General features: G+C 39.2%; 1 protein-coding gene across 2 annotated transcripts; it reads right to left on the bottom strand.

The window, feature by feature from the left end:
- Window positions 1-9,135: 9,135 nt before the first annotated feature.
- On the bottom strand, window positions 9,136-43,670 carry RRM2B (ribonucleotide reductase regulatory TP53 inducible subunit M2B). Of its 2 annotated transcripts, XM_021688280.1 has the most exons (9): window positions 43,410-43,670; window positions 32,961-33,116; window positions 27,700-27,816; window positions 26,803-26,936; window positions 26,277-26,371; window positions 22,113-22,246; window positions 17,430-17,534; window positions 15,582-15,695; window positions 9,136-9,455 (listed from the first exon to the last, which is right to left on the bottom strand). In XM_021688280.1, exons 1-9 carry the CDS (start codon window positions 43,455-43,457, stop codon window positions 9,303-9,305), a joined length of 1,056 nt encoding a protein of 351 aa, XP_021543955.1. In that variant the 5' UTR covers window positions 43,458-43,670; the 3' UTR covers window positions 9,136-9,302. The 2 variants fall into 2 exon arrangements, with proteins under 2 accessions (XP_021543955.1, XP_021543956.1); XM_021688281.1 differs by lacking the exon at window positions 32,961-33,116.
- Between the last annotated feature and the right edge of the window lie 28,419 nt (window positions 43,671-72,089).

Consider the following 72,089-nt stretch of genomic DNA (forward strand, 5'->3'; position numbering starts at 1 on the left):
CTTTCTGCCATTTCTGACCCTCCCCTCTCTGCCACCCCTCCCCCAAACTGATGGATAAGCGAATAACAAAATCACAGGTGACTCTGTGACTAGTCCAGGGCTCCTGACGCTTCATAAAAAGGCGTAGCTTTGTCATTTGTTTCGTAAGTGCTCAGCATCTGTCTATGGAAAGAAGCTTTCCCTCTTTCAGTTGGTACCAAAATGCAGGGCTTCCCTATGGGAGTGTCACCTCGACTTTCATTTCTGGACAGCCAGCCTGGGGTGAAATTCCCCAAGGGAGTTTGTGCTGAGCAGGAATTTCTTCTGTGTGTCCAGAGGCCTCCCTCCAGCCCAGCAGCCCAAGCTCATCCGGAAACAGAATCATCCTTCTTTAAAATCTACCTCCTTAACTCCCACAGTGAAGGAGCAGCCTCTGAGCGGAGAAACCAGTGGCTCAAGGGCTCCATCATGAGGAAGTCAGGAAATGAGACCTCTGGCAAAACATTTCCATGATCTTTCAGAGCAGGTACCACCACCTGCAGGAAGTCAAGGGTGAAGATGGGGAATAGGAGGCCAGTGGAGCGGCCAGGTCACAGTTGTCTGGCAAGAAAGGGGACTTGGCACCATGTGCGCCCCCCCCCACCTCCCACCCAGTCACTTCTGCTTCGCCGACCTCAGGGAAGGCTGCGGCCCACAGCAGCCTCCTTTGGCTTTCTCCTGATCCAAGCAGGGCTAGATCCATGGGGGCAGGGCCGGATCCATGGGGGCAGGGCCGGATCCATGGGGGCTGGATCCATGGGGGCAGGGCTGGATCCATGGGGGCAAGGCCAGATCCATGGGGGCAAGGCCAGATCCATGGGGGCAGGGCTGGATCCCTGGGGGCTGGCAACTCTGAGCTTTACATGGGTAGCCGCTAGCAAGATCCTGAAGCTTTGCTGAATTCCCATCAGCCCTGCCCACCGAATCCCCCACTATTGCAATAGGGCTGTCTGCCAGCTGCCAGTGGGATGCGGCCGTGTCTGACCTTGGCCTCCACTGGCTTCTCTCCCCTGGAGCCTGAGCAGCACCTGCAGCGGCTGACTCTCACCTCAGGCCACACAGCCCTTTGAGGTGGTTTGGGACCCACCACACCTGGGACCTGGGACTCTGTGCGCATCAGAGCTGCAGTGATGTTTTGATCTGGAGATTCTAGGGAAAGCATGACCTCTGGTATCGGGCAGACCTGGCACAGAATTCTGGCTTTATCTGTACCACTTTAAGCAAGGAGTCGATAAGGAGTGAGCCCTGTCTGAAAGTCACCTTGACAATAGAGGCGATAATGTTTTCTTTGCTTATTATGTGTCTACCCCACTATGCTCCATGAGGCAGACTCATGTCTGTTTTTCCATGGTTTGATCACCAGCACCTAGCACAGTGTCTGGCACTTAGGATACACTCAATAAATATCTGTGGAGGGAAGGAGGAAAAAATACCTTCCCAATAGGATTCAGAGCATTAAATGACATAATCTGTGGGAAGCATAGGGGGCACGTGTGCTCTGTAAATGATGGTTTCTAGCTACCAGCTTATGCTGATTACATGAAACCAGGTTTCACAATTCAACTAGTTGTGACTGTTATTCATTCATTCATTCATGGAGGAAATACTGAGAAACTGCTGCGTACCACACGGGCGATAGAAATGTAAAGAGTGCTGTTCTCACCTGAAGGGGGCTCAACTAAATGTTAATACATCGTGTGCCAGATATAGAGAGCCATGAGCACACAGAGAAAGGACTTTCCCAGAGGATGAGCAGGGACTAGCCAGTAAAAAAAGGCAGGCAGAGAAAAAATCTGGGAAGGGAAAAATCCTCTGCATCAACCTCTGTGGCCCATCGATGAAGTTGAGTCCCTGAAGATAAGGACAACTATAGCACACACAGGAGATGTGTCTGGAATACATTTTCTCAGAAATGTAAAGGTTGATTTTAGCTGGATGTTGCCGTCAGTGGGTTCGACTGGCTTTGAGAGAGCCGCATGAAGGACGGTGCGAGTCCTCTGAGATTTTGGGGCTCTAAACCTAGAGACCCAAACCAACAGATGGTTGGGAATTAGAGGCAGGTGCTGCCCTAGCGTCTGAAATGTAAACAAATTGAAGCAAGTATATCTTTATGTGCTACCACGTTACAATCTGAGTTCTGAGAAGGACTGCTTGGAAAGCTCTCACCTGGACAGCTCTTAACATTGTAGGCAGTAGAGACGCGGTGTAAGGTTTCCAACACTGTCCAACACAACCACTGCCAGGTTATGTCCTTCTGAGTTCTAGCCGTACTATTGCTTTATCTATTAAAGTTACATTACTTTTTACTTCAAGCAATATTTTTGAAGATATATTTCCCAAATATGATTAGAAAATAAATATCAATGGCCCTTGCAGCTCTGATGTCTTCAAACAATATGGCCACAGCAGGTCAGCCCTCTCTGCCCCCCTCCACGACATGATGCTTAAACACAATTCCCAGTAAGCTCTGGGGGAGGACACATGAAGCTCTAAGTTGACACCTGCCGATGGAGTGGGTTAGGGAGAGAATCGAGGTCAAGGGGATCACATCCTGTGAAAAATCTTCTTGAATACCACCAGCAGTAGGAGTAGAAATTTGGGTGCACTCAGTGAAAAGATGATGGGATTTTTTTTTTTTAAGATTTTATTTATTTATTTGACAGAGAGAGACAGTGAGAGAGAGAACACAAGCAGGGGGAGTGGGAGAGGGAGAAGCAGGCCTCCCGCGGAGCAGGGAGCCTGACGTGGGGCTCGACCCCAGGACCCGGAATCATGACCCGAGCCGAAGGCAGATGCCCAACGACTGAGCCACCCAGGCGCCCCAAGATGATGAGATTTAAAGCCATAACACCTGCCTCTTTTATTAGTTGCCTGGCCTTGGGCAAGTAACTTAGCTTGTCTGAGCCTCTGGTCCTTTATCAGTAATATTATTGGGACATAGCAATTCCTCATAAAATGAGTGGATCAATGAAGTGGTTAGAATAACAAGTTTGCAAGATCACCTTATAAGCACTGAAGTATGTACAAATACTTATTATTTTACTGGGCATTAAATTTTCCTTGCAGAATTTGGACACTATCATTAACAATGAGAGACTATCAAGAACTTGACCTTGACCCTTGACCCTTCCTCAGGCAAACTGGAAGGTGCTCTTGTTTCCTATGGTGTGGCCCCACGCTAACCTGGAGAAATGAAATGAACAGAGCAGACGTGGTTGTGAGAGCCTACACAGAGTGCAGAAAGCCCAGATGCACGAGGCACTGAGAAAGGTCACATAAAACAAGGACAGCTCTTTTCCTTATTGCTGGATGACCATGCAGACCAGGGACACCCCATTCACGTGTAACAACGCTGCTCTTCTAAGACTCACATCTCAGCCATACGCCCCTCTCCTACTCTTCATCCCGCCCTCTAAACAGCACTTGAGTTTCACTGAAGACTTCGCCTGGCTCTCAGGGTCCACCCCAGGAGCAAACTCGGGGCTCCCCGCTCTTTGATACACACCTGAACACCCTGGTTCTTTCCAATCACTTTTTGTATCCAGGAACCGATTTTTGTTTTAGCGAGGGTCCTTTTGGATGCAAATCAGGAAATTTTAACTATTTTAGGCCAAAAATAGGCATTTATGACCTTGATAATGAAAAGTTGCCCAGAATAGGAATATGGTCAGACCTTGGGGGGAGTGGAACTCGGATATTTTCTCGAGCTTTGTCATTAGAATAAAAGTGATTCTCTTCCTTTAGTTTCCTTTAGAAACAACGTAGGCAAGGGCCTGGCCCCCTGCCTGGGTCCCATGCCTTCCCACAGGCCCAGACAGATGGCGTGTGTACTGGTGTTGGCAGCCCTGCAAGAGCCACGGGGCGGGAGGCAGAGCAGCAACTTCCACAGATAGGTGGCTCCAATTCCCAGAAGGGCCGGCAAAGCAGATCCTGTCCTTAGTCACTCTGAGTGCAATGACTTCACAGAAGTCATGCATAGATGTTTGTGTATTGCATTCCACCGCCAGCTTCTTAGGTTCTAGATTTAGGACTCCTCTAGTGGTCACATTTTTCTGCTGAGAATCTCTTGTGGGGCCACAGTTCAAAAGGAAGAACAGATGATAAAAGCACCTTCTTGGGGAGTGAGGGTAGTAGCGGAAGATGGAGACAGTGTGGAAAAGAAATGGTGGAGAATGGAGAACAAGTTTACCGGGAAATTGTACTAGGGTTATCAGTGCAGAGGTGGGTGCTATAAACTGAATGCTTGGGTCCCGCCCAAATTCATGTTAAAACCTATCCCCAGTGTGATCATGTTTGGAGGTAGGGCCTGCGGGATGGGATTGGATCATGAGGGATTAGTGCCCTTATCAGATTTTATTTATTTATTTATTTATTTATTTGAGAGCGAGTGAGGAAGAGTAGGGGAGAGGGGCAGAGGGAGAAGCAGACTCCCTGCTGAGCAGGGAGCCTGATGACACGGGGCTCGATCCCAGGACCCTGGGATCATGACCTGAGCCCAAGTCACCCTTAACTGAGTCACCCAGGAGCCCCGGGATTAGTGCCCTTACAAAAGAGACCTCAGGGAGTTCCCCAACCTCCCTATATGTGAGGACATAGTGGGTAGACAGCAGTCTATGAACCAGGAAGCAAGGCTCACGGGACATTGAATCTGTCAGCACCTGGATCGTGGACTTCCCAGCCTCCAGAACTATGAAAAATAAATGCCTTGTTTCAGCCACCCAGGCTATGGTAGTTTTTAATAGCAGCCCCAGTGGACTAAGACAGTAGGTAACCATGGATTTATAGTAAACAGATCCAATTTGTCTTATATGCCTTTTTCTCTAGCAGCATTTGGTTGCTAAAGGGCAAATATGGAAAAACTGTGATGTTTGTAACAGGGTGGGGAAATTTCCTTGATTTTTCTATGAATGGTAGAAATGCAGATGAGGAACAGAGTTCAGAGTACTGGTAAAGAATGTTAGTACTAGTCAGATGACGGATTGCGGCATCTCAGCTGGATATAAAAAGACATGAAGAAAGTTTCATGGATCAGGTGAAGGTAGATGAGGGAGAGGACTGGGGGATCCCGCTTATGTCAAAGAACAGTGTGTGTGTGGGGGGGGGTAGAGCTGAACAAAGTAATACCAATATGTATTTATCTGTATACACAAATAGAATATACATTCCTCGAGTAGGGTAGCCCCTGCACTTATAAAAAAACACTCTTACTCAAAAAGGAGAAACACAAAATGATGTAGCTATGATATAGTTTATTTCAACACACTAAACCAAAAAAATAACAACTTATTTCTTTGGAAAACAAACAAAAAAAACAACCCAAATTCTAAATCGGCAGAATTGGCTTGATTGACCCTAATGTATTTTAGCAAAAAGACTTAGGTACACCACACCTGATAAAGCTCTCTATATACACAGTAGATACCAAATAACTGCTAAATTACCATACATTTGGAAATATCAAGACATCTTTATAAAAGAGTCAAATGCATAAGTTAACAATCTTGTGAACTTAGAAAGCCTGAATTGTTACATTTTTCTCTGTACAAAAAAAATCAAACAAACAAAACAGCCATTCTCTATCCTTCCATTTTCACCTATATTTTCCTTAACAGAATTAAGCCCCAAATTTGAAGGCTTAAATCCTTTCTTCCTAAGGCCCTAGGAATATCAAGTTTTCCTGCAAATTTGTAATTGTCTAAAAAGGAGATTACTTAAAGGGTGGGAAAAACAAAGATATACAGATTTCCCTTCTGTGCCACTCATACAGATTACACCGAGGAAGAGTTCCTGAGTTGGCTGCCAAATCACTCAATTTAGTTGAAAAACATAATACCTGATGATAGGACTAAGCTGGCTTTCATGCAGCCCATGAGCAGATTTCTCTATCACTGAAAATCAGTTAGTGACATTTAGCCCTTAGCTTAATCTGTACAAATGCAATCTGGGGATTCCATGACACTGTTAGCATATTTAAATGTCAAATGCAAAATTCTGAATATCAAATAATGTATTTTTTTTAATATGCAAACTGCTGTTTTCTCCATACAGTTGGCCCTTGAACAACACGGGTTTGACCTGCATGAGTCCACTTAAATGCAGATTTTTTTCAATAAATAGAGGACAGGACTGTAAATGTATTTTCTCTTCCTTATGACTTTCTTAATAACATTTTCTTTTCTCTAGCTTACTTTATTGTAAAATACAGTATATAATACATATAACACACAAAATACGTGTTTGTCAACTGTGTTATTGGTAAGGCTTCTGGTCAACAGTAGGCTATTAGTAGCTAAGTTTTGGGGGAGTCAAAGGCTACATGTAGATTTTCATCTGCACAGGGGGTTGATGTCCCTAACTCCGTGTTGTTCAAGGGTCAACTGTAATCACTTTTTTATGAATAAAAAATAAAATGGCAAAAGCAGCAGAAAAATTTGATGTTCCAAAATGAGAGTTAACTAAGACAGGACTCGAGTAAGCTTGTATGTAAAAGTAATTGTTTATTATTGTATGTAATTGAACAACAAAACAGCCTTGTCTGAAAGCACTGGGTCTGTCTTCCCAAGTCTTTCCAAATCATGATTTTACATACTACAATGAAATATGTTTAATAAGTGCAATCTGTCATGAACGAGTTTTTACATTCCTAAATAATGAACTTAACTACTGTAACAATGATCTAAATACATGTGCTGTTTAAAAAAAAGTTGTGAACATACTCTGAATTTTTTCTTTACCTGCAAGTTAAAAAGAGATTCCATAATTGCTTCATTCCTTAAGAGCTAAGAACCAAAATACTAAACATAATAAATAAATATGCAACCTGGAGTTCTGGAAAAGGATCTAGAACACCGAGTGTAATAAACCAGTGTATTAAAAATCCAGTATTTCAGTAATAAAACTTCTTCATCTCAATGCAGTTAGGTTTATTGCTACTATAAATAAGCTTCATATTAAGGCACCTGCCATTACCTATGAGAAAGATGTGGATTCAAAACAATGGGAATATGCACTGAAAACTTTTTTCTTTCATTCTGATATCATTGCAGATATTGTCAATTTTAAATGTTCAGTTTTTGTATAGTAGTAGACACATCTTTGAACATAATACCTGAATATAGTTAAATAATTTATATAACACCTTGATTAAAGTACATGATACTTGAATGAGGAAAGACAAAATCACATCAAGATGGATGTAAAGGACTAAATACAAGAAAGATGATAATCTCTAAGAAAAAAGAATTCTCCTGTAGGGACAGTGCTATGAGCAGATCTTGGCCAAGTCATTTAACTTCTCTGAGCCTCACTCTCCCCCATCAGTAAAATGTCAATACCAGCGGCTCTTCAAGCTCCAAAGGCTGTTGTGGGATCACCCGAGGGGATATAAAATATAAAAACAGCTGGCCAACTCTGCAGCACAGAACAAACTGAACAAATAAATGTCATTGTCATAGGTTGGAAATATATCAAGTTTTGGACCTTCTCCCTAACAAAGCTATGACCTGCTCCTCTTGCACCCACTCGAGAACTCCCAGTTTTATAAAGTCAATTAGATAATTGCCAAATGAATGGAGCAAACATTTATGCACAGTGAAAATCTCTAAATTCTAGGTTGCAGAATTTTATAAAAATGTGCTGGAAGTGGAGAACCACACTGTTTTGGGGGCTCAGGCTACCTCTTGACTCTTCCTAACGATTACGAGGGGTTCCTGGCCTCTCCTCACTCAGTCTCCTCTGCAGAGACCTGTGTCTATCTGCTACTGTTCTGGAGGCAATAAAGTTCCATTATTTGGACTATACCTTGTAACAGCATAAAAGAGTTTCAAGAGTATTAAAGAAGCACAGCTGAGGTCAGTCTCAGGTACATTACTCAGCCTGGCACAAACATGAATGGTTCAGTAATTCCCACCAGGTCTCCTTAACTCAGTCCCCAACTCCTTCCTCTGAAGGCCATAGTTCTAGGCCAACTTTTTCCAAACTGTGTTCTGAGGAATACCAGGTAGGTAAGATGTTAACAGGTGAAAAACAGATTCATATTAAGTAAGCCTGGGATATGCAGGGGGGAATAAGCTTATGTACTGCAGAATTTTTCTGTCGTTGATGTACTGACCGTATGTTCTAAAGAGGAAGGGAGGATAAACATTTCCCAGATTCATCTGACCACAGAATCCCTTTTTCCCCCCTACAAAATATCTAGAGGGGCTAACAGCTCTTAGAATACTCTTGGGAAATGGTATTCTAGCTAATTCACCTGGGCTTTAAACATTTCAGGGCTATGTCTGGCAATAGTGACCATTTTGACTTCCAAAGGAGGAGAATAATTTTACTTACAAGGTCAACTACCAGGATAACTTCCTGAATTCCACTTCATAAGTATCCTGCCCAAAGCAACTAAGAATTAAATTTCCTTTACCACATGCTGAGGAATTCAAAGAAGTTATTCTCAAGTTACTGAGAATTATAATCTTTTAAATGAAATCTTTATATTCTCCCTCAAACATTAAAAATACAAAGATTTAGGGCGCCTGGGTGGCTCAGTTGGTCGGGCGGCTGCCTTCGGCTCAGGTCATGATCCCGGAGTCCCGGGATCAAGTCCCGCATCGGGCTCCCTGCTTGGCAGGGAGTCTGCTTCTCCCTCTGACCCTCCTCCCTCTCATGCTCTCTGTCTCTCATTCTCCCTCTCTCTCAAATAAATAAATAAAATCTTTAAAAAAAAAAAATACAAAGATTTAATCTAGATCTTAAGACCTAGAATCACAATTACTTGGAGGACAGGGGAGCATTTTATCACATCACCACCATAATTAACACTATTAGTAAGCAGTAATAGTAGTGGTGGTGCTAATATTGGCTAAGCATTTATTTTGTGGCTTAATCCTCATATCCACGCAATAAATTTAGGACCTACTATTACATTCATTTTAAAGATACGCACACTGAGATTTAGAGAGATTAACCGACTTGCCAAGAATCACACAAGTAGTAAGGGTAGAATGTCGAATCATATCTGACCCCTCACCTCATGCTCTTAACCGCTGCATAATACCATCTTATATTTTAGTGACAAAAGCATTTAAGTCACACGCTGGTTGTTAAACAGGAAAATTAGAGTGTATTTATATAAATCCAACTTGAATGAAATTTGGTTTTAGATTTCCTCTTGAGCAAACTTCTATTCCCTAAAAGAGGTACTTTAAGTTTTGGTTTTTTGTTTTTGTTTTTTTTTAAAGCAAAGAAAAATGGACTGCTATTTACCAGTGGTAGGTTTATATATGGGAAGGGTTTTAAAAATCTGCATCCAAGGTGAAGACATTATCTGTAGTTTCTGCCATGACTGCAAAACGTTGATACTCTGCAACTCGTTTCTCAAAGAAATTTGTTTTCCCTTCTAAAGAAATGTTCTCCATAAAATCAAAGGGATTTTCTGCCTGAAAAACCTAAAAAGAAAAGACATGTCATTAGACATTCTGAAGAAGCCTAATCACACCCACAAGATAACAGATAACTAACAAGCTCAGGACTCCTAACACCTGTCTAGTCACCTATAGGATCCATTATTCCAGAAGGTCCTAGAGGCACTCAAGGCTGATAAATTCTAAGACAACTGAGATTACCCACTAACCTCCTTAAGAAACTATACTAGCATTTCTGGTATTTTAAGAAGAGAAAGAAGACATGTATTACTGCAGAAATGAAAAATTTAATACTAATCAAACTAAAATGTTTTTGCAGCTTGAGAGATCCAAGACACCTATATATTACAGACCTTTACACAGGTATAACCATTAGGTAGTCACATATACATGATTCTACAAAATACTGAATTACCAATAATGTACTGTGAACCTAAACATGTCTCCTTAGTTCCTAACAGATAATTAACACATTGATGTTAAGGAACCATGATGAGAAAAGATAGAATAAATTCTATCCATAGATGTCTCCAAACAAAAAGTGGAATATATGTTAACAAGAAGGTTTTTTACTACTTCTGAATTCAAGAAGCAGACTCGGCGATTCAGCTTGATGAAAAACCATGAAACATTTCAGTGATCCATGAGGAACAATAAAATAGGATTTTTGAATTTAGGAGTATTCCAGCAGAGATTATGAACACCACAGATAAGAATATATTCAAATAACCCAATTAAAAATGGGCAAAGGGTCTGAACAGACAAATACACATTTCTCTAAAGAAGGTATACAAAGGCCAAGAAACACACGACAAGATGCTCAAAATCATTACTCATTAGCGAGATGCAAAACAAGACTGCAATGAGATACTACTTCACCCCACTAGGATGGCTATAATAAAAAAGACTGACCGGGCGCCTGGGTGGCTCAGTCGGTTAAGCGACTGCCTTCGGCGCAGGTCATGATCCCAGGGTCCTGGGATTGAGCCCCACATTGGGCTCCCTGCTCAGCGGGAGGCCTGCTTCTCCCTCTCCCACTCCCCCCTGCATGTGCTCCCTCTCTCACTGTGTCTCTTTCTGTCAAATAAATAAATAAAATCTTAAAAAAGAAAGAAAACATCTGTCCACACAAAAACTTACAAGTGAATGTTCATATTTGCATTATTCATAATAGCCATAATAGCCAAAACTACTGAAATGTCCACCAACCAATAAATTTGGTATAGTCATACAATGCTATTTGGCTATAAAAAGGAATAAAGTACTGACACATGCTATAGCATGAACGAACCCTGAAAACATACTAAGGAAAGAAGCCAGCCACAAAAGACCATATATTGTATGATTCCATTTATATGAAATGGGATATATATACAATAGGCAAATCTAAAGAGACAGAAATTAGATTAGTGGTGCCTAGGGCTGAGGTGGAGGTGGGGGAAAGAAAGGAAAGTGACTGGGCGCCTGGGTGGCTCAGTTGGTTAAGCGACTGCCTTTGGCTCAGGTCATGATCCTGGAGTCCCGGGATCGAGTCCCGCATCGGGCTCCCTGCTCGGCAGGGAGTCTGCTTCTCCCTCTGACCCTCCTCCCTCTCATGCTCTCTGTCTCTCATTCTGTCTCAAAAAAAAAAAAAAAATTTTTAAAAAAAAAAAAAAAAAAAAGAAAGGAAAGTGACTGATTGCTAGTGGGTATAGAGTTTCTTTTTGTGGGGTGCTAAAAATATTCTAAAACAGACTGTTGTGATAGTTGTACAACTCTGAATTTACTAAAAACCACTGAGCTGTACATTTGTTAATAGGTAAATTGCATGCTCTGTGACTTATATCTTAATAAAAAGCTTAATATCTTAATAAAATACATTATAAAAACTATATATACACATATACATATATATAGATTCAACAAAAGATCATATGCTGTGTGTGGTTGAGTCATAGAATTCAGTGACATTGCCTGTCAGAAATGATATGCTAAGACGGAGTGAAAATTTGAACTAGCACGATATAGTGAAAAAAAGCACTGAACCAACAGTTACAGATTCACTGGACTTTAAAAGTGGGGGTCTTCCAAAAAACCTGATTTAAATCATCCATGACATGGACAAGGTAACTAAGACAGAGTTAAATTAAATGCACATATTTTTCACATAACTTGAATAATCCCAAAATCTGTACGGAACCACAAAAGGCCCTGAGTAGCTAAAGCAAACTTGAGAAAGAAAAACAAAGCTGGAGGCACCACAACCTCAGATTTCAACATATACTAGAAAGCTACAGTAATCAAAACAATAATATACTGGCACAGAAAATAGACACTTTGATCAGAAGTACAGGAAAGAGAGCCAGGAAATAAACCCAGGTTTATATGCTCAATTAATCTGCGACAAAGGAGGCAAGAATACACAATGAGGAAAAGATAGTCTTTTCAATAAAGAGTGCTGGCAAAACTGGACAGCTGCATGCAAAAGAATGAAATTGAATTACTTTCCTTCACCAAACACAAGAATAAACTGAGACCTGAAACCATAAAACTCCTTAAAAAAAAAAAAGGTAGGGGCGCCCGGGTGGCTCAGTCGTTAAGCGTCTGCCTTTGGCTCAGGTCATGGTCCCAGGGTCCTGGGATCGAGTCCCGCACCTGGCTCCCTGCTCCACTGGGAGTCTGCTTCTCCTTCTCCCTTTGTCTCTCCCCCGCCTTGTGCCCCCCCGACCCCGGCTCATGCTCTCTTGCTCTCATGCTCGTGCTCTCTCAAATGAATACAATCTTTTTTTAAAAAAAAATGACAAGGAATAACAAGCATTGGTGAGGATATGGAGAAAGGGAACCCTCACGCACTGTAGCTGGAGAATGTAAACTGTTGTAGCCCACTGTGGAAAACCATATGGAGGTTCCTTGAAAACTTAAAAACAGAAATACCATATGATCCAGTAATTCCACTACTGAGTATTTACCCAAAGAAAACAAAAACACAAATTTGAAAAGATATATGCACCCCTATGTTTATTGCAGCATTATTTACAACAGCAGATGTGTGACTCTATCCCAAGTGTCCACCAACAGAAGAACGGATAAAGAAGATATAATATGTATGTACACACACACACACACACACACACACACACACTGAACTATTACTCAGCATAAAAAAGAATGAGATCCGGGCTCCTGGGTGGCTCAGTTGGTTAAGTGTCTACCTTCAACTCAGGTTATGATCCCAGGTCCTGGGATCGAGTCCACGTCAGGCTCCCTGCTCAGCGGGAAGCCTGCTTCTCCTGCTCCCTCTGCCCTTCCCCCCGCCCACTTGTGCTCTCTCTCAAATAAATAAAATCGTTTAAAAAATGAATGAGATCCTGCCATCTGTGACAAAATGGATGGACCTAGAGGGAATTATCGTAAGTGGAATAAGTCAGAGAAAGAGAAATACCATATGATTTCATTTCTATGTGGAATCTGAAAAAAAAAAAAAAAAAAAAAACCCAAAAAATATGAACAAACAAAAAACCAGAAACAGACTCATAAATACAGAGAATGAACTGGTGACAGCCAGGGAGGGTGAGGGGGAAGGATGGGTGAAATATGTGAAGGGAATTAAAAGTACAAACTTTCAGCTATAAAATAAGTCAGTCCAGAGATGAAAAGTACAGCATGGGGAATATAGTCAATAATATTGTAATAACATTGTATGGTGACAAGTGGTAACCACCCTTATCATGGGAAGCCCTGGGTTATGTATACAATTGTCAGTCAGTTGCACACCTGAAACTAATATCACACTGTATGTCAACTACATTTCACTAATACCAAAAAATAAATTAAGTGGCTTGTTTTTGACACACAGAAGTACTCAAATATTTGTTGACTAATCCCAAACTAAAAAAGAAGTTGAAAACATCATTAATATGGTTCCTACTTAGAATTCTGTATAAATGACAACCATTTGTTAATTTAATCCCTTATTTTGCCAAAAACTGTCATTATAAGAACAGCTCTTTTTCTAGTTCCTTGAGTTCAAAGTGTAGTTCATGTATTTTAAACTGTCTTGTTTTCTTAACATACACATTCAGGCTATAACTTTTCCTTTGAGGATCTATTTGGCTGCATTCTACAAGTTTTGATATACAGTAACTTTATCATCATTTAGTTCATATTTTCTATTACTTTATATTTTCATTTTAATCGCATTTTAAAGGATATCTTCTCAATTTCCAAGAAGAAGTTTTTGGCAATCTTTCATTGTTAATTTCTAATTTTACTGCATTAAAATCTAAAAGGTCTATATAATTTCTGCTTTTTGGAATTTATTGAGATATGTTGAAGGCCTGTGGAAAAATGACATTTCATACTATGTTTAGATTTTCTTCTGTAGGCGGGATATTTTATAGATCTACAGTGATCAAGTTCCCAAAGGGAAAATTAGGCCCAGGAGTCCACAGTTTCCTAAAAAGCAGGAGAACGTGGATGTAAGAGTGTGAGGATATGGTGGTCAAAGGACAGTGAGTTCACTTTAAGGCTCAAGTGAGCAAAGTAATTTTCCTGTAACAAACATATTGGTATAATTTAAGAACAAACACAATTTTTAAAAATACACAGTTTATAAACTTAAGAGATCATACTAATGCAATTATAATCTTGATTTCTCCAACTATCAGTAAACATAGAATTTTATAACTAAAGTAATAAAATATAGTTCATCTTACAAAAAGCTTTGTCCTATCTGACTCTTCCATGACGGTATTTCTGTGGTTACCAAAATATAAATGCATTACTGAGAAAGGTAATGATTTACTCCAGCATCATGGATTTCATAAGGCTTCTCATTAAATACAATTTAAACTTACATTTCCATTGTAAGAAGTTAAAACCTATAATTTCTAATGACCATTGTATTATAGTACATAGCAAAGTTCTATGAATGTTCCAATTATGGTGAATACAACATGACCACTTAGTGTGAATTTACTGTATGTCTGATACTATTTGAAGTGCTTTAAGTATACCAACTCATCAACAATCCTTTGTGGTAAGTATTATTATTATCATCTCCCTCTTACGGATGAGGAAATGGGGATAAGAGGTTAAGCAACTTGCTTAAGATCATATAGCAAGAAGGTGGCAGAACCAGGATTGGAACCCAGGTAGACTGGCAGCAACCTCCATCTGTTATGTGAGCATACCTCTTTATGAAATTCAGGTATATTATCTCTGACAAACAAAATGAAAAATAAAAGACAACTGAGTTCAAAGGGTCAAATTATGACAGTTAATGTCTTCCTAATAATTATTCATATTTAAAAGTTCAGGGGCGCCCAGGTTGCTCAGTCAGTTAAGCATCTGACTCTTAGTTTTAGCTCAGGTTATGATCTCAGGGTCATGAGATGGAGCCTGTGTGGGGCTCCCCGCTCAGGCTGGAGTCTGCTTAAGATTCTTTCCCTCTCCCTCTGCCTCTCCCCACCAAGCTCTCTCTCTCTCTCAAATAAATAAATAAATCTTTTTAAAATATAAAAAAATAAAAATATTAATTTCTCATAGACTAATCTCACTAAACAAAAGATAAATAGGCCTTAAAAGAAATACTAATATGGGGTGCCTGGATGGCTCAGTCAATTAAGAGGCAGACTCCTGATTTCAGCTCAGGTCATGATCTCAGGGTCCTGGGATTGAGCCCCATGGCGGCCTCCACACTCAGCAGGGAGTCTGCTTGAGGATGCTCTCTCTCTCCCTCTTTCTCTGCCCTTCCCCCACTTGAACTCTCTCTCTCTCTCCCCCCCTCTCTAAAATAAATAAATAAATCCTTTAAAAAATATTAACAAAAAAATTACAACATAGACCCATGGGGATTTATGAGGGTAAACATATATATATATGCATAATAAATCCAATTTATTTAAAGATAATCTTATTAAATACCTATAATTATTACAAGTAATTTATTGAGCTTATTAATTCTAAGATTTATCAGCCTCCTACTTCTGTTATGAATTCCAAGTTTCAAAGGGTTTCACAAGACCAATCTGATCATGCAAAACAAGGCTGTCACAGACATTTTAAAAGTAAACTGGTATGTAACAAATGCTTTCAATGAAATATAGTATTTTAGTGGCCTTACTTGCTATAACATTTTAGCTAGTAGTAATACATTTTTAAATACCTTACCTTTGAGAATCCAAGTTCCACAAGTAATCTGTCAGCTACAAACTCAATATACTGTTTCATCAAAACACAATTCATTCCAATGAGGCCAACTGGCAAGGCTTCTGTTAAAAACTCCTGAGATATGAACAAAAACAGAATAAAATACAGAGATAGAAAAATAAATACATATTTTCCAAATAAAAACAGGATTTTAGTTTTTTAATCTTCTAAGTCCCTGAGGAAAGTATACTAGGGTAAATTCTTTCAACATGGCAATGTCCACTTGTTTAAAAATGTTTGGGGTATTACTATTCACAGTATTTCACATTCCCAAATAGCTTAAGCAAATTGAAACTATCAAACTACTGGTATTTTACACAGTAGCATTATGGGACCCTAAGGCTTTCTCCATCAAAAAAAAAAAAAAGAGAGATACTTTGTTCTGAAATATCTGGAAAAAGATTCACCAAAGATGATCACTGTGGGGAACATGATTATGGAAGGGAATTGGGAAAGACAGAAACACACTTAACAAAGAAAATGAGAAAAAAATAAAAATGGATGTGGGGGTTGGGAGATAAATTGAACTCCATCTATATTGAAAGACAGTGGAAAAGTGTTAATAGGAGAAAAATAAAAACATTAGGGCGCCTGGGTGGCTCAGTCGGTTAAGCGTCTGCCTTCAGCTCAGGTCAGGATCTCAGGATCCTGGGATCAAGTCCCAAATCGAGCCCCACATCGGGCTCCCTGCTCAGTGGGGAGTCTGCTTCTCCCTCTGCCCCTCTTCCCCACTTTTAAAAATTAAAAAAATTAAAATAAAAACATTAACCATTTCAATTTAATTCTCAAAATGATTAAAAATACCAAAATGCATTTTATGCATTTTCTCCTTCCCAATATGAAAACCACAGCTGTTGAACTATACAGTATTTTTTTAAAAAAGAGTTTAGAGAATTTATTTTTTACTAAATAAGTCAAGCAGAGAAAGATAATTATCATATGGTTTCACTCATATGTGGAACATAAGGAATAGCATGGAGGACCACAGGGGAAGGGAGGGAAAATTGTGAAGAAATCAGAGAGGGAGACAAACCATGAGAGACTCTGGACTCCAGGAAACAAACTGAGGGTTATAGAAGGGGTGGGGATGGGGGTGGGGTGATGGGGTAACTGGGTGATGGGCATTAAGGAGGGCACGTGTTGTGATGAGCACTGGGTGTTATAAGCAACTAATGAATCGTTGAACACTACATCAAAAACTAATGATGTACTATATGTTGGCTAACTGAACATAATAAAAAATTTTTTTTAATTTTACTTTTGAACTAGTTCCTTCAAATGATAAAAAAACATCCTAAGTGGAACATCTAGGTCTTTGTAGTTAGAGATTTTTACATTCTATATATTAAGTTTTACTATTCGCTAATTCATTGATTTACTAATTCTATAAACATTTAGTTCACGCTTCAAGCTAGATACCTTGCTCGGTTTTGAAAATACAAAACAAACAAGAAACCGTCACTGCCCTTCAATAGCTGAAAATCTAAAAAAAAAAAATTAAACCTTAAGTAATTCAAATAGTTTGCTATGGCATAGAATGTGACAGATCAACGAGACAGAAAAAAACAGTCCTGAAATAGATTTTCGTATACATAAAACTTTAACATATAACATTTACTTACAAACCAAATTATAAACTGACATAATAATTGAAATGCATCATCTTTTGGTACTGTCAGGTTGACTATATAATTGCGGATATTTGCTTTGACCTACAAGTGGCAATTTCCTGAGTCAACCCAATACAATAATGGTACAAACATCAGAGAAAAAAGAGAATATGCTAATCATACAAGCTTCCCTGCTTACCTGCTCAATTTCAACAGCATTAACAATGATCTCCCTGACCCTTTCTTCTGAAGGCTTATTTACTAAGTATTGAAACATCAGGCAAGCAAAGTCACAGTGAAGCCCCTAAAATAGAAGAAAAATACCATTATCAAAGAATGTTTAATCACCTATTTTCACACTGTCATGTGTCAGGCATCATAGAAAGTAGGTTCTAGGAATGCAACACAGAATTTCTGGAAGCTAGAAGAGGGAGTCATGGTACCAGGAACTACTTCCCCTCAAATATTATTAAAATGCCAATTATAATAACCTATCATGAAAATTTTTCAGTGCCAGCAAGTCTTAATTTGTCAACATGAAAGATGAATTATTAACAACAACAAATCTGCAACCAAAATCATTTTGGAAAGGAAAACAAGGCAAGGGCTGAAATGAAAATTCTTTCATTTCTAATGTCTAAAAAAATTAAGAAATGATTGAAAACAATAAGTGTGTAAAGAAAGGGTGAAACTCAGATTTCAAAAAGACAGCATTTATATTAAATAAGAATGGCTCAAGATAAAAATAAATTCAGTGCAATGAAGACGGAAAGAATTAAGAATGCTATTTGAAGCTGTACACAGCAGAAATGACACTGCAGATAACCAAAGAAGAAAATAAACTCGTGAAGTACCTTGAGAACAGAATGGTTATGCAAATGCAAGAAATGGGATAGAGCTTTAAATAGAGAACAGAGCAAGGAGATCCAACCTACAATAATCAGGATTCCAAAACACAGAACAGATGGTATAAAGCTGAAAACAACAGAAATAATTGCAAAAAGTCAAAACAAAAAAAGAAAGAGGCCAGAGATGATGCAGTGCCAAACAAAATTAAGCTAGAGACTGTAAAATTAAGCAAGGCAGAATCAATGAACATTTCTAAACTACAAAGAAAAAGAAATAATTTTGTAAGCCACCAAGGGATAAGGAGGATGAAGGAATGTGCACCTTAAAGGATTACAAATCAGTGTAAGCTTGGGTTTTTCTAAATAAATCAACAAAAGCCAAAGACAAATGAAAGATAAGACTCAAAACAATGGTTGTATTCCAAGGATTATCTTCCTAGTTATCGTTCCCAGAAGAAACCATCAGAAAAAAACCTCTCTGAACAGATAATCTTCAGAAGATTTGTTAAGCAAACATTTTTCCCAGACTGGACTCAAGAGGATACTTCAAATTACCAAAGGCTGAATATCAAATAAACCGTGAAAGCTGTTAAAGAAAGTGTTGATTAGGACTGACAGCTAGCTACCTATTACAGAGATGAGTAAATCAAAGGTAGGCACTCATATTGTTAAATCAATAAGTGAATAAAATTAATTTTGAGGTTTAAAGCAATTCCAATCAAAATCTCAATAGGATTGTTTTTAGTTAAAAGAATCAGAGACTAGAACTTAATTATTTGAACAACTAAAAAGAAATGATAATAGGATAATTAAGTAACGTCATAGAGGTGCCAATTATCACTATAATATAAAACAAAATCAACAATCATATCACAATATATAAATGTAGAAAATTAACATGTTATATATCTTAAATTTGCATATTATATGTCAAATGTATTTCAATTAAAAAATCAATCTGAAAGTATAAATGGACAGAATCTTGTAAAAACAGTTTAATAGGAAAGTTATGAGATATATACTACTAGTTATCAAAACATAAAAAACTACAATAATTAAAAGGGCACCTGGGTGGCTCACTTGGTTAAGCGTCCCACTCTTGATTTTGGCTCAAGTCATGATCTCAGGGTTGTGAGATCAAGCCATGCGTCAGGCTCTGTGCCGGGCATGGAGCCTGATTGAGATTCTCTCTGCCTCTCCTTCTGCCCCTCCCCCTCCTTAAAAAAAAATGTTTGGCACAAATTTGACATATAGGTTAATGAAAAGAAAAAAAATAGCCCCCAAACAGATTTCAGTGCATTTAAAAACCTTAATATATAATAAAGAAGACATCACAAGTCAATGGAGAAGGATGGATTACTTAACAAAGAGAACTAGAACTAGAAAAATTTCCTGAGTGTATGAAATAAAATAAAATTCTCACTTATACTATACTACATTTATATTAAATTCTATACTTACACTAAACAAAGTCCAATTATATTACAGAGCTGGATGTTATAAAGTCAAGAGGAAAATAGGTGTGATTACTTAACTAATCTCTGAAAGCTGATCACATTAATTTCAGGTTTTTGTATGTTACAAGAAAAAATAAAATTAAAAAGCAAAAGACTGGGGTGCCTGGGTGGCTCAGTCGTTAAGTGTCTGCCTTTGGCTCAGGTCATGATCCCAGGGTCCTGGGATTGAGCCCTGCTTCGGGCTCCCTGCTCCATGGGAAGCCTGTTTCTCCCTCTCCCACTCCCCCTGCTTGGGTTCCCTCTCTCGTTGTGTCTCTCTCTGTCAAATAAATAAAATTAAAAAAAAAAGCAAAGGACAAACTGGGAAAATATTTGCAAAAATATGACAAAAATATTTTATATTATATTCATACAATAAATATAACAAATTCAATAAATAAACACTTATTGAAAGAGCCCTATCAGTCACTATGCACTAGGAATATATATCAACAGAAACAGAGGCAAGAGACAAGCATAGGTAAATACAGAAAAAGATACAAATGGCTAATGCCATTATGAAAAAAAGTTCACTCTAAGTAGTAATCAAATAAATGCAAATAAAACCAACAATGAGAAACCATTTACCCCTATCAACTTTGTCAAATATTTAAAACATAAATCCAAATTCTGGTGAGGTTATGGTAAGAAAAGACATGTTCATATGTTGCTGGGTGGGGCTTTCTATCAAATTTCTGGGAAGAAATCTGCAAAGTAGTATGAATAACCTTCAAAATGTTCATACCTAATAACATAGTAATTCTACTTCTAGGCAATCTAGCTAAGGAAAATAATATGAAATTGGGATAAAGCTTATACACAAAAGATATTCATTTTACATTATAGCAAAAGGAATAAACAAAAAACCTGGAAAAAACCCTAAATTTCCAAGTATAGAATAGTCAAATAAGTGATACATTGTTTCATTAGAATATTATATATCTAACAAAACTACTTTTTTTAAAAACTACTCTTTCCAAAAAATGCTTGATTTCATAGAAAAATGCTCACAATGTTCTGTTAAAAAAACTCAGCTCACAAAAATATGAAAAAAGAATATTTCAAATTATAAAATTATGATGTTCATATATATCTACATAGGTTTAAATGTAAAAAACTGTCTAAAAAGAAATACAATGAAATACTAAAAGTGCTTATCTCTGTTAAGATTGAGTGATTTTATTCTCTTAATTCTCTATAATCACCACATACGACATTTATGATAAAAATTATTAGAAACTGAAAGGCAGGGGGCGCCTGGGTGGCTCAGTCATTAAGCGTCTGCCTTCGGCTCAGGTCATGATCCCAGTGTCCTGGGATCGAGCCCCACGTCGGGCTCCCTGCTCGGCGGGAAGCCTGCTTCTCCCTCTCCCACTCCCCTGCTTGTGTTCCCTCTCTCACTCTCTCTCTCTGTCAAATAAATAAATAAAATCTTAAAAAAAAAAAAAAAAAAGAAACTGAAAGGCAGGAAACAACAAAAATTATACAAAGCATTTTATGGCACTTATAAACTATTTTCACACATACCGGTTCATTTTATTTTAACAAAACCCTGTCAAGATTTATAGTTGAAGAAACTGAGGCTCAAAGAAGTTAATAACTTGACAAGGTCACTTAGAAATAAGCTGAGGGGCCAGGATTAGTGTAGTCAATACATGTGAACTGAAGGCTGTGATGGGCTAAACCCTGAGAACAGGAAGAAAAATAAGACATGGTGCCTGCACACAGGGAGCCTAGAGTCCAGCAGAGGAGAGAGGTAAGAAGTGCAGTACATGTTATGGACTCTAAGACAGGGGCAGATTCCCGTTTCAAAGGAACACATAAAGGAAAGAGGGGTCAATTCTATCTAATTGAGTCAGGGAAGTTTTGAGTTGCCACTTGTAAGAAGGTGATCAACAGATGAGAAAAAAAAACAAAGGCAGGAAGATGGAAACATTATCGCAGGCAAAGGGAGACAAGATTTAGTTACTGGCTGGATGTGGCTGAGAAAGAAAAAAGCAATCTAAAATGACTCCCAGATTTCAAATTTGGATGATTGGTTAGAAGGTAGCACCACTGAATGAGACAGGGAAAACAGAAGAACAAATCTGGGGAGAAAGATGACGAGTTTGATTTCTAAAACATTAGGTTTGAGATATCTGGAGCCTTTCAGGAGAAACTAACATGCACTTGAACACCTGGCTTTGGAGCTCAGGAAAGAATGTCTGTGCTCAAGTCTGGGTTGTTTACGAGCATCTACATGGTAGCTGATCCCATGGAAATAGATAAGATCAGCCAGGAGGTCATGTACAGTGAAGAAGAAGCCAAGGTGGGAACCCAGGATTTGGTGATATTTAAGGATGAGCAGGGGAGACTGAGGAGGGACAGTAAGAGGTAGGAGAAAACCACAATTCTTAAAAACCAAGGAAGAAATTACTTTCTATTTTCTTTTAATTACCAGGATATCTGTGTCATCATCAGCATTTTCCAGGGGAAAGAAAAATAAATGAACATCAAATAGGAATACAAATATAACTAGAAGAATACTTCATTCCTTACTTCATCTCTGCTGATGAGTTCATTGGAAAACGTGAGTCCGGGCATGAGACCTCTTTTCTTTAGCCAGAATATAGCAGCAAAAGATCCCGAGAAGAAAATCCCTTCTACAGCAGCAAAAGCCACCACTCTTTCCCCTGGGAGACGTAAAATAATTTTATTTCCTGAAATACCACATCCTGTCGACATTTGCAAACACTCATCTATAAAATACACATATTTTTACATATATTTATGCCAATATCACAACTATTTTGCCAAGAAACAAAATCAACAAATTAGTGCCATGGCCAAGGGTCTTCAGAGGAGGAAATATGCCACCTCTACCTACTACAGCAGAAGTGTATGTAGGTATGTAGGTATCTCTACTTCAAATCTTGTATCAGACATTGGACTCCTACCGGTCTTGGTATCTGGACAAAGGAGAGCTTTCCCTACTCAGGAAAAAAAAAAAGAAGTGATTTATTTGTGCACCACACATGCCTATGAGTGTAGTATGTGCACGTAAGTGTGTGCATGTATTGGAATAGAGAGTAGAAGATAAGATTTTATGACAAATGTCTCCCTCTTTATGGTTGAGGAAGGGGAGGTTGCTGAGGTTTTTATTTTTAGAAACCTAAGATATCTTACAGATTAGCAGTAAACATTTCAAAAAACATTGCCATGCATCTGCAATTAAAAAAATATGACTCCAGCTAAAGAGAATAAGTATACCTGTTGGATAAAATATCCCATCACATAAGCAAAAATACTATCTTCTGCTAAATATATAAGGCCCAATTTCAAAGGTTACTCACTGTTAGGCAAGGACTTTTCAGAAACCCATCTCCTAAAAGGTCTATAATGGAACCATATCTGTAACACTGTCTCTAGGGGTTGATTATAAGTCTAACCCAAACAAATGTCACCACATTGCATATGCTCAAGAGAAATATTTATACACATGTCTGTCTAGGGAGAAAGGTTTGGTCTCCAAGACTACGGGTTAAAGGCAGCTGAGTGCTCGAACCAACTACAGGCCTGTTTCATCAATAACATCATAGCTTGTATCCCAGTACTGTTACAGGACCAAACACAGAGCAGATGCTTGATAAATGTGTTCTGAACTGAGTCAGTGAAAAATATCTAAGCACTAGATGATAAAAGACATTACTCTTCATTCTATGAAAACTGCTAAAATCTGATCCAGAATACTTATAACTTCCAGAACAAAGGTAATTATAATATTTAAATTTCAAAAAGAAAGGTGACTTAAATTTAAATATTTCTTAACTATTTCTGGCAGTCTCTAAATAGTACTCTGGTTTGTCCTCGCTCTTTTCCCTGATTATCTTAAATAAATCAAATCGGATCAATTATATCAAATACTTGTCTGTTAGTAGCCCAAAACATCAGAAAAACTTCTATAGCATTTTATTTTTACAGACACAATTTTAAAAGTCACGTTGAAAAAAATAACAGAAGAAATGTAAATTAAATAAGTACTTATTGAGTATATACTGTGTAGAAGGAATTATTATTTTTTTTTTAAGATTTTATTTATTTATTTGAGAGAGAGAGAATGAGAGAGAGAGAACACATGACAGGGGATAGGGTCAGAGGACGAAGCAGACTCCCTGCCGAGCAGAGAGCCCGATGCGGGACTCGATCCAGGGACTCCAGGATCATGACCCGAGCCGAAGGCAGTCGCTTAACCAACTGAGCCACCCAGGCGCCCAAGTAGAAGGAATTATTAAGAGAAGAATCTTTAGTGTACTATATACTAAATACAAAATATAATAATAAATCACTATGGTCTGCTGATTTTTGAAAACAAAACTGGCTCTTTAGACTATATTTTTTAAGATGAAGATTTGTCCTTATTTTAACACATAGATTACTATATTTTAATCTTGCTATTAGTAAGATAATGGATAGTTACAATTGATATATTCTTCATTGTCATTAAGGTAATGTTATGTGCACATTTAAATGTAAAAGAACTAGATTATAATACAAACACTGTATTAGCAATATTGATTCAATCTATGAGCATGGAATATCTTTCCATTTATTTGTGTCTTCAATTTCTTTCATTAATGTCTTAGAGTTTTCAGTATACAGGTCTTTCATCTCCTTGGTTAAATTTACTCTTAGGAATTTTATTCTTGTTGATGCAATTGTAAATGGGATTGTTTAATTTCTCTTTCTGATAGTTCATCATTATTATTATATAGAAACACAACAGGTTTCTGTATACTAATTTTGTATCCTGCAACTTCACTGAATAGTTTTTTTTATGGAGTCTTTAGGGTTTTCTATATATATATCATCTGCAAACAGTGAGTTTTACTTCTTCCTTTCCAATTTGGATGCCTCTTTTTCTGCCTAATTGCTCCAGCTAGAACTTCCAATACTATGTTGAATGAAAGTGGTGAGAATGGGCATCCTTGTCTTGCTCCTGATCCTGAGGAAAGACGTTCAGCTTTTCATAACTGAGTATAATATTAGCTGTGAGTTTGTCATATATGGCCTTTATCATGTTGAGGTATATTTCCTCTATACTTGCTTTTTTGAGAGTTTTTATCATAATTGGATACCGAATTTTGTCCAATGCTTTTTCTGCATCTGCAGCATGGGTTTGCCCTGACAGCAAGCAATATGGAGAATTTACCTAGAGCCCTGCTGTTGTCCCATGGTGACTGCCACCCTCCTCTATTTTCTCTCTCGCTTACTTTCTTTGGTAGTTACAAAATACATGCTAGCTGCAAGCCTGTTCATCATTTTCCATCGGTACCTATCCATACTATTTTCAATGCATATTGAACACCTTGATATTTCTCTCCTTTTTTCTTTAAAGCCAGTGTTTCTCAAACCACTTGTGAGAAAAATCAGCTGGGTATAAAATGCAGATTCCTCAGTCCTACCTGGGCCTCCTAAATCACTCTCTGGTGAGGACCAGGATTCTGCAGGGGTTTTCTGCAAACTCTCGGATAATTTTTATGCATATTGAAAACCATCACTTTTCTCATTCTTGAAATGAACTGAAGGCAATGCAAACATATCTATTTCTTCCCTGATATCTAACAGGCTTGCCCCATACCTTACTCTACATCACTGGTTCTCAGCGTGTGGTCCAGTGGGTCCCTGCAAATCCACAGACTGAGGAGGTCTATGGGGTCAAAACTATTTTCATAATAATGCTAAGGCACTATTTATTTATTTACTACCTTTCTCACATGAGTGTACAGTGGTGATTTCCAGGGGCTACATGACATGTCCACAATAATCTGAGAAGCCTGATAAAATAGCCTTCCCTTTTCTAACTACACATCTGAATAAGACTGGGTTTTCTTCATAACTATACAAGAAACTACAACAATATTCTGCAACAAATTGAATGTGGAAGCAGATACAATCCAGTTGTCTTCTATTAAGTCAGACATTTTAAAAGCAAAATTTGGGGGAGGGGGGGATGTAGTGTTTTTTCACAAATATGTGTTATTTATAATAAAATATAATGGGTTTTTACTATACTTTTAAATGTATTAATAAATAATTTTTTAAGTTTGTTTTAGTTTCTAATATGGAAATATCAATAACCCACACCAATAGGAGAGTCCTCAATAATTTCTGAGTACAAAGAAGTCCTGAGACCAAAAATTTTGAGACTTGCTTTCCCCATAATGAATAAAACCAGAAAGTAAAGACCACTAATTACAAAATAGATAAGTATGAGACAGGTACTTAGAGCTATTCAAATGAAGTATCTGGATATTTTAATTAAATAAATATTTATTGAGCAACTACTATGTATAGTTTTTCAGAAACTACATATTTGTTCCCTGAAAATAATGTGACTTTGACTTGCTTTAACTCCCTTAAATAAAAATCATGAAAGCAGAGACAAACTGTGATTGCTACAATATTCTTGTCAGATTCTAAGTGACTTTTATTTACCTGTAATTATGTACTGACATCTTAACCTTTCAACTTTCAACTTATTAAATAAAATAGATAACAGCTTTAGATTATTTTAGGAATAATGATGCTACTAAAGGTGGACGAGGAGACATTTGTACTCCTTTTCCATTCTGGCACTTTGATTAGTACCTGATAGTCACACCGCATAAAAAGTGTTATGTCAACTGAGGCAAATTTGATCATTTTTAAATTAAAGCTGTTTACCAAAAGTAGATTTTCTATCTTCTATCCATCGTAAGGCCCAGTCTGCTTTTTTCTTAACATATGGCATTGTTTCAATTGCATTAAATAAAAATTCCCTGTAAAAACAAAAGAATGGCAAAGTTATTCATTTGTTTTTCTTAATCAGAATAAATTTTCATTAGTTTAATCATCAGTAATAATTGCAACCCTATGATATGCTATCAAGATCTGCTGTTTTTCTGTATTTTTGCATGTCCAGAAAGTATAGAAATAAAACTAAAATTCAAATTAGTGATTTGGATCTGGTTTGATACAAAATTGACTAAAGTCAGTATTCAATTTCTAAACAGAATGTGCTAATAAACAGTTTTTATACTATAATATCCAAAGATGAACTGGTTCTGTACAAGCTTTTTTAACCCAACACATTATTAGATGATAGAAAACATTTGAATAATTTTTCCCTAACATTTGGTTTTGGAGTAAATTCTGCTCTTAACATAAGCAATAGCATAAACCTTTGTAAATAAAATCCCAGTGGTAATACCTTTTCTTGGGATCTCTGATGTAAGTGTCTATTAGCAAACTGTACATCTCTGAGTGAACATTCTCGATGAGAATTTGAAAGCCATAGAAACAGCGAGCCTCTGGAACCTGTACCTCCTGACTAAAGCGCTCCACCTACGAAAATAAGGGAAACATATCCAATTCTGTGGACTCTCATTAAACACGGCAAATCAGAACCTGGACACCAGAATTATCTCTTAAAAATTACCTGTCACGCCACAGAGAGGTTACACACAACTTAAGGATTATTTTAAGCAGTATTATCTATCAATCCTCCACAATAAATTAGTTGCATAATACTTTCTTAGGCAATTAAATGAATTGACCTAATAGGTGGAGATACTTCCTATAAAGCCAAGTAAATTTCAGAACGGCAATCAAAAATTCCTTTGCTTTGTAAAATTGACCTTAAGTCTTTATTTTCCCCAACAGCAGACAGATCGATTGAAGCCCCTTCTAATTCATGATGAAAGGTTGTATCTTTCTCTCTTTAATAAGAAAGCATGCCTCCTGGCCAACCATGATACAAGTTTAAAAATGGGGAGCCAGAATGCAGTGCTTTATTACAGAGCTCCAGAAGGGTTATTAAGGTGCAGTCTTTCTATTAAGATTACTATCTACGGGTAAAAATCAAACTCATGTGTTTGCATTGTAAGTAGTTTTGATTGGTACAATATCTTGATTTCATGATATTTTGCTGGTCAAATGGGAGAAATGTACCCTTTTCTCTGACACTTCACCAGAAAAATATCTTTGAAAGTTAAGCTATATCTAGTTCATTTCTTAGAAGTCATTTTTCAGGCTTAGTCTAATTGTCTTACTGCCATTATCATCATTTAGCTGCTGAATGGGAACAGAAATACAACAAAAATCTTACCAAATTTTCATTCACAATTCCATCACTGGCTGCAAAAAAGGCTAATATGTGAGAGATAAAATACTTCTCATCCGATTTAAGCTTGTTCCAGTGAGGGAGATCCTTTGATAAGTCAACCTGAAATAAAAAGATTTTCAAAAATTTTAACTTGGTGTTTAATTCTTAAAGTGTTTGGAAAACTAACTTCCATCTCAAAGTTAGGGATGGACAACTCATTAGCAGTAAAATGTGAAAGAGGAAAAAACGTTAACATAACTGCTACAGACTGAATGTTCATGTCCTGCCCCCACCCCGCCAAATTCATATATTTGAAACTAATGCCCAATGTGATGGTACTTGGAGGTAGATGGAGTCTTTGGAAGGTGATTAGATGAGGGTGGAGCCCTCATGAATGGGATTAGTACCCTTATGAAAGAGTCCTCAGAGAGCTTCTTCACCCCTTCTGCCATGTGAAAACACAGAAAGTAAACAGCTATCTCTGAACCAGGAACTGGGACCTCACCCAATACCAAATCTGCCAGAGACTTGATCTTGGAATTCCCAGCCTCTAGAACTGTGAGAAATAAAATTCTGTTGTTTATAAGCCATCCAGTCTAAGGTATTATTGCAGCAACCTATAACTGACTAAGACTATACAAAGGAACACAATAAGATAAAAGCATTTTGAAGGACTCTATATTCTGGCTAACTGAGGCAGAATAAACTAATGACTTCCAGCAACCATGGCTTTAACACGATATATGATACTTACTGTAGAGTTAGATTAGTTACCTATTAAGCAATAGTAGCTGCTACTTTACTGCCAGCTAATCTAGTTTTATACCCAGAAAATAATATCAGGCATGTACCAACTAGGTTTTAAAGCAACTTACAGGCATGGCTTCCTCTGGGAATAGAAACATTTTTGAAAATGGGGAGCCTCTGGGTGGCTCCAGCTGGGCATCTGACTTCAGCTCAGGTCATGATCTCAGGGTCCTGGGATGGCGCCCCCGCGTGGGCTCCGGGCTCAGTGGGGAGTCTATTGGCCCCCTCCCTTTACCCCTCCCCCTGCTTGTGCTCTCTCATATAAATACAATCTTTGAAAAAAATATATTTTTAAAAATGTTTATTAGGGGGCGCCTCGGTGGCTCAGTCGTTAAGTGTCTGCGTTCGGCTCAGGTCATGGTCCTAGGGTCCTGGGATCGAGCCCCGCGTCGGGCTCCCTGCTCGGCGGGGAGCCTGCTTCTCCCTCTCCCCCTCCCCCTGCTTGTGCTCCCTCTCTCGCTATGTCTCTGTCAAATAAATGAATAAAATCTTTAAAAAAAAATGTTTATTAGAACTAGTCCTTGGAATTAATAGAGTAAGGCACTCTAGAGTTTGATGGAATCTACAATTTAAAATAGTATTTAAATGTACCTTATAGATATTATTTTGTCTTAGGAAGATCTCTGAAGTATTTTTCACAATAACTTCATAAACATTTGAAATATATAGTTGTCCTTTGTCCTTTTATTTATTCTAACAAAGCCTTAATCTCTTTAACCATTCCAAAAAGGATTAATGTTTCATTATTTATGTTCCTTTTTGAAATTCTTTTTCCTGTTATTCTTCCTCTTTATTCTTTAAATGTTTACTGAGTACCTATTACATGCCAGACACTGTAATAAGTGTTGGAGAGGCACCTGGGTGGCTCAACCGGTTAAGCATCTGACTCTTGATTTTGGCTCAGGTCATGATCTCAGGGTGGTGAGATCAAGCCCCACACTGGGCTCCACACTCAGTGGGGAGTACGCTTGAGATTCTCCCTCTCCCTCTGTCACCCACCAATCCCCCACTCTCCCTCTCTCAAATAAATAAATAAATCTTAAAAAAAAAATAAGTGTTGGAGATACAATGGGGTTGGGGGGTTTACTTGTATGTATCTTTTAAAACATGCAAGCTAAATATCAGGTCCTATTCCCTTAAGAGCTCAACTCAGGGTTAACTGAAGGACACCTTCCTAGTTTTTATGTGTTATACTCCTGATATTAAATTTTATATTATAATATGCTCACTCTTAAATATTAAACTTACCTCTTCGAACACTCAACTTCAAAAAAAAGTCTTATAAATTTCATTTATACTACGTTGGTCATTTCCCATTCTTAAAACGTAAACCTTCCTATCCAGTTTTATCTCCTTTGAACAAATTCTCAATTTCACTTTCTAAATATTGATTCCAAACTGCTGGTTATTAGAATTGTCTGGTAGCTTTAAAAGAAAAATCCAAAACCCTAGACTTTTTCTTCTGAATCAAGCTTTCTGATGGCCAGCGAACTTAGGAATAAAGCTAAACCACAGATAAAACAATGAAGTCTAAAGTTGACGTAATTTATTTAAAGGAAAAATATGTGGAACTGTATGTGTTTGACTTTCTTTTAAAACGTATATTTAAATAAACAAAATATGTACCAGCCTGTGTATTTTAATTTTTTAGTGTTTCTTAGTCATAATACAACATGTATTACATTTGCTAAAAGATGCAAGTAATTTTCAAATGAATTTTAAGAAACCCAGGTATCACAGTAGCTTTTTAACATGATGAATGAAAAAGCCACCTGTGTACTCCATTTGTTCTGTTAACTATATCTAAAAGACACATCCTAGAAAACCACAGTTAAGAATGGTCAGGTGTGGGCACCTGGGTGGCTCAGCTGGTTAAGCGACTGCCTTCGGCTCAGGTCATGATCCTGGAGTCCCGGGATCGAGTCCTGCATCGGGCTCCCTGCTCGGCAGGGAGTCTGCTTCTCCCTCTGACCCTCCTCCCTCTCATGCTCTCTGTATCTCATTCTCTCTGTCTCAAATAAATAAATAAAATCTTTAAAAAAAAAAAAAAGAATGGTCAGGTGTGCCAAGTAGTATAACCCAATTTGATAATACCGGGTTTTTATTTTGTTTGGGGTTTTTTGCTCTGTATGTTAACTACAGTATAATAAAGATTTTTAACAATATAACACAGGTGGATAAATGGGTAAAATTAGTGTCATCGAAGCTTCAACAATTGGTGCCTTCTAATTTCTAATGTAAATCTCCCTCATTCTATATAAAACAGCTTACATTTATTTAGTGCTTACTAAGTGCCATGTGGCATTCTAAACATCTCATTTATCTCATCCATGAGACTCATCTCATTAGTCCTTATAATAACCCAATGAACCAGGTACCCTTAGCTCAGTTTTCCAATGAGGATGCACAGAGAGGTTACAGCTAGTAAGTGGGAGAGTCAGAATATGTACCTAGGCGGGAATGCAAGCTGGTGCAGCCACTCTGGAAAACAGTATGGAGGTTCCTCAAAAAGTTGAAAATAGAGCTACCATACGATCCAGCAATTGCACTATTGGGTATTTACCCCAAAGATACAAATGTAGTGATCCGAAGGGGTACGTGCACCCCAATGTTTATAGCAGCAATGTCCACAATAGCCAAACTGTGGAAAGAGCCAAGATGTCCATCGACAGATGAATGGATAAAGAAGATGTGGTATATATATACAATGGAATATTATGCAGCCATCAAAAGGAATGACATCTTGCCATTTGCAACGATGTGGATAGAACTTGAGGGTATTATGCTGAGTGAAATAAGTCAATCAGAGAAAGACATGTTTCATATGACCTCACTGATACGAGGAATTCTTAATCTCAGGAAACAAAGTGAGGGATGCTGGAGTGGTGGGGGGTGGGAGGGATGGGGTGGCTGGGTGATAGACATTGGGGAGGGTATTTGCTATGGTGAGCGCTGTGAATTGTGTAAGACTGATGAATTATAGACCTGTACCTCTGAAACAAATAATACATTATATGTTAAAAAAAAAAAAAAGAAGAAGATAGCACGAGGGGAAGAATGAAGGGGGGGGAATCGGAGGGGGAGACGAACCATGAGAGATGATGGACTCTGAAAAACAAACTGAGGGTTCTAGAGGGGAGGGGAGTGGGGAGATGGGTTAGCCTGGTGATGGGTATTAAAGAGGGCACGTTCTGCATAGAGCACTGGGTGTTATACGCAAACAATGAATCATGGAACACTACATCAAAAACTAATGATGTAATGTATGGTGATTAACACAATAAAAAAAAAAAAAGAAAAAAAAATTGAAAAAAAAAAAATGTACTTAGGCAATCTGGCTCCAGAGCCTGCATTCTTAACAGTGCGTGTTTACGTGTATAAAAACAATCTTCTGAAAAATAGACAGGTCCAAATATATCTATCTAAATAGATATATCCACTTATCTATTTAGATAGATAAATAAACACATACACACAGAGCAAATATGCAATGTAGGTATCATCCATCACATTCAAAGAGGAAGACAATGACTATTTGTGGGTTCACATAGACTACAGAGCAACCACTTACATGACCAACTGTCCTTGCCAAACCAGCAAGTATTTTCTAATTGACTCATTTGCTAGGAGGAAAATGCCACGCTAACACACAGTATCTACAGCCGTGCTGACCGCTGGGGCAGCAGGGCCAGGTGTGATGTGACTGAGGGTGGGGCCGGCCTGGGAGGAGCTCCGGGGGCAGCCCTGCAGTGAGATGCACTGCCTGAGCCGTCAAATTCGCCGCCACAGCTCCTTCTGCACGAGCAGCTAAGTCTCTCAGTGGAAAGCAGGGTCCCTAAGGCGTTCACTCTCCTTTTTTGGCCATGACGCAATTTTATTTATTCTGCTGGCCATAAGTAAAGACTAGTCTTATTTGGTCATAGCAAATCAAAAGTCTATCTAAAAATAGAAAATGTTGGGGCACCTGGGTGGCTCAGTTGGTTAAGCGACTGCCTTCGGCTCAGGTCATGATCCTGGAGTCCCGGGATCGAGTCCCACATCGGGCTCCCTGCTCAGTGGGGGGTCTGCTTCTCCCTCTGACCCTCTTCCCTCTCTTGCTATCTGTCTCTCATTCTCTCTCTCTCAAATAAATAAATAAAATCTTTAAAAAAAAATTCTTAAAAAAATAAATAAATAAAAAATAAAAATAGAAAATGTCCTAAAATATATTGGAAGTAAAAACCTGGCTGACTGAGAGGCCATTTTTGCAGCAGGAAACATGTTTACAGACAGCAGTCTAAACATAAAACATTGGAGAACACTGTCTTTAGTTTCAGTAGTTTCCAACATTGCTTATACAACTGATCTTATTCAATGTATCTTACGATAGAAGTTAACATTTTTGGGGAATGCCCCATGACAGAAGATGTGGCACTGCATTACAGAACATGCCTGTTGGCAAAGATGATGCCACTTACCTCTTCGGCCGTCCAGAAGGATGCCTGTGCCTGTTTATACATTTTCCAAATATCAGGGTATTGGATTGGGAAGATGACAAATCGGCGAGAACTCTTTCGTAGGAGTGGCTCTTCATCTGACTTCACTTCATTTTTGTTGGTATCTGAAGATAATCTCTTTGGGAAATAAAGTACAAACACCCATTTTTGTAGACATCCCCTCTTTAGTCATATCTAAACACACACTGGGGGAGGGTAGACAGACAGCACAGGCTGAGGAGCCGGTCTGCCTGGGTTGAATCCTTTACCGTTATCCGTTCCTGGTTAATAGTGTTTGGTTAGTTGTGTGACCATAGAAAGTTGCTTAACTTCTCTGAGCCTTGGTTTTTCCTTATCAGTAAAATAACATTTACCTCATAGGTTAATCTTGATGATTAAAAGTGCTTTAAAGAGAGTCTGTTGCATAATAAGCACGCAACAAAATTGTCATTATTGCTACTTTAAGGATAAGCACAAAACTCGATCCATAAATGTCATGGTGTGCAAATTTCTAGGTTTGTGCACTAAATGTGCCTTCAGTGCCTTTCTCAGAGATAGGATGCTGGCACGAATAGGGTACTATTATAAACTTTATTTTAGTTTTAAAGATTTTTTAAATTTGTTCATTTCAGAGAGAGAGCGCACATGCAAGAACACAAGCAGGAGGGAAGGGTCAGAGGGAGAGGGAGAAGCAGAGTCCCCACTAAGCAGGGTGCCTGACCCCAGGACCCTGGGATCAGGACCTAAGCTGAAGGCTGATGCTCAACCGATTGAGCCACCCAGGCGCCCCTACTTTCTTATTTTAATGTTTTCTTTTCTAACCTGAACTATCATAATACTTACCTGAAAACTCCTTACCAACAATTTATCAACCTTCATTCATCTGAACCTTCCCATATACCAATCTGTTATTACTATTTACTTGTTAACATTACTACAGATGGTTTCACTGTGGGCTGGCTTAAAGCTTTGTGGATCAAGTGAGAAGCACATACCTGTATACCTACAACTTGGAAATGATGGCATTCCAACAAGGGACAGTGCCAGGTATATATATATTTTTTACTTTTAAAAAATTTTTTATTGTTATGTTAATCACCTTACATTAACATCATCAGTTTTTGATGTAGTGTTCCATGATTCATTGTTTGTATATAACACCCAGTGCTCCACGCACTACGTGCCCTCTTTAATACCCATCACCAGGCTAACCCATCCTCCCACTCCCCTCCCCTCCCCTCTAGAACCCTCAGTTTGTTTTTCAGTCCATCATCTCTCATGGTTCATCTCCCCCTCTGATTTCCCCCCCTTCATTCTTCCCCTCCTGCTTTTTTTTTTCTTAACATATATTGCATTATTTGTTTCAGAGGTACAGATCTGTGATTCAACAGTCTTGCACAATTCACAGCGTATATTTTAACAGTCAGCAAAAGTATCAGAAGAGTTGTACTTTGCATGAGAATATATAGAGAGTATATACAGTTAGGCTTAAAATGTATACATTAAGATTACTGGGATACATTTAAATTCTGGACTCCTAACTCAAACTGTCTCTTCTCTCTCCAGTGCCAGGCCCATCACGTTCCTTCATCCTTTTTTTTTTTTTTTTTTAAGATTTTATTTACTTGACAGAGAGAGAGCGCGCAAGAGCAGCAACACAAGCAGGGGGAGTGGGAGAGGGAGAAGCAGGCTTCCCACCGAGCAGGGAGCCCGATGCGGGGCTCGATCCCAGGACCCTCGGATCATGACCTGAGCCGAAGGCAGACGCTTAACGAGTGAGCCACCCAGGCACCCCACGTTCCTTCATCCTTATCATTGCTGCCACCAACCACATCTCTCTGAAGCAAGTGTACTAAGGCAAGGCAAGATGAGAAAAAGACTAAAAATCAAAGCATGAGGCTATGCAAATACAGGTAGGGCTTGCACACTGCACACATACTGGTATTATAGTAGAGACTGTCTTATTTGAAGGTGTAGGCCTCCCCAGATAAAGCACTTGAGCCCTGGAGAGTAGAAACCACTTTTTATTTATTATGGCGCTCCCAGAGTACTGTGTCAAGCATAACAACAATAAATGTTAGCTAAGTAAGTGAATGGGCCGCTAATTTCTCTTTGTCTTATGATTGGGTTACTGGATACCTTTTGAATTTAACATAAGGCCACAATACATCAGTGAGATGACCTGATAACCACTCAAATCAAGCCTTTTCCGAGTGCTCCCACATCTCTCCCCCATCACCCTAAAGGCCTGGATTCGGTCCCTAACACAGCACATAGCTCACTGCAATTAATTCCTTGTTATTTGTCTATAGTCCCCTCTAGACTATGCTTCTTGAGAGTAAAAACTAACTTTACTCTTGTGGAACCCCTAGAACCCAGCATAGTATCAGGCATTTAGTTGATGTTCATTCCCCAAATATTCAAACAAATTTTTAAAATGGAAGCTGTCAAGTTTTTTGTTTGTGTTGCCTTTATATATTTTGTCCCTGGGGTACAGATATGGATTCAGAGCTGGAATTCCTTACCTTCGCAGTATTTGCTATGTGAACCTTCATAAGCAGTAACTCTTTGGTACCAAGCACCCTGGCCCTGAGGGAGTTTTTAAATGCTGATTAAATAATTGAGCAAAGTCAGGATCTATGAAAACTGCTGAAGACTAGCACCTTTTATTAGAATGAAAGTCACTTTTGTACCTATATTCTTCCTGTTCCATTCTGATAACATGTGCATTAAGAAAAGCAGCTGGATTAGAAGAGCATTATGAAAGAGTTTGCGACATGAAGAGAGGAGGGCTTAACCAACATAAACCTCTGAATTGAGTCAAAGATGATACACTGCTTATTTTCATGATGTTTAAAAAAGTCCATACACATTTTAATACAATGTCAGGAGGGTCATACATCCCAAAGCTCTAGGATCTCTAGAATATCCTCTATGGACCTGGGCTAAGAACGCATATTTTAGAAGAGAAAACAATGTGACAAAAGGCATGATGGTATGTGACTTTTTAAAAATTTTTGTTTATTTGATTGGACTCTCAAGTCTCAAGTCTTTCCGACATAAACACGACATAATGTATCACTTACATGTTCTAGTTTCTAGTTTTAACATACTTAAGGTAGAACAGTCTGAGTGCAGAGTCCTTATCTCTTGTAGGATTCCCTCCCAATCTTATACTTGCCTTGCTTACACCTAATTCTACAGAATTTTTTTTTTTAAGAATTTATTTATTTATTTGAGAGAGAACATGAGCAGGGGGAGGGGCAGAGGGAGCAGGCTCCCCGCTAAACAGGGAGCCCTATGTGGGGCTCAATCCCAGGATCCCAAGATCATGACCTGAGCTGAAGGCAGACGCTTAACTGACTGAGCCACCCAGGTGCCCCAGAATTTGTTTTTAACAACTCATCTTTACTGAGTTTTCCAAACCTTTCAATTTAAGTTTTTATAGAAACAGGGGTGCCTGGGTGGCTCAGTCAGTTAAGCGTCTGCCTTCAGCTCAGGTCATGATCTCAGCTCCCTGCTCAGTGGGGAGTCTGCTTCTCCTTCTCCCTCTGCCCCCACCCCCGCTCATGTGCTCTCTCAAATAAATAAAATCTTTTTAAAAAATATTTAATTAACATATAATGTATTGTTTCAGGGGTACAGGTCTGTGATTCATCAGTCTTACACAATTCACAGGGCTCACCATAGCACATACCCTCCCCATTGTCTATCACCCAGCCACCCTATCCTTCCCACCCCCCTCCACTCCAGCAACCCTCAGTTTGTTTCCTGAGGTTAAGAGTCTCTTATTGTTTGTCTCCCTCTCTGGTTTCATCTTGTTTCAGCTTTCCCACCTTTCCCCTATGATCCTCTGTCTTGTTTCTCAAATTCCTCATATCAGTGAGATCATATGATACATGTCTTTCTCTGACTGACTTATTTCGCTTAGCATAATACCCTCTAGTTCCATCCATGTCGTTGCAAATGGCAAGATTTCCTGTTTTTTGATGGCTGCATAATATTCCATTGTATATATATACCACATCTTCTTTATCCATTCATCTGTCGATGGACATCTTGGCTCTTTCCATAGTTGGCTATTGTGGACATTGCTGCTATAAACATTGGGGTGCATGCACCCCTTCGGATCACTACATTTGTATCTTTGGGGTAAATACCCAGTAGTGCAATTGCTGGGTCATATGGTAGCTCTATTTTCAACTTTTTGAGGAACCTCCATACTGTTTTCCAGAGTGGCTGCACCAGCTTGCATTTCCACCAACAGTGTAGGAGGGTTCCCCTTTCTCCACATCCTCGCCAACATCTGTCATTTCCTGACTTGTTAATTTTAGCCATTCTGACTGGTGTGAGGTGGTATCTCATTGGGGTTTTGATTTGGATTTCCCTGATGCCGAGTGATGTTGAGCACTTTTTCATATGTCTGTTGGCCATCAAATAAATAAAATCTTTAAAAAATTTTTTATAGAAACAACTTTCTTCTCATTCTTATATATTAGTTTACACAATTAAATTACAATAATTACAATAGAAATACAATAGGTATAAATAAGATTAGAATTAAGACAACTGATTTGGTAAGGTATAACTCAATCAGTGAGAACAGAAATATGTGGGTACATCAGAGAAGAACCTACTACCCATGCATTCTAAAGCCAATGGGTATCCACATATTTTACAGGGTTGGATAAATCCACAGACCTGGCTAGTAGTAAATTGATTAAGAAAACTTCTGATGAATATACAAAGAAATTGTTTGCTAAGTTTGGTATAAATCTTCACTAATCATCCATACCCCAATTCAAAATGATGGTTTCATCAAAACAGCCTCCCTATTCCATTAATTGATTTTATAAGGAATGTTATATATATTAAGTAAAATTATACTAATAAAACAAAGGTGGGTTTTATCAATTAGTGTTACACTTATAAGTTTGTTTGAAAAATAGGCTCGTGTGTTAAAGCCATGGGAGGAGGGCCTTCAGTGTAAATATATATGAATTTTGCCACAGCTATCTTCCTGTAGCCATTCTGATACAACTGTTTTGACACTTTTTTTACCTCAATGTCATCATTCTGATGAAATGAAACAAGCAAAGATTTTTAACTTTTAGCTTTTAAAATATATACTCCATCTCTAAGCTTTATCTGAGGTTAAGGTGGATATGTTTTTTTTGTATTTTGCATATTAAATAGATATTAAGATGGTGATATTTTAAAAAATTTCAGAAGTCAAAGTGGTCTGTTTTGATATATAACACTTTAGCATCTAGCCTCTATCACATAGACTATTGGGAGATTTTGAAAGCTTTGAATTAGGGAAGAAACATAACCAGATCTGTTTTAAGATCCCTCTTCCAGGAGCACCTGGGTGGCTCAGTTGGTTGAGCGTCAGACTCTTGGTTTCAGCTCAGGTCAATGATCGCATGGGTTGTGGGATGGAGCCCCACATGCGGCTTCACACTCAGCAGGGAGTCCGCTTGAAGATTCTCTCCCTCTGCCTACCCCCCCTCAAATAAATAAATATATCTTTTTAAAAATCACTTATCCAGAAATATGGTCAGGTTAGAAGAGAAATTACAGGTGGAGAGAACAATTAAAATCACTACCCTACCCAAATCTCACCTGAACTAGGGTACCAGCAGTAGAAACACAAAAGAAGACTGCTTTAAGAGATTCAGAAGTAGAATTAATCATTCTTGCTAAAAACTTGTATTTTGGAGAACAGGATAAGAGTTGAAGATGCCCTTGAGGTGTCCAGCAACTGGATAATGATATTAAGAAATAAGAGACATACAGAAAGTGCTCAGCATCAGGAGAATAACTGGATAAATCAGACAAATCCCTTCTCACATTAGATGTTTAACAAAAGCTTAATTTGAATGAACTCCCCCACCAACCCAAGCCACAACAATAGTTAGAAAAACATAAAAGTCTTTAAAAAGTCAACTTGGTCGGGCACCTGGGTGGCTCAGTTGGTTAAGCGACTGCCTTCAGCTCAGGTCATGATCCTGGAGTCCCGGGATCGAGTCCCACATCGGGCTCCCTGCTCAGCAGGGGGTCTGCTTCTCCCTCTGCCCTCTTCCCTCTTATGCTCTCTGTCTCTCATTCTCTCTCTCAAATAAATAAAATCTTTTAAAAAAAAAAAGTCAACTTGGTCAATAAAAAACGTAATTTGTTCAGATATACAGTAGGCAGCTAAAAATATAACACTCTGGCAGAGAAGTGGTGGCAATCCATCCCATTAGTAGTCACCAAAGGGGTTATCCAAGGAGAAAATATAGAAAAGCAGCACAGCTGAGGATGCAGACGACAAAATGCTGACATTGGAAGGGCAGATGGAAGAAGAGGAGCCAGCTGGGATTAAAAGTGGCTGAAATAGGGGCACCTGGGTGGTTCAGTTGGTTAAGTGTCTGCCTTTGGCTCAGGCCATGATCCCAGGGTCCTGGGATTGAGCCCCATGTTGGGCTCCTTACTCAACATGGAGCCTGCTTCTCCCTCTCCCTCTGCCGCTCCTCCTACTTGTGCTCTCTCTCGATCTCTCTCTAATAAATAAAATCTTTAAAAAAAAGTAAGAGTGGCTGAAATGGATGTAGGACAATCAAAAGCAAAGGCAGAAGTGATCTGATTTGGCTAAAGCCATCTCTAACAACAGATGAAACACAGAAGAATTCTGTAAAGGATCCACACTCTGGATATCAATCAGGGTAAGAGGTTAGGAATTAATTCTGTGGGCCAAAGATTTTTAAACATCTGGGGGATTGAGAGGCTTATACTCCAACTCTCACCATTTGCCCTCAACCCTGAGGTACTGGCATTCACTGTAGGGCAGTTTGAAAATCATTCCTGTGGATAGTCATGGAGAGTTTCTGAGTATGAATTAATAGGAATAGGGGTGGCGTCAGGAGGATTCATTGGATAACTATACGGGATGAACTGGAAAAAGAAAAAAGCCTAGATTTTGGTAGCAACCATGGTATTGATCTCAAAGGTACAAATGGCAGCCTGAATTTTTTTATTTAGTTTTTTTGAAGTTTTTATTTAAATTCTAGTGAGTTAACATATAGTGTAATACTGGTTTCAGAAGGAGAATTTAGTGATTCATCACTTACCTACAGCACCCAGTGTTCATCACAAGTACCCTCCTTAACACCCATTATCCATTTAGCCCATCCCCTGCCCACCTCCCCTCCATCAACCCTCAGTTTATACTCTATAGTTAAGTCTCTTATGCTTTTCTTCCCCCTCTTATTTCCCCCTTCCCCTATGTTGTTTTATTTCTTAAATTCCACATATGAGTGAAATCATACAGTATTTGTCTTTCTCTGACTTATTTTACTTAGCACACTCTAGCTCCATCCATGTCATTGCAAAAGGCAAGATTTCATTCTTTTGGATGGCTAATATTTCACTATATATGTGTGAATATAGTGTGTGTATACACACACTATGTATAAATACACACACACACAAACACACCCCCCACATCTTATCCATTCATTAGTTGATGGACATTTGGGCTCTTTCCATAATTTGGCTATGATTGATAATGTTGCTATAAACATCAGGGTGCATGTGTCCCTTCAAATCAGTATTTTTGTATCCCTTGGGTAAATAACAAGTAGTGCAATTGCTGGGTCACTGGGTAGTTCTATTTTTAACTTTTTGAGGAACCTCCATACTGTTTTCCAGAGTGCCTGCACCAGTTTGCATCTCACCAACAGTGCAAGAGGGTTCCCCTTTCTCCACATCCTCTCCAACATCTGTTGTTTCCTGTGTTGTTAATTTTAGCCATTCTGACAGGTGTGAGGTGATAGCTCATTGTAGTTTTGATTTGTATTTCCCTGATGAGTGATGCTGAGCATCTTTTCATGTGTTTGTTGGCCATCTGCATGTCTTCTTTAGAAAAATGTCAGGGCAGCCTGAATTAAGATGTGGTGGTTAGCATGAAAAAGCTGCTTCGACAGGGCTTTGCCAGCCTACAGAACTAGGTATTTTTGGTGGGACTGAGACCATCTCAAGAGTTTTTACTTGGGAGGAGTGACATAAAGGCACTGGGTCAGGGAAGGATTAATTTAGGAATGGTAAAAAGGATTAAACAGAGGGTAAGACTGGAGGTAGAGAGACAAGTTGTTGTAGCTGCACAGATATAAAGTGATGAGACCCTGAAAAAAAGTTCAGAACATACAAGCATTCTTTGCCAACATTCCACTGTGTCTTCCAAAATGGTGCCTCTAGTTCCTGCCTGCCTTAGTTTCTGGTCGCCTCATCCCAAGAGGATATGCCTGGGCAGATCCCCCAGCTAGCACTCACCATTCCCTGGTTAGCTAGGCTGGCATGCTACAGCCTGGACGTCCCTCTCAATCCAGCCCCAATTCCACCACTTTCATTTGTTTGCCTTGGCCTCTCTTCTCAGGTGAAGAAGACTATTTGGATGCTGCTACAGTCATACACTATTTGTATTTGCCCAGGTGTCACTTTCGTTTTCATTTTTCTATTCCCACCAAATCTGACAAAACAGAATACTGGCCCACAAGCAAGAACTTGGTTTTAAGCCCAGCTCTGCTATTGAATCATGTGGTCCTGGGCATGTCATTTTATCTTTTCTGGCCTAAACTTTCTAACCTTGAAAATAGGGACTGTTGATTAGATTAATGATAGTTAACTTCAAGAAACTGATGAAAGCTAAGGACCCCTTTCTCAGGAGATTCACATGTGCACATACAAAATCTATAAACTTCAGGAGATTCATAAACACCCTTCAAGCCCATCTATAAACCCTTCCAGGCAGTGTTTCTTAAAATATATTAATCAGAACCACCTGAAGTCCTTGCTAAAAATGCAGTCCCAGACCCTCCCAAGAGATTTTGACTTACCGTGTCTGGAATGTAGGCCCAGTAATTTACATTTTTTACAACTCCAGGTGATTCTAATGCAGGTGGCCCATGCTGCACCATCATATCTAGATAAAGTGCTTGAAGCATCCTTGCAACTCAGGTTAAAAACTTTTGGACCAGGGCGCCTGGGTGGCTCAGTCGTTAAGCGTCTGCCTTCGGCTCAGGTCATGATCCCAGGGTCCTGGGATCGAGTCCCACATCGGGCTCCCTGCTCAGCGGGAAGCCTGCTTCTCCCTCTCCCACTCCCCCTGCTTGTGTTCCTGCTCTCGCTGTCTCTCTGTCAAATAAATAAATAAAATCTTTAAAAAAAAAAAGCAAAAAAACTTTTGGACCAGATGCTCACTAGAATTCATTCTACAGCTAAAGTAAAATTCTGTCTCTGTCTTTGTGGGCCTATGTCATTGAGAAGGGGATAATAAATAAAAGTTAACTTCTAGGTCTTAAGTCTGAATGGTTGTAGCACAAAAAGAAAAATCCAAATTGTCCTTTTCAAGTGAGGAAATCGGTACTCAATGTATTTGTTTCAAAAGGGGAAGAAAAAGTTTGAGGGATATTTACAACTTGTTACTAAATGTTTACAAAATCAAAATCAAACAATATAAAACCCCAAATCTGGACTCTACAACTTTCTAAAGAAATGTAGCGCTAAGTATGAGTCTCTGTAAGGTGAAACTGTTAAAACAAAGATATTCACACACAGCCAACAGATTCAAGATAAATACAAAAAGTATTTCTCTTGTACACAAATGATTTAGAAGTATTTGTGAAATAACGGTATGAAAATTATAGAGCAACAATTTGAACTACCCTACCACAGTCTCATAATTTGGTTTGCTGTTATTAGGTACTTCTATTATAGAAGCGGAAGATAAACATGTTAACTTGGGTTTTAGGAGGCAGCCACAACTTCCGTGGCACTTTGCATAAAGCCTTTGACTTAATCCTCTTTGAGAAAAGTATCCCTTCCACTGTATAAATGAAGAAAGTGACACCCCAGAGTCACAGCTAGATAAGTGGCCCAGTCTGAGCAAATCTGGCCTCCTAACCTGATGTTCTTCATTGTTGTGAGGACTTCCCGTCCCCATCCACCTGTGTCAATTTCCACACACGGCCTCCAACTCCTTTTAACCATCTCAGAGATGGGATGCATTTCTCCAGTAAATTCACCTGTCAGGAGCCAGGGCTCCAGACGCGCAAAGATGGGAGGAGGGTATGGGGCGGACAATGGGGGGGTGGGGTGCTCCTCGGCTCGGCCTGAAACCTCAGAGCGTCACCCTTGGCTGGTCCCGGAGCAGAGCAACGGAGCAGAAACCCGGCTCCCTGGTCACCCCTCCCCAGGGACGGCCTCCCGGGCACTTACAACCACGAAACCAGGCTGCGGCGAGGGCTCGCGGTTGGGCCTGCACTGAGTTGCCGACCACAACGGGTAAAATTTCCTACAGCGGTCCTGCACCTCCCAGGTCCCGGCTACAACCTGCAACCTAAAGGCCAAGCGTGACTATGGGGCGGGACAGGGTACGGCAGCGACATTTACCTCATCCAGCTCGGGCCTGGCCGCTTCCGGCCTTTCCGGGTCACCCATCGCGCAGACTCCGCCAGAGCTACGGGAACTGAAGGAACCGAAAGCCTCAGACCACCTCCAACTATGCTAGGACCCAGGTGGCCCGCGGGTCCACTGAGTCCGCCCCGCCTCCAGCTGCACAGACCCCTCCTACTCCTGCCGGCCCGGCTTTCTCGCCAGCGGATTGAGCAACTCCCCCTGCGCCGGCCTGGCCCCGCCTCCGCCGCCTCAGGGACCCGCCTACTCCGGCCGGCCCCGCCTCCCGCCTGCGGCCTGAGGACGCCTCTCGGCCTCGGCCAACCCCGCACCATCCGTCGTGCGGACCCCGCCTCCCGCCTGCCCAGTGAGGGACTCCCCACGCCTTCGGCCCCGCCTCCCCGGTGCCAGGACCCCGCCCACCCCGGGAGGCCCCGCCCCACCCCGCTACTGCTACCCGGACCCCGACCCCGCCTCCCGCCGGCCCCGAGAAGAACTCGAGCGGAACCCGCGGGCCTCGCCTCCCGGCTTGCAGCGTGAGCGATTCGGTCTGCGGCTTTCGGCCCCGCCCGCTTGGCTGGCTCCGGGCTCTGCTCACTGGTACGGGAGGTACCCGGACACGCCTGGTCACCTCTCCGGGTCCAGATTCCCCAACCAGCTCTCGCCGTGCCTCAGGAACACGGTATGTCGCGCTAACTCGGCCTGTCCTGAGACACTGCCCCGGGGGGGAGGAGACACTGGAGGAGATGAGGAGAAAGCGCGCTTCGCGTGTGAAGCGGTGGTGGGAAAAGCCACACGATTGGTGAAAAAAGAAAACCGCACTGTTAAAAAATTAATGAGGAGAAAAGGCTGCCTTGTTTTGTATTTCGGCAACCGAAAAGAAGTGGTTGAGGGCAAAGTGTGGGTGTGATTGGGGTAGGTGGGGCTCCCAGAGTGAGGAGGAGAGGCAGAAAGGACTAAATTCAGGAAGATGTTGTGGAAGCCCAGTGAAATTGTTTCAACAAACTAAGCTTTTGGAAGTAGTTACTGAGCGCCTGTGTGAGCGAGGCATTTCATCTTCAGGACACCTGTGTGAGGATAAATCACTAGGATTAACTAGGGAGCAACAGAGAGATTCCCCCCCGTGTCATGGCAGGAGTCGGTGCCGAGAGTCACAATAATGTGATTGAATGACTGCTTCCAATCTCTCGCGGGTGGGGGAGCTGATCTGAAGATAACTACAACAGAAAGCAAAAAGAAAAAAAAAAAGTTTAGCAAATAAAAATGAGGTGAAAGAGATTCAGTAGCTTGAAGCTGAAATATTGGGAGAACCTTGTTATGCCTTGAATAACATGCACCTGTTCTGTGGATAGCCGTGTGAAGTATGGTAAAATAGGATAGAAAATTAAGCTTTGAAAATGCCCGACAGCTCTTTCTAAAACCTGCCCCAGAATGGGGGATGAGAGTTATCTTTCTTAAGGCAATTACTAGGGGTCAAGTGCTGAGGAAAATGTTTTACATATATTGACTTTAAGTAATGGCTAAATTCTGTGAGGAAACTGAGTCTTAAAGAAGTTAGATAATTTATTGGCCACATGGCAAATTAAGAGCAAGGATTATGTCATTTAAAGTTATGAAACAATAGGTCTACTATATATCAGGCATCATATTTGCTATTGAAGAAACAAAAATGAATGAATTTAGTGAAAAAGAACGTGGATCCTGGAGTCATATCATCATGGGCGTGAATTCTAGCTTCCCCATTTATTAACTGTGCTACCTTGGACAAGTTACTTAGCCTCTGCAAGATTCAGTTTCCTCACCTGTAGGATAAGAATAATAATGCCTTCCTAAAAAGATTGTTGTGTCGAATTAATATGTTACTTGTAAAGCACTTATTGGGGTGGGAAATTACAATGGTAGCTTCCAAGTACACTTGTGCTACTAATCAGGCCATCCTAAAGGTCATGGAACAGGGAGGTTCGGATCAAATGCAGTTGCTTGAATTACACAGTTTACTAAGTTAATTTAGAACCTACATCAAGGGGAAAGAGTTGGGGCAGCTAACATATTTAAGATAGGGTGTGGGGAGGGGAGGGACTGGAAGGAAGGACCCTACTCTAGATCTCAATGTCACTCAATGTTCATATATCCTGCCCTTGCTGCATCAGCTTTCCTGACTGGTGGTATAGTTATTATTTTTTTTATTTTTTTTTAAAGATTTTTTTTTTATTTATTTATTAGAGCGCGAGCGAGAGAGAAACAGCATGAGAGGGGAGAGGGTCAGAGGGAGAAGCAGGCTCCCCGCTGAGCAGGGAGCCCGGATGCGGACTCGATCCCGGGACTCCGGGATCCTGACCTGAGCCGAAGGCAGTCGCTTAACCAACTGAGCCACCCAAGCGCCCGGTGGTATAGTTATTAAGAACAGAGTTAAGGGGCGCCTGAGTGGCTCAGTTGGTTAAGCGTCTGACTTGGGCTTCGGTCATGATCTCAGGGTCCTGGGATCGAGTCCCTCATAGGGCTCTGCACTCAGCAGGGAGTCTGCTACTCCCTCGCGCCCACCCCCCACTTGTGCTCTCTCTCAAATAAAATCTTAAGGAAAAAAAAAACAACAGCTAAGGATTAGCCAGGGGTCTCAACAGACAGAAGGTAAAGCCAACACACTGGCTCTTTTGGTGGTGCAGGATCAGGTAGACCTGCTCACAGGTGTAACTTGCCGTAAATTAACCTGCTGTGAGTTTTATCTCTGTTTCCTGGGAAGAGCAGATGTGGGGCCAAAATGGATGTCACCAGTTGGTGGCTGATTTAGGAATAACATAGTTGTCAATCTGGAAGTGACATCTTTACCTTATGAATATTTAAGACCTACTTATTCCTTCCAGCCATTTCTGTCTGTGACATTCATTTATTCCATTATTTTCATCTATGTTCAACATAATAATGTTCCATTTATTTTGTCTTTAACATGCCTCATAGGTTAATAACTTATTTACTATTTATACTTAACATATCTTATGAATCTCTTTAGGTCTTACAATCCAGTTGCTCCCACACTTAGTTTCTTTCAATTTTTACTGCAGAATTGAATAATCTTAATATAGCAAAAACACATTACAGTGCTTTTAACAGTGCCTGGTGCATAGTAGGTAGTATGTATCAGTTTCCCTCCAAGATGTTTAAAGTTAATAGGGCAGATATAAAATGTGTAACTGGAAGATCTCTTGGAGTAAGAGGATTCTCTATCTTCATATGGCCTCTGTAGCATATTTTCCAAGAATACCCTCAACACTTTTGATCCCACGTGCTGTTCCAGAAACTTGACATATCCCTCCCGTCAAAAGGTGGAGTCTTGGGGCACCTGGGTGGCTCAGTCGGTTAAGCGTCTGCCTTCCACTCAGGTCATGATCTCAGAGTCCTGGGTTTGAGTCCCTCATCTGGATCCCTGCTCAGTGGTGAGCCTGCTTCTCCCTCTTCCCCCCCTTCCCCCCACCCCAGTTCATGCTTGCTTGTGCTCTCTCTGTCTCAAGTAAATAAAATCTTAAAAAAAGAAGGTGGAGTCTCATTCCTCTTCTACTGGTGGTCTACATGTTTGTGTCTCCCAAAATCCGTATGTTGAAAACCTAATGCTCAAGGTAATGGTTTTAGGAGGTAGGGCCTTTGGGAAGTGATTAATTAGGTCATGAGAGTTGAGTCTTCATGAATGGAATTAGTGCCCTAGATTGTTATGGGTTTTTTTGTTTGTTTTTGTTTGGTTTTTTGAAATTGAGTTATAGGGGTTTTTTTGTATATTTTGGATATTAACCCATTAAAAAGGATATGATTGCCAATATTTTTTCTCATCCAATAGGTTGCCTTTTCATTTGGTTGTTGGATTCTTTTCCTGTGCAGCTTTTTAGCTTATTTATGTTGGGGTTTGTTGCCTTTTAGTATCAGATCCAGTAAAAATCATCACTAAGACTGGTGTTTAGGAGCTTACCACTTAGGTTTTCTTCTAGAGTTTTATGGTTTCAGTCTTTAATCTTTAATCCATTTTGAGCTAATTTTTGTATGGTGTTAAGATAGTGGGCCAGTGTCATTCATTTGCATGTGGCTGTGCAGGTATCCCAACACCATTTTTTGGAGTGACTGTCCTTTCCCATTATATATTGTTGTATCTTTTGTTGTAAATTAATTAACTATATATGCATGGTTTTATTTCTGGGCTCTCTATTCTTTCCATTGATCTATGTGTCTGTTTTATGTGAATACCATACTCTTGATTATTACAGCTTTGTAATTTAGTTTGAAGTCAGGGAGTGTGATGCCTCCAGTTCTTTCTCCAGGTTGCTTTGGCTATTCTTTTGTAGGTCTATACAGAGGTCTTTTGTAGTTCTATACAGATTTTAGGATTGTTTGTTCTATTTCTGTGAAATGTGCCATTGGAATTTTGCTACAGGTTGCATTGAATCTATAGATTGCTCTGAGTAGTATGGACATTTTAACAATATTCTTCCAACCCATGAGGGCAGACTCTCTTTCCATTTATTTGTGTTTTCAGTTTCTTTTATTAATGTCTTACAGTTTTCATTGTGCAGGTCTTTCACCCCCTTGGTTAAATTTATTCCTAGGTTTTTATTCTTTTTGATGGAATTGTAAATGGGACTATTTCCTAATTTCTCTTGTAGTTCATTATTGTATAGAAATCAACAGATTTCTTGGGGCACCTGGGTGGCTCAGTCATTAAGCGTCTGCCTTCAGCTCAGGTCATGATCCCGGGGTCCTAGGATCAAGCCTCGCATCGGGCTCCCTGCTCAGCAGGAAGCCTGCTTCTCCCTCTCCCACTCCCCCTACTTGTGTTCCCTCTCTCGCTTTGTCCCTGTCAAATAAATAAATAAAATCTTTAAAAAAATCAACAGGTTTCTTTATATTTTGTATCCTGTAACTTCATTGAATGTTTATTTTAATACTTTTCTGGTGGAGATTTTAGTGTTTTCTATATATAATATGTCATCTGCAAATAGTGACAGTTTTATTTCTTCCTTTCCAATTTGGATGCCATTTATTTTTTTTCTTGACTAATTGTTCCAGGTAGGCCTTCCAGTACTATGTTTAGTAAGTGGCAAGAGCGAGCATCCTTGTTTTGTTCCTGATCTTAGAAGGAAAGCTTTCAACTTCTTAGTGTTGATATGACGTTAGCTGTGGGCTTGTCATATATTGCCTTTACTATATTAAGGTATGTTACCTTTATACTTACTTTGAGAGTTTTATAAGTGGATGTTGAGTTTTTTTGTCAAATGCTTTCTCTACATCTGCATTCTCTGAGATGATCATGATTTTTTATATTTCATTTTGTTAATTTGTTGTATCACATTGATTTGCAGATGTTGAACCACCCTTGCATCCCTGGAATAGATCCCACTTGATCTTAGGGTACGCTCTTTTTAATGTATTGTTGAATTTGATTTGCTAATATTTTGTTGAGGATTTTTCCATTTATGTTCAGCAGAGATATCGGCCTATAATTTTCTTGTGGTGTCCCTGTCTGATTTTATTGTCCCGGTAATGCTAGTCTCATAAAATGAGTTTGGTAGAGTTTGAGAAGGACCCTTTTTTGGGAGAGTTCGAGAAGGACTGGTATAATTTTTCTTTGAATGTTGGTAGAATTCTCCAGTGAAACTGCAGTTCAGGACATCTGTTTGTTGGGGGGTTTTTAATTACTGAGCCAACCTCCTTACTAGTGATTGGTCTGTTCAGATTTTATATTTTTTCATGATTCAGGCTTGGTAGGGTGTATGTTTCTAGGAATCCATTTATTCTAGATGGTCAAATTTGTTGGCATATACTTGTTCATAGTAGTCTCTTAAGATCTTTTGTATTTCGGGCACCTGGGTGGCTCAGATGGTTAAGCATCTGCCTTCGGCTCAGGTCATGATCTCAGGGTCCTGGGATCGAGCCCCGCATCGGGCTCCCTGCTCCTTGGGAGCCTGCTTCTCCCTCTGCCTTTCTCTCTCGCTCTCTCTCTCATGAATTTAAAAAAAAAAAAAAAAAAAGATCTTTTGTATTTCTGTGAGACCAGTTATAACATCTCTTTCATTTCTGATTTTGAGTCCTCTTTTTTCGCTTGGGAAGTCTAGCTAAAGTCAATTTTATTTAACTTTTCAAAGACCGGTTCTTAGTTTCATTGATCTTCTCTATTGTCTTCTTAGTCTCCTTCATTTATTTCTGCTCTAATTCTTATTTCCTTCCTTCTGCCAACTTTATTCTTTTTCTAGTTCCTTGAGGTGTGAACTTAGGTGGTTTATTTAAGATAATTCATTTCTTGATGTAGGCATTTATCACTATGAACTTACCTCTTAGAAGTGCTTCTGCTAGAGCGCCTGGTTTGGTCAGTCAGTTAAGTGTCCTACTCTTGATTTTGGCTATTGATTTTTGGCTCCGGTCGTGATTTCAGGGTTGTGAGATTGAGCCCCATGTCAGGCTCTGTGCTCAGTAGGGAGTCTGCTTGTCTCTCTCCTTCCCTCTGCTTGCATACTCTCTTTCTCGCTCTCAAATAAATAAATAAAATATTTTTTTTAAAGATTTTATTTATTTGAGAGAGAGAGACACAGTGAGAGAGGGAACACGAGCAGGGGGAGTGGGAGAGGGAGAAGCAGGCTTCCTGCGGAGCAGGGAGCCCGATGCGGGGCTCGATCCCAGGACCCTGGGATCATGACCTGAGCTGAAGGCAGACGCTTAACCGGCTGAGCCACCCAGGTGCCCCTAAAATATTTTTTTAAAAAGTGCTTTTGCTAGCGACGCCTGGGTGGCTCAGATGGTTGGGCGTCTGCCTTCGGCTCAGGTCGTGATCCCGGGGTCCTGGGATCGAGCCCCACATCGGGCTCTGTGCTCAGCGGGGAGCCTGCTTCTCCCTCTCCTTCTGCCTGCCTGTCTGCCTACTTGTGATCTGTCTCTCTGTCAAATAAATAAATAAAATCTTTAAAAAAAAAAAAAGTGCTTTTGCTACATCCCATAAATTTTCATGTTGTATTTTCATTTGTCTCAAGATATTTTTCAATTAATTTATTTTTAATTGAAATATAGTTGACATACAATATTAGTTTCAGATGTACAACATAGTGATACAACATTTATATAACATTATGAAATGCTCAGAACAATAAATGTAGTTACCATCTGTCACCATACAAAGTTATTCATTATTTTTGACTATATTCCCTATGGTGTATTTTACATCCCTGTGACTTATAACTGGAAATTTGTACCTCTTAATCCCCTTTACCTATTTCGCCCATCCCTCTACCCCCCCAGCAACCACCAGTTTATTCTCTGTATTCGAGTCTGTTTTTGTTTTTTGTTTTTTGTTGGTTTTTTTCTTTTGGATTCCACATATAAGTGAAATCATATGGTATTTGTCTTTCTCAGTCTGACTTACTGCACTTAGCATAATGCCCTCTAGATCCACCCATGTTGTCACAAATGGCAAGATTTCATTCTTTTTTTATGGCCGAGTAATATTCCATCGTATATATATATACCACACCTTTATCCATTCATTTATCGATGGACGCTTGGGCTGCTTCCATATCTTGGCTATTGTAAATAATGCTGTAGTGAACATAGGGCTGCATATATCCTTTCAAATTAGTGTTTTTGTTTTCTTTAGGTAAATACCCAGAAGTGGAACTGCTGTATTGTATGGCATTTTTTATTTTTAATTTTTTGAGGAAACTCCATATTGTTTTACATAATGGCTATACCAATTTACATTCCACCAACAGTGCACAAGGGTTCCCTTTTTCCCTTTTCTCCACTTCCTTACCAACACTCGTTCTCGTCTTTTGACACTAGCCATTCAGACAGGTATGAGGTGCTAGCTCATTGTGGTTTTGATTTGCATCTCCCTGATGGTTAGTGATGTTGAGCATCTTTTCATGTTGACCATCTGTATGTCTTCTTTGGAAAAATGTCTATTTAGGTCCTCTGTCCATTTTTAAATCATGTTTTGTTTGTTTTGGTGTTGGATGCGGAAGTATATTTTGAATTAACACTTTATTGGATATATCATTTGCAGATCTCTTCTCCCATTCAGTAGGTTGTTTTTTAATTTTGTTGATGGTTTCCTTCACTCTACAATCAAGGTATTTTTATTTCTTTTGATTTTTTCCTTTGATCCATTGATTATTCAGTGGCATGTTGTTTAACCTCCACATATTTATGAATTTTTCCATTTTCTACTTGTAATTGATTTCTAGTTTTATACCACTGTCGTCAGAAAAGATGCTTGATATGACTTCAGTCTTTTTAAATTTAAGATGTGTGGGGCGCCTGGGTGGCTCAGTCATTAAGCGTCTGCCTTCGGCTCAGGTCATGATCCCAGGGTCCTGGGATCGAGCCCCGCATCGGGCTCCCTGCTCAGCGGGAAGCCTGCTTCTCCCTCTCCCACTCCCCCTGCTTGTGTTCCCTCTCTTGCTGTGTCTCTCTCTGTCAAATAAATAAAATCTTTAAAAAAAAAATAAAATTAAGATGTGTTTGGTGGCCTAACGTATGATCTGTCCCGAGGAATGTTCTATGTGTACTTGAGAAGAACATGTATTCTGTTGCTTTTGGATGTTCTAATCTGTATATATCTGTTAAGTCCATCTGGTCTAACATGTCATTTAAGGCCAATGTTTCCTTCTTGATTTTTCTGTCTGGATGATATATCCATTGATATAAGCAGGGTATTAAAGTCCCCTACTAAAAAAAAATAAAATAAAATAAAGTCCCCTACTATTACTGTATTGCTGTGTCTTCCTTTAGATATGTTAATATTTGCTTTATATATTTAGGTGCTGCTATATTGGGTGCATAAATATTTACAAATATTATATCCTCCTGTTGGATTAACCCCTGCTTTCATTATGTAATGCCCTTCTTTGTCTCTTATTAGTCTTTAATAAAGTCTATTTTTTCTATTAAAAGTATATCTAGGGATACCTGGGTGGCTCAGTCGGTTAAGCATCTGCCTTCAGCTCAGGTCATGATCCCAGGGTCCTGGGATCAAGTCCTGCATCAGCAAAAGGAACAATCAACAAAATGAAGAGACAACCTACAGAATGGGGAAAAATATTTGCAAACCTGCAAAAAATTTGCAAAGCCTGCTCCTCCCTCTGCCTGCTGCCCCCCACCATACTTGTGCTCTCTCTCTGACAAATAAATAAAATCTTTAAAAAAATTTACAAAAAAGTATATCTACCCCAGCTTTCTTTTGGTTTCCATTTGCTTGGAATATCTTTTTCCATCTTTTCACTTTCAGTCTGTGTATGTCTTTACATCTGACTTGTAAGCAGTATATAAATGGGTCTTATTTTTTTTTAATCCATTCAGCTATCCTGTGTCTTTTTGTTGCAGAATTTGGTGTATTAGTTCCCTTCTGAAAGAGGCTCCAGAGAGCTCCCTGGCCCTTTCAGCCATGTGAGGGTATAGTGAGAAGTCTGTGAGAAGTGGGCACACTCATTCCATCACACTGGCACCCTGCTCTGATTTCCAGCCTGCAGAACAGTGAGAAATAAATATTTGTTGTTTATTGTTTGTTGATTATAAACCACCCCATCTGTGGTATTTTGTTATAGCAACCATAACAGACTAAGATACTTCCCTTTGAATGTAAGCTGTCGTTAGTGACTCTTTTTTTTTTTTTCCTGGTTTTCTTAAGCTATAATAGACATACAGCACTGTATAAGTTTAAGGTATATAACATAATTTGGCTTACGTAAGTTGTGAAATTATTACTTCAAGTTTAGTTAACATCTTCTGTTGATACAAAAAAGAAAGTATTTTTCCTTCAGATGAGAACAGATTTATACTCTTTTATATATATCATACAGCAGTATTAACTATGGTCATCATGTTGTATGTTACACCTCTAATATTTATTTATCTTATAATTGAAAATTTGTACCTTTTGACCACCTTTATCCAATTCCTTCTCCTCTTACCCTTCACTTGTGGTAACCAGAAATCTGATCTCTTTTTCCATGAGTTTGTTTTAAGATTTCACATATAAGTGATAATTTTGTATTTGTCTTTCTCTGTCTGACTTCTTTCACCTAGCATAATGGCCTCAGGGTCCATTCATGTTGTTGTAAATGTCAAGATTTTCTCCTTTTTATGGCTGAATAATATTCCATTATATATGTATATAATATAGCACACTTTATCCATTCATCTGGTAATGGACACTTAAGTTTCTATGCCTTCCCTGGCTGTTGTAAAATGCTTCTGTGAACATGGAGATGGAGATATCTCTTCGACATAGCATAGTGTTTTCATTTCCTTCACATATATTCCCAGAAGTGGAATTGCTGGATCACATGTTAATTCTATTTTTAATTTTTTGAGGAACCTCCATAGTGTTTTTCATCATGACTGTACCAATTTACAGTTGCACCAAAAGGGCACAAGGATTCCCATTTTTTCCACATCCTTTCCAGTGTTATCTCTTGTCTTTTTGATGCTAGCTGTTTTAAATGGTGTGACATAATGTCTTATTGTGGTTTTGATTTGCATTTCCCTGATGATTAGTGATGTTGAGCATCTATTGGCCATTCCTATATCTTCTTTGAAAAAATGTCTATTCAGGTCCTTTGACCATTTTTAAATTGAATTATTTGCTTTCTTATTGAGTTGTATGAGTTCTTTATGTATTTGGGATATTAACCTTGTATCAGATTTTTGGTTTGCAAATATTTTTCCCCATTTTGTAGGTTGTCTTTTCATTTTGTTGATTATTCCTTTTGCTGTGCAAAAGCTTTTTTGATATAGTCCGACTTGTTTATTTATTTATTTTTATTTTTTTAAAAGATTTTATTTATTTGACAGAGAGAGAGAGACAGCGAGAGAGGGAACACAAGCAGGGGGAGTGGGAGAGGGAGAAGCAGGCTTTCCGCGGAGCAGGGAGCCCGATGCGGGGCTCGATCCCAGGATCCTGGGATCATGACCTGAGCTGAAGGCAGACGCTTAACGACTGAGCCACCCAGGCGCCCCCCACCTGTTTTTTTTATTTTGTTGCTTGTACTTAGGTGTCCTATCAAAAAAATCATTGCCAAGACTCATGTCAAAGAACTCTTTTCCTATATTTTCTTCTAGGAGTTTTATGGTTTCAGGTCTTATATTTAAGTCTTTAATCTGTTTCAAGGTAATTTTTGTGAGTGGTGTAAGATAGAAGTCTAGTTTAATTTTTTTACATGTGAATATCCAATCTTCCCAGCAGCATTTATTCAAGAGGCTATTTTTTTTTCCATTCAGTATTCTTGGATACCTTGTCAAATATTAGTTGACTGTATATACATTAGTTTATTTCTGGGCTTTTCATTCTGTTCCATTGGAGTTGAGCGACTTTTAACAAATACATGACTTCCAAGTCTAGCTCATAAAGTATACAATACAGACAGTGTTTGCCTGGTTCTTTCTCTCTCTCTTGCCCTTGGAACTTAGGTAACATTCTAAGGAAGCCAAAAACTAGCCCACAAAGAGAGATGACATGGAGATGTCTATGTGGGAAGGAACTGAGGCACCCAACCAACAGGTAGCATCAACTTCTAGATGTGTGAATGAAGGAACTGTCAGAGGATTCTAGCCCCTAGTCATCAAGTCTTCTACTTGAAACCCCATACATCTTGGAGCAGAGATAAGATGTCATGACTGTGTTGTGTCTAAATTCCTACCCCACAGAATTTATGAGCGTAATAAAGGGTTGTTTTATGCTGCTAAATTTGGGGATAATTTGTTTTGCAACCATAGTAACTGAAACAGCCTCCATTCCACTCACAAAGATTTGTGTGGTAATGGCCTAAGAAGGCAATTTACCCTATGGTACAGAAAATGTGTAATTTCAAGCTATTCTTATTGTGTATCCTTCAATGAGTAGATCCTCATTTCTCAAACTTTATATCTCAAACTCTTTTAAAGAAAAAAGTTCTCACAGCCATTCAGTATTAACTTAAGCTATATATGTTGTCTTAAGTTTGTAAATACTTAAGTACCAGTTATAAACTACCTATTCTTAGAGCTTTAAAACGACTAAAAAGTACAAATAAATGCAAGCAAAACTGTAGGAATGGTAGAACTCAAATTTATGACATTAAGCATTGGATGATGTTTTGCAGAAACTGTGTTGCATCAGAGTGAATTTTATAGTAACCATTAATGAAGTGTGGTCTTTTGCATTCCAGTCATGGGATAGAGGACTCCATTTTCCTACAGCAGCAGCTCTATAGATCACTTGCCTTTCACCAGGAGCAAATGCATCATTTATTTATATTTTTTAAGATTTATTTATTTTTGAGAGAGAGTGGAGGGGAGGGGCAGAGAGAGTCTCAAGCAGACTCCATGCTGAGCATGGATCCCGACGCAGAGCTCAATCCCATGAGCCTAAGACCACAACTGAGCGGAAACCGAGTCTGATGCCCAACCAACTGTACCACCCAGGTGCCCCTCAAATGCATCTTTTATATATTAAATTTGCCTACTTAGCTTTAGTCATTAAAAGGAATATTGTGTGACATCAGTGGCATCATAAATGGTCATCCAGATAATCTAAGATATTTATTAAAAATCAAAATAAAATGCACAAAATTGGCAGATCCTGAACCCTAGCTTGAAAATCACTAGAATAGATGGTTCTATATTTAATGAGCCATTTGTTTATCATGCAGAAGTCCTTCGGTGTGAGAGGAAAAGGCAAATTTGGAGGCAGAGGTTATCAATTTAGAACAATTGGAATAGGCCAGGTTCAAGATAATGCAAATCTGAAGTAAGACTGTGGCAGTGGGGAATGCAAGAAGGAGATGTACATGTGAGTTAAATAGATAAACTCAAGATGATTTGATCAGCGATTGGATATGGAGTGTATGGTGGAGGGATGATTCTAGGATAACCACAAGTTTCTGGTCAAGAGACTAGGCAGTTAGTAAGCCTTTGATCCATGCAGGTTTAATAGAAAAAATTTCATATCAGTTTTGGACACGTTGAGATCATGGTGCCTGTGACAAATACAACTGGAGGTATCTAGTAATGTGGCCCAGAAGTGACAGGCTCAGCCCATAGATCTGATCTAGCTCTGCCAACCTCAAAGCCATACTTAGCCATATTTAACATTCATCATAAATAAAGCATGTGTCTCAAAAGAATTGGCAAGTGTTTTGTTATGTGTGTGTGTATTTAAGTTTTAAGTGCAGTATAAAAAACTATTCCCCCCCTTAACTTCACAGTAAGTTGTTGACCTGTTTAGGCTGAATGCAGAATAAAGGAAGCAAAGCCACTTTCTTTTACTCGTAAGTGTGAGAGCACTGGAAGGATAGTAGGTTTTGGTCAAAGGATGATACAATAAGCTTAATATTTCAGAGGTGCAGAGCTCTAGGTGATAAAAATGAACACTGAGATTACAACGTTATGTTCCTAAATCAGAGTGAAGTTGGTCATTAAATTTATTAATTCATTTAATAAATATAAATATACTGGGCAGTGGAGAGGCAAAGGTAAATGAGCCACAGTGCTTACTCTTAAGGAACTTAAAGGCTAGAGGGGGAAATCAAGCAAATACATTGTGCTGGGAGAGTACAAAGGAGCATCTAAACCAGCTTTGTCAGGAGGGCAGGTGGAGGGCAGGTCAGGGATAGCTGCTTGGTGAGGTGGCTAAATCACATTCTGAAGTATGATTAGGAATTAACCATTCCAAGATGAAGAAAAGGCAGTAACATCAAGCAGTATGTGGACAGGCCCCAAGGTACAGAGGACATAACCCATTAGGGGACTGCAAATCTTTCAATATAATAAGGGAGGAAGTAAAGATAAGGCTGTAAAACAGGATTCCAGTCATGAAGAGACTTGTATATTGTGTTAAGGAGTCTGGACTTTACCTTAAGGGCCATGGGAAGTCAATATATTTTAAACAGGTGAGTGACATGATAAGCATTTCATTTTTTAAAAAAGATTTTATTTATTTGATAGAGATAGTGACAGAGATAGCAAGAGAGAACATAAGCAGGGGGAGGGGCAAAAGAAGAGGGAGAAGCCGGCTGTCCGCGGAGTAGGGATCCCAACGTGGGGCTTGATCCCAGAATCCTGGGATCAGGACCTGAGCCGAAGACAGATGCTTAACCAACTGAGCCACCCAGGCACCCCATTATAAGCATTTTAGAAAGATTGCTGTATCTCTGCATATTGAAGGGGAGCAAAACAACAGAGAAACCAGCTAGTTGAAGTAATGTAGGCTAGTAATGTAGGCAAATTTGATAAGAATTGTAGACCGGAGAGAAGTAGGCAAAGTCAAGAAAGAAGGATTTAATAACTAAGGGGTTTGATGGTTAATTTGAATGTGGAGGTAAAGAAGAAGAAATTAAGCATGATTCTATGTTTCTGACTTGGGAACTAGATAACTTATTTATAAATTATTTTTGAGCCAGCTATCATTCTAAGTACTGGGCTTAAAATAAGTGAACAAGAATAGAGTTTCTGATAGTGTTTACTCTTGAGGGTCACTGGAGAAGTTAAAACAATAAGCAAGTGAACTAGTTTCAGGTAGTGCTTGGACCAAGGGTAGTGGGAATTGTGCCTATGACTTTGAAACTTTAAGTCATAGCTGTGGGGCAGAAACTGCTAGTTCTTTGTTACTCTTATGGGTTTCCAGAGGTCTAAGGCATAGTGGTAGGGGGAAAGCGCAGAATGACCAAAAAAAAAAAGGGCATGAAAATCTTGATTCTCCTCTTTCACTTCCTCAAATCACTTCAACTGTCAGCTGCACTGCCTAAAAAATAACATTGGCAAGTTTTTTCTGCCCTTATTTAATGTTCCAAGATAGTTCTGTTAAAATTTTATTTAAAAATTGAGAAAATAAATGTGTTTTTCGATCTTTAGGGTGCTTCCAAAAATTTCATATAATCAAGAAAACTTACATTAGTTATCCAAGCCAAGGACCACAAGTTTTTCTCTATTGTACTTTACTACTTAATTTATTGTAAATAGTATAGTAGTTCCTTATCTATTAGACACCTTTAAGGAATAAATTATTTCTTTCATTCAACACATGTGAGTGCTTTGTTTGAGGGCCTGTATTTTAGCTTACAGAATTTTTTTTTAATATCCTAAACCCAATCAACTTTGGATATACCTTTTTAAATGTATGCTTCTGTGGCTTCTTCCAACATACATAGTTTTTAGTAAAATGAATAATTATTATGAGTTGAAATAATTATTAGTTAGCCTTGAGTGCTCATTTTGAATTGGTAGGGCTGCCAGCATGTCATCCTTGTGTAGCAGACACATTGATGTTTGCAGTATTCAGACTTGTAGACCTGGCATTACCTGTTGGTTGGCAACCACCTTGGGAGCTTCCCAGGTAAAATCTGAAACCGACCCCTGTACTGAGGACAGAGAAAGACTAAAGAAAAAGGCAAGGCACTCCAGGTTAGTAGGTGGCAGTTTCAGTCAGCAAAGGGAACTTACATACAAAGCTTGTCTTGGGCTGCTGCCCCGCAAGAAGACTGGATTCCCACACCCACCCGCCAAATCTTAGAAGTTTATATAGAGGCTTTAACTAGGTTCAGTCACATATACCTGCAAGTGTTCTCAACATCACAGCACTATCTCAAGGCTATGTCCTTGGAACATCGTCTGGAAGTGGGAAAGGCAAGTGGAACCCACATTCCAACAGGGGAGGGAGTGAGGAGCCTCTCATTGCCCAGGTCCCACTCAAGGGTCAACTGAAGTTCTTCTCAGTGACCTTCACCAACACTACCAGATGTTTCTACATTAAATGATTCCATTCTGCTGTGTTTTTGAATGTTTGATCTCTTCCTTGATTTTAATTTGCCACTTCTAATCTGTCATGAAGCAGGAACTTGATCACTCTAAGAATCAAAGCCTCTGCTTTCATTATTGTAGTTGGACTTGGATACCTGTTTTTTCAGTCCCTGTTATTTCTGCTTTTCACTCTCCCACCCTAATCTATTTCTTGGTAATTGAGAGGTTTATTATGTTTTTAATGTGGGCAGAATTCTTAAGGAAACATAACACAAAATTAGGTGTTTGTTACTTAAAGGAGTGCCTCAGAAGTGATGATCACATAAGCTTTCCATTTCTTCAGGTCATAACAGTACCTGTGATTTCATTACACAAAATATTTAAGTGTAATTGGCTATCTGAGAACTTGAGGCACTTTGTTTACCAAATTACTTTCTTAGACCTAACTCCTAATACTGAAAACATATAAACAGAGCCATGCCATAAGTTTGCAATAGAATGATAGGGCATTTAATCTTCATAAATAGCCACATTTCATCCTCCTCGTGAAAAAAGCATTTTAAATAGAAATATATGGCCTGGTATGTTTTTCCTGAAGAGTTTTTTACATGCATCAAAGTTACTATGTAAAAATGCAAGCTACTGATTCAAAGACAGTCTAGTTCAACTAGAAATCAAAGATACATTCTGAAAATATATTCAGGAAATTCAGTTATTTTACTAATGAAAGATACTTGGTCTTTAAAAGCAAGCAACTCTATAATTTAGGAGAAAACTTAAAAACAGCTTTTCATTGTATACAGTGTTTTTCTTTTTTTTTTTTTTTTTAAAGATTTTTTTTATTTACTTGACACAGCACAAGCAGAGGGAGAGAGAGGGAGAAGCAGGATCCCTGCTGAGCAAGGAGTCCCATGTGGGACTCGATCCCAGGACCCTGGGATCATGACCTGAGCCGAAGGCAGCCGCTTAACCGACTGAGCCACCCAGGCGTCCCAGTGTTTTTCATTTTAAGACACTTAGACTTAAAAGTAGGTGCCAAGGTTGATTTTAGAAAATTCCCAATCTCCAGAATCCTTATTATTATACTTAGGGAAAGTTACTGAATGACAAATACATTTTTTAGAAATCTTTAGCAGGGGCACCTGGGTGACTCAGTTGATTGAGCATCTGCTTTCAGCTTAGGTCATGATCCCGGGGTCCTGGGATCGAACCCTGTATCGGGCTCCCTGCTCAGCAGGCTCCCTTACTCTCCCTCTCTCTCTAGCCCCTACCCCACCTCTTGCACTTGTGTGCTCTCTTGCTCGCTCCCTCTCTCTCAAATAAATAAAATCTTAAAATCTTAAGTAAAAAACATATCAATCACTGTTTTTTCATAGGAGTGGAAGAAGACTCACATTGGAACGCTGTATTATTCTATGCTATGCTACTGTGATTTATAATACATATATATTTGAAAAAAAAAACCATATTTGATACTTGTCCTGTTTCTGGCACAGAGTTCCTAAAGCCCTTGGAATTCCCTAAGTGATGAGAGTGATCAAGGTGTCTTTTGTTATGTTAATGTGGTCACCTTTGGACTGCACCTAAGGAGGGTGGGTCATTGCCAAGGGACACCATCTGATTAGTGGATTGGAAATTTCAGTCCCACTCCCCAACTTCCACCCCCTAGGAGGAGAGAAAGGCTGGGAGGTTGAATCAACCACCAATGTTCAATGATTTAATCAACCATACCTATCCAATGAATCCACCATAAAAACTCAAAAGGACAGGGTTTTGAGAGCTTCCAGGCTGGTGAACATGTGGAGATGCAGGAAGAATCACATGCTTGGAGAGGGCTTGAAAATTCTGTACCCTTTCCCCCATACTCTCTCCTATGCTTATCTTCTACCTGGCTGTTCCTGAGTTATCTTTTTATAATAAACCAGTGATCTAGTAAGCAAAATGTTCCTCTGAGTTTAGTGAGCCACTCTAGCAAATCATTCGAACCCAAGCAGGGGGTTGCAGAAACCTCTGATTTACAGCTGGTCGGTCAGAAATACAGGTAACATCTGAATTGAAGGGCAATCTTGGGGGACTGAGCCCTTTACCTGTGGAATATGATCCTATCTCCAGATAGATAGTATCAGAATTGAGTTTAATTGTAGGACACTCAGCGTCCGTGGACTGTTTGGTGGTGTGGGGGAATACCCCCCCACCCACACACTGGAATTGGGCAATAAGAACCTTTTATTGGTGTCAGAAGTGGGATTTGCTAGCTTGGTCCTGGTCATGAAAATGTTTGGAAAGAGAAAAGGTAAAAGAGCAGGGCATGAAGAACCTTTGTTTCTCGGGTGACCCTGTGGTCACACAAAGTATGGAGTAGTAACTGTGCTATACTAAGTGACTAAGGGTAAAATTTACCAATGGAATCTAGAGGTGGATTCCACTCCTGCAGAGTTGATTCACTGGATGCATAAGGCAACGCAAGCTAATAAGAAAAAGGAGAAATAGCTGTTAAATAACAGAAGTCCAACTGAGTAAATTTGAAGATCTAATTGACATTATTCAGTATCTCATGAATTCCATCTCTAGCAAATAGAAAGGAGCTCCAAGGACCTGTACCAGATGGAAGGCTTTTTAAACAGGAAAAGGATGTGGCAGATTACCTCATTGTTGCTGACCAGAAAATTCCAGACTGACGGTTAAGACTGCATTCCTGGAGAAAGTTGAAACTGAACTTAGGTTAGACATTAAGCCTTGGTTATGCAATGTGGACTTAGTACAAGTGACTCCTTTTTGGGCCTCTTGTTTCTTTTTAACAGTTTTCCCCTTTTGATAAGACTTAGTTTAACTGAGAGATGTGATCAAAATTTAAGGCATTAGCACCCCTTTTAGCTATTGCTTACAGCTTTTCTTGGTTCTTTGTGTGCTGTCCATAGGTCATGGCATTTTTGCTTAATCCCTGTGAGATGCATAGGTCATGGCTTTAGATTCACAGCCTTTAAATTGGTCATTCTCTTCATCCCTTACTGATGTCCCAGTGTTAGGGAGATCATTTTCTTGGTTAGCAGCTGTAAACATGCATTTAACGCTTTTGAGACAATATAATGCACAAGGGAGTTATTTTAATTATAATAAGCAGGATAATTACCAGTGTTTGGAGTGCACTTTGGAACATGGTACCAAAGACCCAAACGAATCAAAAATAAAGAAAGACCCTGATGAAGGAGTCACCCTAGTGCCTTGCTCAGTGATCTTCTGTAACTGAGTTTCAACTTCCCCAGAAGTGTTAATGCAGGTGCAGCAGGTGATGTTGGCCACAGAGCAGACACTTCTTTGTTCAACTAAAAGATATTAAGACTATCCTATCTCCAAGAACAACTTTTGGCCAGAGAGTCTAAAGATTTTTGTTGGGCATCTTTTGTCTTGTCAGTGGATTCTACAATATCTTAGAGTTAAAAAGAGGTTTCTAATCATAGGCTCATTTACTCCTAACCATGGAAGTAGGGCCTTGCTAAAGGAAGTGAATTCTGAATCATGAAAGTTCCTGGTAATTCCTTTCTTTTCTTCTTTTGTTTTTTGTTATATTTTTATTTTTTATCATTTTGTTTTGTTTTATCATAAGTGTACTTTTTAATCCTCATCCCCTGTCTCCTCCATCCTCCCATCTACCTCCCTCTAGTAACCATTAGTTTGTTCTCTATAGTTAAGAGTCTGTTTATTGATTTGTCTCTTTTTTCCTTTGCTCATTTTGTTTCCTAAATTCCACATATGGGTGACATCATATGATATTTGTTTTTCTCTGACTTATTGCACTTCACATTATACTCTGTAGCTCTATCCATGTTGTTGCAAATGGCAAGATTTCATCCTTTTTATGTCTAAATAATATTCCATGGTGTGTGTGTGTGTGTGTGTGTGTGTGTGTATATCACATCTTTATCCATTCATCTATTGATGGACACCCGGGCTGCTTCCATAGTTCAGCTGTTATAATAATGCAGTAAACAGAGGGGTGCATGTCTCCATTTGAATTATTGTTTTTGTATTTAGGGGGATAAATACCCAGTAGTGTGATTACTGGATCATAGGGTAGTTCTATTTTTAACTTTTTGAGGAATCTCCATACTGTTTTCCATAATGGCTGCACCAATTTGCATTATCACCAACTGTGCAAGAGGTTTCCTCTTTCTCCACAAATTTGCCAACACTTGTTCTTTCTGTGTTTTTGATTTTAGCCATTTTAATAGGTGTAAGATAATATCTCATTATAGGGTTTTTTTTGTTGTTGTTTTATGGGTTTTTAATATTTCTCTGATGATGAGTGATGTTGAGCATCTTTTCATGAGTCTGTTAGCCATCTGGCTTCTTAGGAGAAATGTCTTCCTATTTTATGCCCATTTTTTAGTTGTTTTTTGCATATTGAGTTGTATGAGTGCTTTATTTTTTAAGATTTTATTTATTTATTTATTTGAGAGAGAGCGCACGCACAAGCAAGGGGAGTAACAGGCAGAGGGAGAGGGAGAAGCAGGCTCCCGCTGAGCAGAGAACCTGACATGGGACTCAAACCCAGGACCCTGGGATCATGACTGGAGCCAAAGGCAGACACTTAACCAACTGAGCCACCCAGGTACCCCATTGTATGAGTTCTTTATATATTTTGGATACTAACCCTTTATCAGATATGTCACTTGCAAATATCTTCTCCCATTCCATAGGTTCCCTTTTAGGTTGATAGTTTACCTTGCTGTGCAGAAGCTTTTTAGTTTGATGTGGTCCCAAGAGTTTACTTTTGCTTTTATTTCCCTTGCCTCAGGAGACATATCTAGAAAAATGTTGCTATGGCCAATGTCAGAGATTGCTGCCTGTGCTTTCTTCAAGGATTTTTCTGGTTTCAGGTCTTACATTTAGGTCTTTAATCCGTTGTTTTTTTTTTTTTTTTTTTTTTTAAAGATTTTTTATTTATTTATTAGAGAGAATGAGATAGAGAGCATGAGAGGGGAAGGGTCAGAAGGAGAAGCAGACCTCCTGCTGAGCAGGGAGCCCGATGCGGGACTCGATCCCGGGACTCCAGGATCATGACCTGAGCTGAAGGCAGTCGCTTAACCAACTGAGCCACCCAGGCGCCCCTTTAATCCGTTTTGAGTTTATTTTTGTGTATGGTGAAAGTGGTCCAGTTTCAGTCTTTTGCATGTGGCTGTCCAGTTTTCCCAACACCATTTGTTAAAGAGACTGACTTTTTCCCTTTGGATATTCTTTCCTGCTTTGTCAAAGATTAATTAACCGTATAATTGTGGGTTAATTTCTGTTCTAGTCTAAGGATCTATGTTTCTATTTTTTATGCCAGTAACATACTGCTTGAATTACTACTGCTTTGTAATATAACTTGAAATCTGGAATTGTGATACCTCCATTTTGTTTTTCTTTTTCAAGATTGCTTTAGCTATTCGGGGTCTTTTGTGGTTTCATACAACTTTTAGGATTGTTTGTTTTAGTTCTGTGAAAAATGCTTTGGTATTTTGATAGGGACTGCATTAAATGTGTAGATTGCTTTGGGTGGTAGACATTTTAACAGTATTCTTCCAGTCCATGAGCATGGAATGTCTTTGCATTTCTTTGCATCATCTTGAATTTCTTTCATCAGTGTTTTATAGTTTTTAGAGTACAGGTCTTTCACGTCTTTGGTTAAGTTTATTACTAGATATTGTTTTGGTGTAAATGGGATTGTTTCCTTTTTTGGTGGGGGGATTGCTTTCTTAATTTCACTGTCTGCACAAGAGCAAGGGGAGGGAGAAGTGAGAAACACTTAACTAACTGAGCCATGCAGGCACCCCCGATTTTTTTTTAAAGCTTTATTTTTGCGGGGGCACCTGTGTGGCTCAGTCGTTAATGTGTCTGCCTTCAGCTCAGGTCCTGATCTCAGGGTCCTGGGATCGAGCTCCACATCAGGCTCCCTGCTCAGCAGGAAGCCTGGTTCTCCCTCTCCCTCTGCCACTCCCCCTGCTTGTCCTCTCTCTCTCACTGTCTCTTCATCAAATAAATAAAATCTTTTTTAAAAAAATAAAACTTTATTTTTTTTTCTTTTTATAAAGATTTTACTTAGAACAAGAAGAGGGGAGAAGAGAGGGAAAAGCAGACTCCCTGCTGTGTAAGGAACCTGACACGGGGCTCAATCCCAGGACTCTGGGATCATGACCCAAACCTAAGGCAGACGCTTAACTGACTGAGCCACCCAGGCGCCCCCACCCCCGATTTTTTAATTATATTGTTGGATTTGGTTTGCTAATATTTTGTTGAAGACTTTTGCATCTATTCATGAGAGATATTGGCCTGTAGTTCTCCTTTTTTGTGGTGTCTTTATCAGGTTTTCGTATCAGGGTGATACTGGCCTCATACAATGAATTTGGAAGTTTTCCTTCCTTTTGTATTTTTTGGAGTAGATTGAGAAAAATGGGTATAAACTCTTTTTTAAATGTTTGATAGAATTTGCCTGTGAAGCTTCTGGTCCTGGCCTTTTGTTTTTTGGGAGTTTTTTGATTACTGATCCAGTTTCATTGCTGGTGATTGGTCTGTTCGTATTTTCTATTTCTTCCTGCTTTAGTTTTGGTAGGTTGTATGTTTCTAGGAATTCATCCATTTCTTCTAAGTTGTCCAGTTTATTGGCATGTAGGTTTTCATAATATTCTCTTATAACTGTATTTCTATGGTGTTGATTGTTATTTCTCCTCTTTCATTAGTAATTAGTAATTTTGTTTATTTGGGTCCTTTTTTTTTCTTTATGAGTCTTGCTATAGGTTTATCAATTTTATTGGCCTGTTCAAAGAACCAGCTCCTGGTTTCATTGATCAGTGTTCTGTTGTTTTTTATTTAATTTTTGCTCCAATCTTTAGTATTTCCTTCCTTTTGCTCAGTTTGGGTTTTGTTTGTTGTTCTTGTGGCTTCTTTAGGTGTATGGTTAGGTTGTTTATTTGAGATTTTTTTGCTTCTTGAGGTAGGCCTGTGTTGCTATAGACTTCCCTTTTAGAACCACTTTCATTGTGTCCCAAAGGTTTTGAACCATTGTTTTCATTTTCATTCATTTCCATGTATTTTTTTCTTTTATTTTCCAGTTGACCCATTCATTGTAGCATGTTGTTTAACCTCCATTTATTTGTGGTCTTCCAGATTTTTTTCTTGTGGTTGACTTCTAGTTTCATAGTGTTATGCTCAGAAAAGATGCATGGTATGACTTCGATCTTCTTGAATTTTTTGAGGCTTCTTTTGTGGCCTAATATGTAATCTGTTCTGGAGAATGTTTCATGTGCACTTGAAAAGAATATATTCTGCTGTTGTAGGATGGAATGTTCTGAATATATCTGTTAAATCCATCTGGTCCAGTGTCTCATTCAAAGCCATTGTTTCCTTGTTGATTTTCTGCTTAGATGATTTGTCCATTGATGTAAGTGAGGTGTTAAGTCCCCTACGACTATTGTATTATTATCAGTTAGTTCCTTTATGTTTGTTATTAGCTGTTTTTATGTATTTGGGTGCTCCCATGTGGGGTGCATAAATATTTACAATTGTTATATCTTCTTGTTGGATTGTCCCCTTTATTATGTAATGTCCTTCTTTGTCTCTTGTTACAGTGTTTGGGTTTTGTTTTATTTTTGTTTTTTGTTTTTGTTTTTAGAGAGAACAGGAGAGGGAGAGAGAATCTCAAGCAGGCTCTATGCCTAGCACAGAGCCCAATGCAGGGCTCAATCCCACAACCCTGAGATCATGACCTGAGCTGAAATCAAGAGTCAGACGCTTAACTGAGCCACCCTGGAGCCCCAATTTACGGTCTTTGTTATAGTCTATTTTGTCTGATATAAGTATTGCTGCTCTGGCTTTCTTTTGGCATCCATTTGCGTAATAAATGTTTCTTCATCCTTTCACTTTCAATCTGCAGGTGTCTTTCGGTCTAAAATGAGTCTCTTGTAGGCAACATATAGATGGGTCTTGTTTTTTTTATCCATTCTATCACCTTATGTCTTTTGAGTGGAGTATTTAGTACATTTACATTTGAACTAAAATTATTGACAGATATGTATTTATTGCTATTTTATTGCTTGTTTTGTTGTTTCTGAAGACTTACTCTGATCCTTTATTGTCTTTCACTCTTTCATGGTTTGCTGGTTTTCTTTATTGATATATTTGGATTTCTATTTATTCCTTGCATATTTATTAATGGTTTTTGATTTGTGGTTACCATTAGGTTTGCATATAACATATTCTGCATGCAGCAGTCTATATTAAGTTGATGGTGTTTAAGTTTAAACTCATTCTTTACTCCTCTCCTCCCCATACATATGTTTTAGGTATATGCTGTCATATTTCATATCCTTTTTTTTTTATGAGTTCCTTGACTGATTTTTTTTTTTTACAAAAATAGTCATTTTTACTGCTTTTGTTTTTCCTTCCTTCATACTTTCTTTTTTTTTTTTTTCTTTCTGTTCCACTTAAAGAGTCCCCTTTAATATTTCTTGCAAGGCTGGTTTAGTGGTCATGAACCCCTTTAGTTTTTGTTTGTCTGAAAAACTGTTTATCTCTTCTTCTATTCTGAATGAAAGACTTGCTGGTTAGAGTATTCTTGGCTGCAGGTTTTTCCCTTTCAGCATTTTGAATATATAATGCCACTCCTTTCTGGCTTGGAAAGTTTCTGCTGAAAAATCTGCTGATAGCATTATGATATTTCCTTTGTATGTAACTATCTCTTTTGTCTTGCTGCTTTTTGTTTCAAGTTTTATTTAAATTCTAGTTAGTTAACATGTAGTGTAATATTAGTTTCAAGGGTTGAATTTGTGATTCATCACTAAATAACACCCAGGGCTCATCACAGCAGATGCCCTCCTTAATACCCATCACCCATTTAGCCCATTCCCTCTGCCCCCCTTCCCTCCAGCAACCCTCAATTTGTTCTCTATAGTTAAGAGTCTGTCTTGATGCTTTTAATATTTTTTCTTTATCACTATATTTTGCTGTTTTAATTACAATATGTTTTGTTGTGGATCTGCTTTTGTTGATTTTGTTGGGGGTTCTCTGTACCTCCTGTATCTGGATATCTGTTTCTTTCCCCAGATTAAGGAAGTTTTCAGCTATTATTTCTTCAAATAAATTCTCTGCCTCCTTTTCTCTCTCTTCTTCTGGGACTCCTATAATACAAATGTTATTATGTTTGATGGAATCACTGAGTTCCCTAAGTTTATTCTTGTTGTGCCTAATTCTTTTTCTCTCCTTTGTTCAGCTTGATTATTTTCCATTACTCTTTCTTCTAGGTCATTAATTTATTTCTTCTTCCAGCCTGCTATTCATTTCATCAAGCATGTTTCTCATTTTGTTTATTGAGCCTTTATCTCTGCTATGTTATTCCTTATTTCTAGGCAATGGTCTCACTAATGTCTTCCACTCTTTTCTCAAGTCCATGGAGTATCCTTACGATCATTGCTTTAAATTCTCCATTAGAAGGGGTGCCTGGGTGGCTCAGTCAGTTGAGCGTCCAACTCTTAGCTTTGGCTCAGGTCATGATCTTGGGGTCATGAGATTGAGCCCCATGTCAGTCTCCCCACTCAGTGGGGAGTCTCGAGATTCTCCACTTTTCTCTCTCCTGCCCCTCTCCCACAAGCATGCTTGCACACTCGTGTGCTCCCTCTCTCTCTCAAATAAATCTTTAAAAAAATAAGTAAATTCTCCATCAGGCATGTTACTTACATCTGTTTCACTTAGATCTCTGGCTGTGGCCTTGTCTTGTTCTTTCATTTGGGACAAACTCCTCTGTCTTCTCATTTTGTCTAAGTTTGTGCCTGTTTCTCTGTGTTAGGAAAACAACATCTCCAGTTCTTGAGGATAAAGGCTTTATGAAGAAGAGGGCCTATAGTGCCCTGCAGTGTAGTGTCCCATGTTCCCCAGGGACTGGCACTTCCTGGAGTGTCTCCAGTGTGTGCTGCACTGGCTGCTTTATCCTTCAGGCCAGTCATCTGCAGAGGCTCTTTTTGCTTGTTGAGGGCATTTGGTTTCTGGCCTGAATGTGGTACATATTAACCAGATGTGCTCTGGTCTGCTTATGAAGTGAGACCTGTCACTGCTGCCAGAACCAAGGCTTCAAAAAACTCCCAAGTTGGGAGACCCAATATTAGTAGGGGTTTGGGTTGGTCTTCTTTGGTAGGGGGGCCTGCCAAGCTGGGACTGAGGCAAGCATGACTAGGAAGGGCAGCTCCACTGCAGCATGGGGGGAGGGGCTTGGTGCAAGTAAGTTAGGTAGCAAGTGTCCACGCTGTGCTGGTTTCCACAGATGGCTCTGTGCTTTTGCTGAAGGGTGGGGGAGGGAAATGGCATCTGCCAGTTCCTTTGTTCCAGGAGGGGTCTCTCTGTGAATGCTGCTTCTTTGGGACACGCTCTGAAATGAGCAGATAACCTCCCCACTGTGTGCCCCAGGCGCTCTTCAGATTGCTGTTCCATGCTGTATGTCTGCAGGCTCTTTGCCCTGCCTCTTCTCCAAGAGCAAACCCAATGTCCACCAAGCTCTCCCAGATCTTTAAAGCATGCTGACCTTTAAAACTCCAGGCTTTAAGCCTTGCTGGTTTCAAGAACTCACAAAATTCAGGCCCTCTCATTTTCCAAGCCAGTTGCTATGGGGATTCATTTTCCCCATCTTCTCCCCTGTGTGTGAGTCTTTATCCCGCCCTTCTCTGTGACTGCGGTTCTCTCCCCACTGCAGCAGCCACAATCTGTTTCTTTCCCAGACCACATCTCCACACTTCTGCCTTCTTTGATGTGGCCTCTTTTCCTTTAGTTGTGGAGTTTGTTCTGCTAGTCTTCAGATTATTTCTGGGGTATTTAGGATGATTTGATAGTTATCTAGTTGTATTCATAGGATGAGGTGAGCCTCCTTGCAGCCACCATCTTCTCTGTCCCCTTTATTATTATATAATGTCCTTCTTTGTCTCTTGTTACAGTCTTTGTTTTAAAGTCTATTTTGGGGCACCTGGGTGGCTCAGTTGGTTAAAGTCTATTTTGTCCAATATAAGTATTGCTACCTTGACTTTCTTTTGGCATCCATTTGCATGATAAATGTTTCTCTCCTCACTTTCCATCTGCAGGTGTCTTTCAGTCTAAAATGAGCGCCTAGGTTGCTGAGTTGGTTAAGCATCCAACTCTTGATTTCAGCTCAGCTCATAATCTCAGGGTTGTGAGATCAAGCCCTGCATCAGGCTCCACTCTGGGTATGGAGCCTTCCTAAGATTCTCTCCCTCCCCACCCATCCCTCTTTCTTTTTTTTTTTAAGATTTTATTTATTTATTTGACAGAGAGAGACACAGCAAGAGAGGGAACACAAGCAGGGGGAGTGGGAGAGGGAGAAGCAGGCTTCCCGCAGAGCAGGGAGCCCGATGTGGGGCTTGATCCCAGTACCCTGGGATCATGACCTGAGCTGAAGGCAGACGCTTAACGACTGAGCCACCCAGGCACCCCTCCATCCCTCTTTCTAAAAATAAAATAAAATGAATCTCTTGCAAGCAGCATATAGAGGAGTCTTTTTTTAAAATCCATGTTGTACCCTATGTCTTTTGGTTGGAGCATTCAAAGTATTTATTGATTGATATATATTTATTGCCATTTTGTTACTTGTTTTGTGGTTGTTTCTATAGATTTTTTCCTGATCCTTGCTCACTTTCATGGTTTGTTGGCTTTCTTTAGTGATATACTTGGATCCCCTTCTCTCTATTCTTTATGTATATATTATTGGTTTTTGATTTGTGGTTACCATTAGGGTTGTATATAACATCTGCATATAGCAGTCTATATTAACTTAATGGTCACTTAAGTTTGAACCCATTCTTTACTCTTCTCCCTCTCATGTTTTAGATACATGGTGTCGTATTTTACATCCTTTTATTTTATGAGTTCTTTTACTGATTTTTTAACAGAAATATTCATTTTTACTGCTTTTATGTTTTTTCATATTTTCACTTACGGTCTTTCCTTTCCACTCAGAGTCTCCTTTAATATTTCTTGCAGGGCTAGTTTAGTGGTCATGAACTCCTTTAGTTTTTGTTTGTCTGAGAAACTCATCTCTCTCTCTATTCTGAATGAAACTATTCTTGGCTGTAGGTTTTTCCCTTTTCAGCACTTTTATCATGCCACTCCCTTCTGGCCTACAGTTTTTGCTGAAAAATCCACTGATGGGGTTTCCCTGGTATGTAATTCTTTTTTCTTGGTGCTTTAAAAATTTTTTGTTGCTACTTTTTGCTATTTTAATTACTCTTTGTCTTGGTTTGGAGCTCCTTTGAGGGGAATCTCTGTGCCTCCTGGATCTGGATCTGTTCCCTTCCCCAGATTAGGGATGTTTTTGGCTATTATTTTTTCAAATAAATTTTCTGCACCTTTATCATCCCTGTCTTCTTCTGTTGAGATCCCTGCAATGCAGATGTTACTATGCATGATGGAGGCTCTGAGTTCCCTAAGACTAGTCTTAATTTGCATAATTTTTTTTCCTTTCCTTTGCTCTGCTTGGTTACTTTCCATTACTGTGTCTTCCAGGTCATTAATTCGTTTCTTTGCTTCTTCTGTCCTGCTGTTCGTTCCATCAAGTGTATTTTTAATTTCATTTATTGTGTTCTTGATCTCTGATTGGTTCTTTTTTTTACCTCTGTGTTAAGAGTCCCACTGATGTCCTCCACTCTTTTCTACAGTTCAGTATTTTTATGATCATTACTTTAAATTCTCTATCAGGCATATTACTTATATCTGTTTCACCTTGGTCTCTTACTGTGATTTGGTCGTATTCTTTCATTTGGGAGATGTTTCTCTGTCTCACTTTGCCTGGCTTTCTGCATCTGTTTCTGTGTGTTGGGAAAGTCAGCTACTTCTCTTGTTCTTAACAATAATATCTTTATAAAGAAGAGGTCCCGTAGTGCCCTGCAGTGCAACGGCCCTGTTCCCCAG

This window comes from Neomonachus schauinslandi, chromosome 4, assembly GCF_002201575.2.
Source record: "Neomonachus schauinslandi chromosome 4, ASM220157v2, whole genome shotgun sequence".
Lineage (NCBI taxonomy): Eukaryota > Metazoa > Chordata > Mammalia > Carnivora > Phocidae > Neomonachus > Neomonachus schauinslandi.

Bases quoted from the DNA above. Each gene is read 5' to 3' on its own strand.
- RRM2B (XM_021688280.1), bottom strand. From the start codon at position 43,457: ATGGGTGACCCGGAAAGGCCGGAAGCGGCCAGGCCCGAGCTGGATGAG. The intron at 17,535-22,112 runs GTAAGGAATGAA...CTTCTATTTTAG, and splicing joins AACTCATCAGCAGAGATGAA to GGGCTTCACTGTGACTTTGC. The intron at 9,456-15,581 runs GTAAGGTATTTA...TTTTCTTTTTAG, and splicing joins TGGAACTTGGATTCTCAAAG to GTTTTTCAGGCAGAAAATCC.